The following is a 72,089-nucleotide window of genomic DNA, read 5'->3' as shown; positions in this document are numbered from 1 at the left end:
CGTGGGCGTGGCCCATTAGCGGACCTGGACTTTGCAAGAACAGTGCTGCCGACATTTTCATAGTATTTGGAAAGTCTCTCGAGTGTCATCGTTGGGGCATGCAGATGCAAGTTTGTGCATGATACACATTACATCATTGGTCGTCAGCTCAACAAAGGATACATGATTTTATTTTTTTTAATAAAAAAATACACATTTTTCTTCGACGAAGCATCCTCAACGCGGAATCTCTGGACCTTCGACGAAGCAGCATACGCATTTAGTTTCCTATGAATTGCTATTCACAAAGTCAAAGAAAAAGAAAAAAAAAAAAAAGTGTATATATATAGAGTGCTGTGAAACTTAAAAATTGTTATCACCTATCCATGTAATTAACCTCTTTCCCTTCTGCCTCAATATAATTGCTCTTCTCCTGCGTGCCCACCTATGTACTTCATTCTATCTTTTTCCCTTTACCAATAATTGTTAGTTTGGGTCACTGTTAGTTTATTTGTTAGTCTTTTTGTTGCTGCTGTTGTTGCTGAAAGTGTTCTTCTGAGGCCTAGCCATAGGTTTGGACCGTTTGGTATAAACTTCCAAATTCAGACAAGCAAAATGTTAACCCAGAGCTTTGACTATGTATAAGGCTTATATTTATTTTAGGTCAATGCTGGCTATGGTGGCATCCTTGCGTCTCAACAAACGGCCTTGTCAATGCGGCTAGCATATCTCCAAGAAACCTAAAGGAGCTAAATCCCATACCGAGTGCAGATAAAACTGAGAAGGTATAAGTTTATTTTGCCCTTCATAAAGTTTCCGTAAGACTTTTTCTAATAAAGTTTGAGAGAAAATATCTAATTGAGAGAATCAATTGGAATTTTCATTGATTAAGGAAAATAATACGAACTCGAGTTTATATACAAAAAATAATATAAAAGAGAGGGAAAACTAATCTTGTAACTAAACTAACAAACTCTTGTAATGATTATTTAAAAAAAAAAAACTCATTGTTCGTTTGTTGTTAATGTTGTTGCAGAAAGTGTCTTCATTGGCTAGTTTTCACATAAATTTCCAAATTTAGAAAATCAAAATGTTAACCAAAAGCTCTTGCCAAGAATTGGACCCTGAGTCTCAAGAAACTGTCACTCCAAGAGACCGTTGGAAAAGGGTTGTTTCAAAGTTACTAGAGCGAAATCTCATACCAAAAGTTGATGAATCTAAGAAAGTTTCTCGTTCTCTAGAGAAATTAGTCTCTTCATGGGCTTCCTTTGACGTTGACACTAAATTAGTAAGTTTTCTATGTTGGGCTTTGTAGAGCCTAGTTGTATTTGATCCGATTGACGACCCGAATAATGTTTGCGTGATTTTTTAATGGGAAATTTTTTGAGATTTAGTCCATGGAGCGGAGGCTTAGGTCGACAGGTCCAAGTCAGAGTGCTCATGGACAAGCCTTTTGGGGGTCTGGGAGCAATGCCCCAGGGAAAAACTTTTGGCCTGTTTTATAATCTATTGTGAATCCTGTGCACAGGATGTAGAAAACATTGTTTTATGATTAAGGTTTGTTGTTGTTTTTTTTTAGAGAGAAAAAAAGACTGTAGCCGCACTTTGTATTTTTTTCTTGATAATAGTGAAATTCTTGCAACTTCGTGGACGTAGGCAAATTGCCGAACCACGTAAATACTGTCTCGTGCGTGTGATTATTTTTCTTTGGCGTGTATTTTTCTCTATATTTTGTTTCTCACAGGTTTAGGAATTCGTGGAAATTTCCTGCACTCTCCCAGTCTCCCTTGTATCTATGTTATGCATGTATATGGTGGATGGAGAAACTTTAATTTAGTTTGATTGAATGTTTGGAGTGCATTAATGATAAAGCTTATATTTGTTTAGGTCATTGATGGTGATGGTGGCAACCATGAGTCTCAGAAAATGGCCTTGCCAATGGCAAGCATATCTTCAGAAAACCTAAAGGAGCTAAATCTCATACTGAGCGCAGATCAAGCTGAGAAGGTATAAGTTTTTTTTTTTTTTACCTCCACGTAGTTTCTAGGAGACGCTTTCTGTTAAAGTTTAAGGGAAAATATCCAATTGAGAGAATCAATTGGAATTCTCATTTTTTAAGGAAAATGATACATACTTCAGTTTATATACAAAACAGAGTATAAAAGAGAGGGAAAACTAATTTTGTAACTAACCTAACCAACTTGTTATAGTTATTAACATTGTTTGGAAATCAAGACCATACATAGAACAAAAAAAAAATTCAAAATTTTTAAGATTGGACTAGGATTCAATTAAGGAGATACGGTGACCAAATAAAAATTATTAATTTTATTATATATAATTTTTTTGAAAAGCATTATGTATAATAAATATAATCATTTGTAAGAAAAGACTCAAAAAGTTGACTTACCAATAGGTCAATGTCTTAGTCAACATATCTTGCGGCTTGGGTTCGTGTCCCCATCTATTTCTAAAAGATGGATGATTAAATAAAACATACATATAAATGAAACATTTTAAGGGCACATATTAATAAAACTCTTTTATCACTAATTACACTCCCCTAAACTGATATTTATCTTCTATCACTAATCAAGAGTACAATTATACGACTATAGGATTAAGTACAGAACATTCTCTCCACAAAAAAAAAAAATACAGAACCTTTTTTTGGAATTACAGAATGTATGAAATAACAGAACTACAAGTCTATTTCTAACACTTTCTTTTCAAAAACCACCCTAATTTCAGTTGACCAATAGATACATGACACGTATCTTCTGTTGCTAACTAAGAGTACAATTAAAGGACTGTAGTATTAAGTACAGAACATTTTAAAAAACATTGAATTTTTTTTTTTAGGAAGTACAGAACTACAAGTCTATCTCTAACTCTTTCTTTTCAAAGTTTCAAAGGTTTTTTTTTTTGGCTTTATGGAGAAGAAGATAATAACGCTTTCAGTTTCAAGTAGTTTTAGCACTCAAAAAAAAAGTTTCAAGTAGTTTAGGAATGTGGGTTGAAAATTGATGCTGCCTTCTTTAATTCCCGTTGTTTTCATTTTAAAGAAGTTTTAAATCAAATTGACTCTATTTTGGAATTGTCAATCTTTTACTTAACAAATAGATAAGTTTGGTATTTTTTTTAAATAATTATAACATGCTATTAATTTTGCAATTCAAAACTTTTTCTCTTTAAACCCTCGAATACTTAGCCTGAAGTTATTGTAAGTGCACAATTGCACCTGGACCCAAGAACAGTTATGGGCTCAGGCTCAATGAGCCTTAAACAATGAAAATTTGTAGAGAGTGGGCTTGAAACCTAGGTTAGAAGTGAGTGAAGATTAAATGACAAACTAAAGATTGCCAGTATTAGGAAACAGCAAAGAGTAATGTAAATAGGTCTCCTCGGACGTAAGCCGAGAGCTGTTCTTATATTATCTCTCTCTTTGTCTTTTTTCTTTTTAGGTTACAAAAAGTTCCGTCCTCATTTCTGTTCTAGGTCTTTTCTTAAATACTCTTCTTCTTAATACTTTATACACGTGTTGCCCCCAACTCCTCCCTTAGTATAGATATTTCTTTTCTTAGTGCCTTTGAACAGTAACTAGAAGTTTCCCTTCCACTGTTTAAGTGTCACCTCCCCATTAATGCGGCGGGGTGGTAGGTGCGGGGTCTTTAATGTGGAGGTAGCAGCCTTTGTCTTTGACATTTCTTCAACACCGGTGCTTCGGGGCATTCAAGGGTTCACCCCTTTTAACCATTGGTCTTGACCGTGTCATTCCCTAACTGTACCATGAAGTCCGGGTTCTGCGGCGTCACCGAGGGTAAGTTCACCCTCGGCCGGGTCCTCGGACCTTCGGCGCATGGGCCGACCCATAGTATTAACAATTTCCAAACCCAGGGTCAGGTCGGCCCTCCTTAACACGGCCCAAAAGGCCCATGTTCCCATCAGGATCTTTTTACCCCCCACAGTTATAATAAAATTCCCTATATTTTAGAGTTTAGAAAAAATAACAGATTTCAAGGCTTAGCTTTCGCATAGTCCAAATTTTCAAATTTATTCGCATAGAAAATGACTTTTCTTTTGACATGAAAAAGTCATAAACTTATATTTTATTTTAAATAAATATTTTAAGAACTTTAAGGGCGTTAAGCTTATGGTTTTAAAAACCGGGCCAGGCCAGGCCGGTTGGTTCAATTAAAACTGACACTAAACCAATCCAGTAAAAATCGAAACATTAATTGACAATTCAACTACTAAAAACCAAGAACATGACCTATTTTTTATTCTTTAACTGTTTTAGTTTATAAAACCATGCTTAAAAGGTCAATAATCTTGCATGAATCAATTACGTGCTTTAAAAGTGAAGAGATTTAAGGGCCTGAAGACAATAGTTGTGGCGAGGTGGATTTTTATATTAAGGTATATCATTTGCTTTCGTAAATATTAAAATTTTAAAAATATAATACATCTTTTTTCTTTTGAAAGAAAGTAGGTCATAAATTTTTTGGGTCCAAGACAAGAATATGATTATTTTTCCCCGAATAAATTGCACTTTTAAAACTTTGGGGCCCACCCTAGGATCATAACTAGCAATTTAAAATATATATATTTTTCAAGTGTAAATGTCCAACTAGAGGACATGGCCCCCCTTGGTCTCTACATAAATCAGTCCCTAGCTTTGTTAAGCTGTAAGTTCACATGGTCACCTCATTGGGCTTGGCTAACCCAAATGCCAACATGGTAAATAAATAAGAAAACGATGGGTTCAATAAGTGTTTCAATCTGCATTTGAGTCAAATGAGTTCAAGATTAATTTTGGGGTGTCGAGGAGAAAAGTTTGAGTTATATTATTTGGTTGTTTTTGATATATGTGTTGGTGAAAAAATGTGTGAAAAAATGCGTAATATTATTTAAAATGTGTGAAAATGTGTTAGAACTAGCTTGCCAAACACTCCCAAAAAATAGCCAGAATACTAATGTATCTTCTAATTGATACTTTGCAGGATGTGGAAATATCATCTAGATCACCTCAACTTTCCATAAGTGTAGATTTGGACTGTGAGAATGACAATGGTAATAGTAATGTAAAACTCCTACAAGCAAACATTACCAAGCTCGTAAAGGAGAAAGACTTGGATTCAATACAGAATTTTGGAGGCATCCGAAGAATTGTAGAGGCTCTAGGTACAGATTTAAAGATGGGAATCCCTAATCTTGGGCAAGATCTATGCTCTCAATGCATGCCTAGCACAGTCTTCCTAGCACCAGCTCCTGCACAAGGCTTCTTCAAATTCCTCTTAAAAACATGCAATAATTGGATTATGTTCCTTCAATTCGTTTATGCAATGTTGTTACTTAGCTTTGGGATCGTTATGGAAAGCCCGGTTGGTTGGCATGAAGGGGTCATCACCATTCTTTTCATCGTCATGTTTGTGCTTATTCATTCCTTTCGGGAGTTTTGGCTTGAACGTTCGCAGAAGATGTCAAGAAAGAAGAAACCATTGGAAATGCAGCAAATGCAAGTGGATGTTGTTAGAGGGGGATGCTTGCTGAAAGTATCTATCTCATATGTTTTGTGGGGTGACATAGTATGCCTCAAGATGGGATCTTTGGTCCCTGCTGATGGTTTGCTCATATCTTGTGAATTCTTAGAACTGGATGATGGTTTAGACTGTGTCATTGATGACAAAAACCCATTTCTATTCTATGGTCCAAAGGTGACCGATGGAAAAGGTCACATGCTAGTTACATCAGTGGGTACAAACACAGTATTGGGTGAGTTATTGAACCAGCAGGTTACCAATGGCATCCTCGACAAGACCCCATTACCAGCACAACTTGACGAGCTGAACACTGGCACACAAATTGCAGGGCTTTTACTCTCCATCCAGAACCTGGTCGTGTTGTTCTTCCGTTTTAAGCTTCAAAAGAAAAGTTTTCAATTTAACCTCCCAGATCTCAAGGGAAAACCAATTGCAAGTAAAGAGATCCTGGATGAGAGCAAGAAAATTGTCTTGAAACCAAATGGGAAGATCAGTACTTTAACAGCTTCACTTTTTACGTCGCTGTTGGGAGTAACAGAAGGGATACCTTTTGTGATCGCACTCGCCATTGGTTATTGGAATAAGAAGATGCTATCTGGCAAGGCCATTGCTCAAGAACCATTGGCTTGTCTCACCATGAGTTCAGTCACAACTATCTGTATCGACAAAACTGGTTGGCTAACACTAAACCCAATGGCTGTTGATGTGAACTGGAGCAAGACAAGAAAAGAAATAGAAGCTTGGCTAAATGCTGGAGTTAACATCATACTGGTTTCAGAAGATACTGTCTCAGATTTAAAAGACATAGCTCGCAAGTGTGGACTAATTCCCAATGCAGATAGATTGGTTCTTGAGGGTGTAGATTTTCGAAATTACACCAACGAAGATCGGATGGATAAAGTGGATAAGATTGTCTTAATGGGAAGTTCAAGCTCTTCTGAAATGCACCTTCTAGTGCAATGTTTGAAGAAAAAAGGCCACATAGTAGCAATGGTTGGTGTTAAAACAAATGTGATTCTTGCACTAAAGGAAGCTAATGTAGGGATTACGATAAGCACCTGCAGCAGTGAAATGGTTAGAGAAAGTTCTGACATCATCATCATGGATAGCAATCTCAGTTTCTTGGTCAGTATTTTTAGGTGCGGAAGATGTATTTATGACAATATTCGCAAGTATATGCAACTTGAGCTCACCATGAATATAGCAGGGCTGTTGATAACCTCTATCACAACAATGTTTTGTGGATATTCTCCATTTACAGCAATCCAATTCTTCTGGGCATACTTCGTTGTTACTCTTCTAGGTGGCCTTGGATTATTGACTGAGCCACCAACAGAGAAACTGATGGAAAAACCACCACTGGAACAAACTAAACAACTTATAACTATGGACATTTGGAGAAACGTTGTCATTCAAGCTCTATATCAAGTTGTTGTCTCAGTAGCCTGCCAATTCATAGGGGAAATTGTGATTAACATAAGCAAGGAGGTTAGTAAAACTATGGTCTTCAATATTTTTGTCCTCTGCCAAGTGTGTAACCTTATTAATGCAAGACAAGTGAGGAAGAAGAATGCGTTTGAACACTTTCATCGTAACCCACTGTTTTTGTTGGCTGTGGGTGTTATTCTGGTTCTGCAGGTGGCTTTTATTGAGATTTCACATATTCTTGTAGACGATGCGAGGTTGAGTTGGATTCAGTGGTTCGTTTGTCTCCTAATTGGGATGGCTTCATGGGGTATTGTCTATTGATTGGGTTAGAAAGTGACCTCTTGTGTGTTGTGTTGTGTATTAAGGAGATTGCAAGTCCCATAAGTCAGAAGTTGTTATAGCTCATATTACGTGTGATTGGCTTGTTAGTGTGTTTGTTAAGAGAGTAAAGTCCTGTTAAAATTATATATAACTAGTTGTTGGTCAATGCATTGCACAGTTTTTTTTTTCTCCCCTAATTTATAAATAATTTTTAGCCAACTACTGCATTTCTTTACAAATATTTCGTAAGAGATATGATAAGTATTATCAAATAGTTAAATTTCATTACATTTTTTTTCATGGTTTTGAAACTAGACGGTTCAGATAACCATATAAGAGAATTAAGGTTGTTGGACCGCGATTCAACTTGATTAGGTTGAACTATGATATGACATAAATCAAATAATAATAAATAAAAGGTGTAAATTCACTTTTAGTCCATACATTTTGATTCTATTTTTATTTTGGTCTCTACATTTTCATTTCATCACTTTTAGTCCCTAAACTAATTAACGCGTGTTATTTTAGTCCCTACCATCACTTAACTAACAGAAAATACTGACGTGACTAACGGAGGGATTAAAATATTATTAAAAATCCACCGTGACACTCATTACCCATGCCACGTCAGATTATAATTTAAAAAAAAATTAATTTCTCAATTTTAACAAAAGAAAAATGAATACATCAATTTAGATATGTGTTCATCTTCAACAAGAATACTAAAGAACACAAACCCAGATTTTAAACATAAGAACACATGCTCGGATTTTCTCACATTTTCTTGTCCTTTCTTGTCAACCAAACATAAGAACACAAACACAAACCGATCTCTAGCAAGAACACAAACACAAAACTAGCAGCAGATCTCAGATTTTCTCAAACCAAAAAACCCAGATTTTCTCAAACCAAAAAGCCCAGATATACAAAATCACAGATCAAGCCCAGATTTTCTCATCTTTCCGAGAAACCAACACAAAATCAATTTAAACCAAACACAAACCGATCTCCAGCAAGAACACAAACATAAACCCAACAGCAAATCTAGAGCAAACCCACAAATATCAAACCCAGAAAACAAAGTAACCCATAAATTTCATAACTAAATATTCAAAACAAACAAAGACCATTAGAGCAAGATCTCTTCAAACCTAACCGATCCTTGCAACTTCCCAATACAAACAAACCCATATGAAACTGAGAACCCAAACCCATATAAAACTAAAACCATAACCGAAGATCTAAGATTTTGAACCTGAGAATCCGAGTCTTCAAGTGGAGGTGTCGAAGTCTTCAATTTCGACGTGGTTGGCCGCCTTCACTGGTCCACAAAGCTTCATTGTTGAAGTGAACCCGAGTTTGAGATTTGATCTAGACGAAGTCCCATTCTTAAGCACTCAATCAGTTAAGCAAAAGAGAAAGATCAAAGACCCATAAATCCATAAACCCAAACCAACCACCAAAAAACAAACCCAAAATACTAAAATTCCATAAATGAAAATTGGCATCTGAGAGAGAGAGAGAGAGAGAGAGAGAGAGAGAGAGAGAGAGAGAGAGAGAGAGAGAGAGAGAACATATGAATGTTCTTTGGGAAGAACTTATTCTTCCAAAAAATCTAATTAAAAACCTGCATGTGGCATCCAACCCATCTATTAATGCTTGGAAATTGGGAATTGGGAGATATACAAATGCATGGCAGCCATGTGTTTAAATTTATTTATTTATTTTGGGTGTGTTAATATTGATTAATATTGTGGTTGTAAATCGGTTTGGTATTTTGTTCATATTTGGGTATTTTGAGTTTGTTAACATTTGGGTATGTGATGGGTTAACTGATGATATTGAATTGGGTCTATGTTCTTGTTCAAGTTAAATTAGATCTTAATTCATGTTACTTTTAATTTTTAATGCTATTTTTTATTTTGTTAAATTGAGAAATTATTATTTTAACTCATATTTTTTTCTTTTGTTAAAATTGAGAAATTAATTTTTTTTTTAAATTATAATCTGACGTGGCATAGGTAACGAGTGCCACAGTGAATTTTTAATAATATTTTAATTCATCTGTTAGCCATATCATCATTTTCTGTTAGTTGAGTGACAGTAGGGACTAAAATAACACGTGTTAATTGGTTTAGCGACTAAAAGTGGTGAAATGAAAATGTAGGGACCAAAATAGAAATAGGGTAAAAATATAGGGACTAAAAGTGCATTTACGCCTAAATAAAATACAAATAATAGAAAAATTTTATAGAAATTAGTAACCTTTAAGTTACGAAAAAAAAATTTAAATAAGAGTAAATTTCATAAATCTACCTTAGGGTTTGGACTATTACCAATCAAGTCCATAACATTTAAAAATCCATCATTTCAGTTCATAAACCATACGGCATTACAAACTGTTACATAATTTTTAGTTTCTCTCTATCAGACGCCTCTTCTCTTTCTAACCATGCTTCTCTCTCTCTCTCTCTCTCTCTCTCTCTGACTTTCTTGTATCTCTCTCTAATTTCTATTTTCTCTCTACAACTTTGCGGTGGCCCCTAGATGGTGGGTTTGCTTGTTTCTCTTCTCTTTGTCTTTGTAGTGGCGCTAGGACCTAGGTTCACTAATTTCTCTACGATCTTCATCTTTACGACAGTGTCATGGTGGTGGGTTCGCGGTGCTTTGAGGGTTTTGGTTAGGATTAATGGTAAAGGATTTGGGTTTTGTCGTGGGTCAGCTTTGGAGGTTTGTGGGTTTTGGTTTAGATCATTGGTTCTAGGTTTATTGTGGGGCGGTTGGTGGTGGATAGTCACACAGTAATGGGTTTGTGGGTTTTAATGATGCCGATGAGGTTGTTTTGCTGATAGGTTTGTGACTTTTGTTGATGATCGGTGGTTTTGGGTTTGTGGGTTTGCTTATGCTAATGCCATTGTTTTGTTGATGGGTTTGTGAGTTTTGCTGATGGTAAGTGGTGGGTGGTGGGTGAAATCCATTCAAGCTTTATTTTTCCTATTTGTTTATTAAGAAAGGTTGTAAGTTGTGTTCAATTTTTTTTCTTCTAATTTGACTCAAAATTTCAAAGAAAGGGAAGAGAGAAAGGTTGTAGGTTGTGAGAAAGGGATGAGAGAAAAGGTTGTAGTTTGTGTGAGAAAGGTTGTGTTCTTCAAAAAAAAAATTTCTTCCAATCTGACTCATAATTTCAAAGAAAGGGAAGAGAGAGACTCAGGGTGAGGGATGAGGAGAGTAAAATATGTAATAGCATTACAAAGCATTTGGGGTTAAAGATTGAGATGGTTAGTTTTTAAATGTTCTGGACTTGATTGATAATAGTCCAAACCTCAGGGTAGGTTTGTGAAATTTACCCTTTAAATACATAATGAAAAACCCCAATTTATTTCATATTAATGACATTTCCCAAGCAATGTAATAAAAACCCCTTCTTCTAGACTTTTACCCCTTTTTTTCCTACTTCTCAGTTTTCGTCTCTTTCTCTCCCCAATCTCTCGTCCTCCCCATTTCCTCAAACAAACTATATCAAAGTAAAGCAACAAGTCTCTCTTTCACAATTTCAACCATAGTTGTCAAATCGTGAATTGTATCGTGAATTGTTTTTTCATTTTTATGTATCGTGTATCGTTCGTATTATATCGTGTATCGTAAGATACACAAACAGTATATAAAATTTCTAAAACATTATACATATACATGTATATATTATAAAATTGAAACATATACAAATAATGACTACTTTAATTATCACTTATGACTTATGTTATAGTATTTGACTAAGCTGACCAAACAAATTCATTAGAGTTCAAAGTCACTACATATTATATTAGTCAAAATACTTTTTTCCTAATCATATTCTTCACGGCCTAATCAAAATCATCTCCATAGTCCAAGTCAATGAAGTTATCATCTTCATCATCTTGCAAAATCATTTCATCATTGACATCTTCTTCATCATCTCCAACATCCACTATCTTTTCTGGTTCTTCAATTTCAATAACTATTTCTTTATTTTACTTTTTGGCATTCAAATTTCTTAGACCTATAAAAATAATAACAAAAAATATATATTGTCAAAATTAACATTTCACTCATAATATAGAAAAGAAAATTTCAATTTAATATTAATCTATACCTCTCTTTCTTTTTCTACTATATCCTTTCTCATTAACTTCAAAATATTCATGAATGTCCATCCATGAAGTATCTTCTGGCAAGCAAGGTTCTTCCTTTTCGGTAATCCATTTATCATTAGATTCCATATCCAATAGACAAATTGGATCATATGAGTCACCACTCTCTTCTCTCTTTATTTGTCTCAACTCCACATTAATATTATAGTTTACAAACACCAAAACATTCACTCTTTGTTGCTCAAGACAATTTCTTTTTTTGGTGTGTACATGATCAAAAGTACTCCAATTTCTTTCACATCCTGTTGCACTACTAGTTAGGCTCAAGACACGTATAGCTAAGTTTTAAAGCTCTTTGCAATGTACTCTATAACTTTCCCACCACAATGCTATATTGCCAACAAGAGAAATTGTAAAGGGTTACAATATAATTACTATAACAACAAATAAAAAGCTGCATTAAGATGATGATGATGATCAATAATGATAATAATAACAATAGCACTTACCTGGCTACTTCTTTGTTCTTGTAAATATAACCATTTCTTTTCCAAACAATCCCTTAGCTTTATCAAATTTCTCTAATTGCAGATCAATCTTACACCTCTCCAAAGTTGTAGGACACATCCTTTCAATCACTTCATAAAGTCCAACTCTCACTTCTTCACTTACAGCAAAGTTGGGATCATAATGAAACCTATCACAATTTTATATCTTATAAATATATATGCATACAAAATATAAAGATTAAAATTCAAATATATAACAATTCAAATAATAAACTTACTTAGAATTGAGAAAATAAGTTGCTGCATGTAGAGGCCTACAATGTTGAAGCTTCCATCTAGTTTCAATAATTCTCAATATAGGTCTATATCTCCTTTGCACATCATTAAATTTTTTCTGAATTTGCTCTTTTGCACTATCCATAGCTTCATATATGTAGCTCGTTGCTGGTTTTGCATCACCATCTACAAGCCTTAAAACTTTTACTAAAGGAATCACACATTTCAAGCAAAATTTAATAGCAGACCAAAACTTTGGATCACTCAAGATATTTAATTGGACATTAATGCCATCACTTTTCTTTGCGTAGGGACTCTTAGCTCATTCCACAAATGCAAACATAGACCTTAGTCCAATTTTTTGTTGATATATACTCTTCAAAGTTAAGTAGGCAATGGCAAATCTTGCGACACCTTGTCTTGCCAATTCCCTTCCTTTTTGTATATTTTCTCATCAAATCAAGCACCCAAATATGACAGTAAATAAAAACAATGTCTTCTTTATGCTTTATTTTTTTATAGTATTTGCATTCATAGGCAAATCACCAATGTCATGAAGCATCAAATCAATACAATGGGCAACACAATGATTCCAAAAGATCTTATGTCTTTTTTCCATTAATTTTTCACCAATTGAAACATAAGCCAAAGCACTATCTATCACTACTTGTACCACATTCTCCTCTCCAATTTCTTACACCAAAGATCCAGCAATTGAAATAAATTTTCAGCATTCTTGGAAATATCAGAGGCGTCAATAGATTTAAGAAAAAATATTCCCTTTAGACTATTGACAAGGAAGTTTGTGATAGACCTCTCTATATTATTCGTCCATCCATCTGACATCAAAGTGCAAACTGTTTTTTTTTTTTTTCCACTCATTTTTATTCTTATCCAATGTGAAGTGCATATTTTCTACCTCTTTTTTCAAGAAAGCCACCCTTGTTTCATGATAAGTAGGGAGTTTCAATCCTTTGCCATAATTAGCAATTGAATCCATCACTTTTTTAAACAAAGGGCTCTTGACTAAATGAAAAGGTATAGCATGAGCATTAAAAAATCTACAAATAGCCAAACAATTTACAGTACGATCTTTACTAAGGAAGGTAAAGTCACTTGTTTAGGATTTGATTTTCCTTTCAAATACACATCCATGGTTCCCTTTTTTGTATTATCACCACCAATCTTTTGTAATTCATCTTCTTGAGGACATTCAACATCAAACTCATCATCAAGTTGCTCATTTTATTTTTAATGTTTTCCAAAAGCTTGACAAAATAATTTTTAACATCTTCGGGCACTTTCAAGCATGGTTTAACATCCTTATGTGTATGTGCTAGAAGGTTTTTCATTCTTATGACTCCAGCCCTATACACACTCGATTGTACACACATGATTTAATCAAGGAAGATGACTACGTTGACCATCCATCTACCCCACAAATCATTCTTGCATCACATGCATCATTCTGCTCTTGCATTACATGCATCTATTTGTTCTTGCATTACATGCATCATGTCATTCATTACCTATCATGAAAGTGATCCTGAGATTTTAACAGTTGCAACGGTGCTTCCAGTTTCCAAATCGGACCATCGGATTGAAAGCTATCATGTGATCAAATTTGCATAGTCCGTATGCATTGTGTCTAGGAAACGTCGACCACACACGATTAATTTAAATTAATTCTGATTGGTCAAACAATTAAAATTAATTAAATATTTTTGTGATTGGTTGATAATTAGTGTTTAAAATAGAGATGCATGCATAGGAATAAAAGGGATGATTGGATAACAATAAAATTGTAATTAATCTAAACTTTATCAAGATCTATTTTAAGGGATTTATCCACAAGATAATTGTTCAAGATAATGGTTCAAGATAATTGTTCTGAAAAAGCCTAAATTGTCCAAAAAAGAGATAAAAAATCATATACGGAGGATGAAAACACGTCTATATACAAGAACCGGCCAAAAAACCATAGAAAGAAAGTCTAATTGGCACCCAAACACGAAAGTGCGTTCGGCATCCAAGGGTCAATTCAGCACTTTTGGAGTGTCGAACGACACTTTGAAAGTGCCGAATTGCACTTGGATGGGCTTTGGCCCAATGACCTTCAAGTGACAATAATGCACACCCTTTTCAACATTTTTGCAAAATGATGCGTTCGAATTCAAACTCTAATCGTCCATACCTATTTTTTAGGGATTTCTGACTTCCATAAGTAGATACTGAATCTCATAATTCAGCACCTTTTTTTTTACGCTCGGAGGGCATACGTTTTGAGACTAAAAGAGTGTTGATATTCTTTGATCCTCTCTGAGAATTGCTACAAGAATTAGGGTTTTTAGGTTTTAAGGATAACTGAATAAGTTTCTTTAAACCCTAAAACATCCTCTTAAGAATAAAGAGTGCTCATGCAAGAGGTTGTTTCATTTACCCTATATTTTCCATGCTCCCTTTTATGTTAATGAATGTTTATTTCCATAACATGAATGATTCATAATTATTTTGTTTAAAGCATGATTGTTTTTTTCTATGTAATTGTTATAATCTCTATCTTGAATGTCAATAATTTGCACGTGAACAATACTTTTTCTTAAAAATAAAAATAGATCTACATCTTTATAAGATGTAAATCTAACTTTTTCTTGATCAAAAAACGGATCTGCATCTTTCTAAGATGTAGATCTGAATTTTTCTCAATTAAAAAACTGATTTGTATCTTTCTTAGATATGAATATGATTTTCTTTAACATATGCAGATTTTTTAAATAAAGAAAAAGATTAAACATGTTTGTGGTTGTGTTTGTTTTAATTCATGATTGCATAAATTGAAATTATGAGTGAAACTCTCTTCTTAAAGAAAAATCATTTTCATTTTTTTTAACATCTAAAAAATAGATCTGATTCTTTTTTTTTGTTATCAAAACCATTTTTTTTATTATCATAAAACAAATCTAATTTTTTTACAAAAGTCAAAACCATTTTTTTTTTTTTATCTCTTAAAAGCAGATCTGAATTAATTAGGACAAAAAGTCATGTATATTTGGTAGATTGTAACTAGGACCCAAAACTATGTAAAGTTCAAATTTTCGAACTTGTATTTTTATTTATTCAATCAATGAATGGAACATTCAGTCATATAAATCTATATTTAGTTTTTCTTATTTTTTTTTCATAAAAAAATAAATGGCGACTCTATACTACTTACCCAAAAAGAGAGGTGCCCTTAAAAGCACTAAAAAAATCTCTCTTTTTTGAGAGGCAACTTTTGCGGTCTCTCACAACCCCAATATTCATTTGAGCAATAATTACATTTAAGCTTAAGCCTACTTGTCTTATCATCATTAATACGTACACAATAATCCCAAGTGGGATCTTTTTCTTATTTCTTTTCCTCGTATCACCCATTTTTTTATACACCTGAAAACAAATATGAACACATGAATTTATAGTCAATCAACAACTTTTATGTACACAAATTAAGCATCACAGTCACACTATCACAGATTCATAGTATCAATATTAACATTACAAAATACATATATAAATATAAAATATTTATATGTAAACACTCATATGCATACATTGATACATATTCAATTATACTAAACTAATGTTGTATAAGCCACTTGGCTATATTAAACTAAATTAACTAATATAATAGGTTAATAAAAATAAATAATTACTGTGGGGAGTAAAAGGACCCAAGTGGGCTTATGGGCCTTTGGGCTGTAACATGGAGGGCCGACCTGCTCCAGGGTTAAACTCTATGAGTTGGCACATACGCCGAGGGTCCGAGGGTGCAGCCGAGGGTGAATTTCACCTCAGACAAATCCAAGAGAACTCAAGATTTTATTATAAAGGTCAAGGCACAACTTTGGATAAAAGGGATAAAAGGGGACATCCAGAATCTTCTAGATGCATCAGTATTAAGGAAAATATCAAGTGTAAATGCTGCCACCTCCGCATTAAAGTCTCTGCACCTACCTCCCTGGCCGCATTAATGGGGAGGTGACCCCTAAACAGTGAGGGGGAAATTTCTAGTCACTGTTTGAAAAGTATCAAGGAAGGAAGTATAAAAGGGGGGTAAAGGCCAAAGAAAAGGGAGGATCGAGAACAAAGAAAGGAATTAAGAAATTGTAATCTTTGAGGAAGAAAGAGAAATAATAGAGAAGTAGTCCTCGGCTCACGTCCGAGGAGACCCATTTGCAATTATCATTCGTTGTTTGCAAGTGTTTGCACATACCAGTTTGTTATTAAGCTCCCAGTACTTCTAACCTAGGTTTTAAGCCCACGCTCTACAAATTTTATTGTTTAAGACTCATTGGGCCTGAGCCCGTGATTGTCTTTGGGTCCAGGTGCAATTGTGCACTTACAATTACAATAATTCTTTAGTATAAAGAATTAATCAAAAAAATTTATTAATAAAAAAGAAAAACTAACCTTACACACACAGTGGACCGAAGGTGAGGCAGCACTTGTTGTTGTTGTCTTGCTTTAGTAGCATGTGGGAGTGTGGGGCTTTTGGGTTAGGAAAAGGAATAGAAGAAAAAGACAAAGTGTGGTCCTTGTTGAGCTTGTGGTCCCTTGATGAGGGATCTCTTGAAAGTTGATGATCTAAAAGCTAAAAAGATGAAAACAAAGAGAGAGGGAGCCAAACAGTTTTGGGAAAGTTGAGAGCTTGAGATACATAGGAAAATATCAAAATAAAAAAATGTGTGAGTGTGGCCGTGTGCTGTGGGTAAATCAACTTAATTGTGGTTCAAATTTTTTAGGGCAAAAGAAAATAAATTAATTAATTAATTAATAAGGCTTTTGTACTGGGCCAAACAGCAAAAATAGCCCAATTTGTTTTTTTTTAAATGGAAAACGTTTTAGGCTAAACTTGAAAACATTTGGGCTGAAATTTTGGTTAAAAAGTCTATTAAGCCATTTGTTTATGTATCGTCCGATACACACGATACATACGACACATACAACTGTATCGTCCGATTCATAAGCACTTATGACACATATCAATGAGACAACACTTTTTTCACACGATACGATAGGTATCATGTATCGTATGATACTGACAACTATGGCTTCAACCTTCACTCACTCTTCCCCTTTCTCTCCCTACCTCACTCTTTCTTCTCTAAAGAAAAGATTCAGTGAACAGGAAGCTACTCCCCACAACAACCCAAACTATTCTTTCCCATTTTTAATAGTGAAGTTTTCCTGGAAGAAATTGGAAAACTCATGTCCAGTTTAGAAAATCACGCGGTTTGACTGCAGTTTGAGAGGTTCACAGCAAAAATAGAATTTTCAATTTTGCGAGTTTAAAAAATGGGACTGATTAGATTCTCGGTTAACCCGGTTCAACCAACTTGTCTAGTTCAGTTTTCAAAACCATGTATTTTTTAACTATACTTCAACATATATTGATAGGTAACATTATTTACTTTACTTTTTCAAGATTTTGAAACCAAATGGGTTGAAAAATTATCACTCAATTTTGCCAATAGCCTTCTGTATTAAACTTCAATTTAAAATTTTAAAAGTACATACAAAATAAGATTTTTATCAATATAATTTTGTGAATTTCATGACCTTTAAATGACCAAAGATTTTGTCAACACTTATAAAATGCTTGAATCTACAAAAGTTACCTTTATAAGAGAGAAAACAAAAATTAGAGCTAGCAATAACTAATATTTGCATCAATCAATAAAATACCAACCATAACATAACGAAAAATATATATTTCTTTTGCATGATAGATCTAAAACTTGAACATAAATTAAATACCAATTAAATATTTTAATCTATCAAAAGTTACAAACGAAAATACTAGGTCATTCCTTTACATGTAACTTTGACAAAGTACCAATCCAATAAAAAGGGGAAGAACCACCTTATGACTCTTTCCCTAATTAGTTTAATAAACAAACAATATAACACATACACACTTCTAGAGAAAGCTAGTGTTAATGAAAGTTAGTCAATATCTAAGGAGGTTGTTCTAGTTGTTAAATATGAGATTTAGAGTTTCGTAAAAAGGAATGCTAAGGCCCTGTTTGGTTCTCCTTAGGGATGTATTCATTTTCTATTTCTCAAATCATTAACTCATTTACTCTACCCAACCAATTTTATGTTTGGCATAAATTTTCTAGTCTAGTTTTTGTTTGTTTTTCAACTTTTTCCACTTTATATCTTTCAGTTAAAAATTTACCTCAACACCCACACCACACTCATACCAACGGGCTAACCAAAACCAAACCCAGCATCCACCTCCATCACCACCACAACCCCACCTCCATCACCACCACCAAATTGGAACCCACAAAGGCACAACCACACCACAACCACCCACCACCATTTCTCCCTTTAGTACACCCAACCATAGGCAAATCCACAGCCTACATCACCACAGCCACAACCAAACCCACACCTACCACCATTTCCTCCACCGATACACCAACCCACAACCAAATCCACAGCCACAACAACACCTACCACCATAGCCACAATTAAAATCACACCCAAACCCAAATCAAAACTCATGCCCAAACCCAAATCAACACCCACATTTCCATCACACCATAAAACCACCATCACCACCAAACCCAAATCCATCAGCACAGCCACAATTAAACACAAACCCAAACCCAAATCAAAACTCATGCACAAACCTAAATCAAAACCCACACTTCCATCACACCCACATCACACCATAAAACCACCATCACCACCAAACCCAAACCCACCACCCACAACACACCATATTGACCACCACCTCCCAAATCAATCTAACAAAGAGAGAGAGAGAGAGAGAGAGAGAGAGAGAGAGAGAGAAAGAGAAATCAATCTTGCTAAGGAGAGAGAGATGGAGAAAAAAAACTATCTTACCTAGGAGAAGAGAGAAAAATCAGTACAGAGAGAAGAAGAGAAATCAGTGCAAAGGAGAGAGAAAGGAATGACTTGAGTCACTAGCTCCGCTTGGGAAGAGGGAATGGAATGGAATGAAAAGAATAATTTTAGAATATTCTTCCCTTCCTTTGTTTGGGAGTTTTAATGAAGGGAATGGAAAGTCCATCCCTTATTTAGGAGTTTAAGTGGGAGGGAATAGAATGGATACGAGGGAACACTCATTCCTCTCTATTCCCTTAAAATCTCAAATTTTCATTCCCTCCGAAATTGGGAGGAATGGGAGAGAATAGAATTAGATTTAATGAATTTTTTACTAAAACTCTCAAAATACCCCTATATATCCAACTATTTATTTTAAAATAGGGTTCTAATAGTAATATTGTCATAAAATGATTTCATTCTATTCCCTCCATGTTACTTCCAAACAAGATTACTTACATTCCATTCATTTTCATTCCTTTCTATTCTTTTATTTTAAAACATCCAATCAAGGTTACTTAATTCCATTCCATTCCATTCTTTTCCATTCCTTTCCCTTACTTAAATACATTCCATTCCATTTCATTCCCTTACTTAAATACATTCTATTCCATTCCATTCCCTTATGATCATTCCATTTCATTCCATTCCCTTCCCTTATGAACTCCCAAGCGGAGCCTAATTTGTGAGGTACAACACTGGGAAGAGAGAGAGAGAGAGAGAGAGCTAAAGTTGTGGTAAATTAAAAGAGATCTGTTGGTTCAAACCCACCAACTTGGGGTTTTTACAAAAATGCCATTGCATTCATTTTTCTGAAAATGAAATCAGCAAAAAATTCCACTTTTTTTTAATACTAAAAATGAAAAATGAAAAATGAACACAAATACAAAGTTAAACAAGTTTTTTAGTGGTAAGTCCCACAAAAACTGAAAATGAATACAAAATACACCTCCTTTTTGCTTAAACCAAATAGGCCCTAAGCTTCAAGAACAAAGATCGCACATAATGTAACACACTTTTATCTTAAAAAGTTCCAAACAATTTCATTTTTGTTATTACAAAATAAAAACACCATTTAACAATTGTAATTCTATTATTGAGTGATTTTTCAAATCTTAATTAAGTGACTCTCATATTTTTCAAATCTTAGGCAAGAAATAGAGTTCTAATCAAGGTTGTAGCGCAAGCTATTCTAACTAATACTATGAGTTTTTAAAAATTCTTGATTCACTACAAAAAAAAGGTTCTATAGCCGCGTTTTTAAAACGTGGCTATAGCTCCAAAAAACGTGGCTATAGGACCATTTGGTCTATAGCCGCGTTTTTTTAGGCCACGTTTTTAACCATGGCCTAAAATGCGTAACTATAGGCCTATGGCCACGTTTTTTGTAGCCGTGGCTATAGGCAGACCAATGGCCACGTCTTAGGCCGCGTTTTTACAAACACAACTGAAAAAAACGCTGCCTAAGACCCGCGTGTTTTGTAGTGATTCCCTTTGTGATAAACTGACAAGCATGAAGAAATATGATTTGGCTAAGCTGGGAAAATTTATATGCTCCAAAGGCGTATGGAGGCATGGGCTTTAAATAACTCGAACCCTTTAATTTAGATTTACTAGCTAAGCAAGGTTGAAGATTGCAGACAGGTAAAGATTCATTGGAATACCATGTTTTTAGAATTAAGTATTTCACTTAATTGTGAATTTGTGCAAGCTTCTATGGGAAAAAAATCCTTCATATGTTTGGAGAAGCATTATGGTTGCCCAACAGCTAGTGGAAAATGGTTTACGTTGGCAGGTTGGCAATGGTAAGTGCATTTGGGTTTGTGAGGATAGGTGGCTACATCATCTACTTATAAAGTAACTTCTCCACCACATGCTCTAGCACCAAAAGCTCGGGTCTATGACCACCGTGGGGGTATGTTTGATGGTAGAAGTTTTCAAATTATTTCACTTGGTAAGCAGTTCAAGTGGTAGCTCTAGCAAGGCTCTGGTGGTACACGTGGTATCACCCATCCAATGGTACATGTGGTATTATCCATTACTCTCACATGGCGTGGAGTTGATGAGTCCACACTAAAGATCCCCTTTTTTATTGGGCCAAAAAAAAAAAAAAAAACCTCAAGTCTATGACCTCATGGAATTCAGAGTTAATCCAACATACTTTCTTTCCCCCATAAAGCCGATACTATTCGAGGGATAGCTTTGAGTTCGAGTCTACTTGATGACAAACAGATTTAGACTAATAGCTAATGGCCTTTTGCAATATTTGTAGTTCCTATAAGCTGGCCTTGTAGTTGTCTTCCCGGAGTAATGTGGGTTCTTCTTCTGATGACTGTTGTAGCTTGAGGAAATTCTGGAAACAACTCTGGAATGTGACTCCATGATGTTTTTATTGCTTTTCAATCTTAATAAAGTTATTGTCTTCCCATTATAAAACTCTGCACCAACAGTCTTGCTCGATAAACCAATTTTTAAATTGGCCAATGCCTATAAGAACAACACTTTCAAAAATGATTTTGTCCCAATAATTTTTTCGAGAGCACTATAAATGGACATAATCATATTGCGCTTTTGCAACATCAAGATATGCACCGTTATTCGTTTATCTAATCTTTACCCCCTTGTGGGTCTTGAATCACGCCACCACTATCGTAAGCCCTTTTTTTTTTTCTTTTTTTTCTTTTCTTTTTATATGGGATCATCATCATAAGCCACTTGGTTTCATAAAAGCAAAAAAATTGGTAAGCCACCAGTTTATTTACTTTTATAAATAAATAATTTGGAAAAGAAGAAGAGTGGATATAATCTAGCTAAGCATAATTCCAGTCTAACTCAAAGTTGCTTAAATACTTAATAAACTATTTTCTTATTCGCCAAAGGCTTTATAGTCTAATTTGCACATCATCTTGTACAAAATTATTGCAAGTCTAGGGGAGAATTATATTGTAACTATCTAAAAAAAACCTTTCTTTTATTCTTTTTTTAGTGTAGGACTTTAAAATAAAACAAAAAAAAAATTTGACATTGAGGAGGTCATAGGAATGATAATACATGAGATCATATCCATTAACCTCTTCAAATTTTTATCCTATTTGAAGAGTAAGGCTGCATTTGTTTGAACTAAAAACACTTTCAGGAAATCATTTTACGCGTTTACGTATGTTTGGCAGCCACGGAAAATTCGGTCAACGGAAAATCATTTACAGTTGACCAAAAAATAAACCCCTTCCAACAGAAAATCATTTCCACTTTGATTTTACCTTCAAACCATTTCCGAAAATCATACCTGAAGAGAGAGCTCAGCACACTCCTCACACAGTCCAAAACCCATCTCCAAGCTCACCTCAGCCAAACTCCGGCCAACCCAGATTGTGCCACCCCCCGGTCCCAAACCCATCTCCAAACCATTTCCAAAAAAAAAAAAAAAAGAACCAAACCAAGATCAACTCCAACGCCGCGCAATCTCGCCGTTCGGGCCGTGCCTCTCACCGCCGATCAAGCAAAGATCGATCCAACGCTGCATGATCAAGCAAAGATCAATCCCCACCGTGCGATCTCGCCTTCGCCGTCCATCGCGCGATCGAACCTCCGCCGCGTGTCTCGCCTTCGCCGTCGATCACGCGATCGAAGCCTCCACCGCGCGATCGAAGCCTCCGCCGCGCGATCGAAGCCTTCGATCGCACGATCTCTCCTCTCTCTCTCTCTTCCTTCTTCTCTCCCGGATTTGATGATTTTTTTTTTTTTTTGGTTTTGTTTGTTTTGTGTTTCTCTGAGAAAGGATTTTTACATATTGATTGGAAGCTAAGAAAATGTGAGAAAATGTGAGCAATAAGGAGAAAATGTGTTTTTTATAATATTTTCAAGAACACAACCAAATACCTGAAAATATTTTTCAAAATATTTTTTAAAATGCCACCAAACACCTAAAAATATTTTCTTTTCCCGAAAATATTTTCACCTGAAATTATTTTACACCCGAAAAATATTTTACACCCAAACAAACGCAGCCTAAATAATTCATTTTGCTTTTTGCAACTCTATCATTTCTGCATCACATTTAAATATTATTTCTTTCATCATTTCTTTATCTTTTTTTTATTTTAATTTGGCTCTAATTCGATTAGTTTTATGAGAAAATTAGTGTTTTGTCTTTATTTTAATTTTGCCTCTCTCTTGAGTTTAGAGTCGTTTGAGAAAGATAAAGTTGAATATTTTAATCGTATTTAATTCGTTTTATTCTTTTGCTAATAAAAGTAGCTTTTCACTAAGAGAGTGACTATTCATTAGAAAAAGAAAAAAAGAAAAAAAAAAACTTTTGGCATTTTAGAAAGGCTGTATGTTGGAGCTTCATTTTGTGGTTACTCTTTAAAACAAAGAAAATTTTTTGTTTGCCGTTGGAGATGCTTTGAGCCACCCAAATCCCAAAGCATATCCCATCCCCTTAACCCAATACCAATGAACTTGTATATTTTATGGGGGAAAATGCTAGGAAAATATCTTATAATTTTACATATATACCCGTTGGTACTTTTAACAGTGATATATAAATATCAAACATTTGTCGAGAGCATTTTACCTCAAATGACGGAGTCCAAATCTTCTGATCTATTTTTCTTACTCCACTCTATACTTCACAAATAAAAACTTGTCACATGTTCATCTAATTAATTAAATACTATCATTATTGACTTATTAATGTTATGGTTATCAATTAATAGTAATACTTAATTAATTAGGTGAACACATGACAAGTTTTAATTGGTGAAGTATAGAATGGAGTAGGAAAAGTGAGACAGAAGATTTGGACTCCAAGTGACCATTCTTGATATTTTCAATGAATATGTTTAGATTTCAAACTTTCTTCCCCCAACTATCACATTATCCAAAAAAAAATACTAAACTTTTATTCTTGTGACAATTTAAACAGTTTATCAATCTCTCTTACATTTATGAATAAAAATTTTTGCCATCTTTAGCACACCTAAAAATGGCATGATTGTATTACTTACAAGTTACAACCTCTATGCGCAACATTTTATTATTGCCAAATGTAACGGAGATGGATAAATGGTTTAGATTGTATATTGCAAATAGGGATGGACCAAAAGGGACCCCTTGGCCCTAAAGAAAAAAATTTGCTAGTAATATCTTTTTGGGTGAATTACGTATTTAGTCTTTATCTTATACTTCATATTTCTTAAGAATGGCAACAGGTCGAGTTCGGCCCGGGTTTTTACATACCCGAACCCGACCCGCAGGCCAAGACTTGAAACTCGGACCCGACCCAATTATTAATCGAGATTTTTTCCCGGGGCCCAAACCCGCCCCGTCGAGCCCCACGGGCTCCATTTATCTTCTTGGGCCCAAATTTGGGCCAACAAAAAAAAATTTTCAAAGCCCATTAAAATTTTTTGCCTAGATTCTAGCCCATTCTAGCCATATAACGCGGCCCAAATGCCAAAATTTGGCATTTAAGCCACGTTATATAGCAGCCAAATCAATCCAAATCATAGGTTAATCATAAATCACGTGTTAATTATATATCTATACATCAATAAAGCATAACTAAAATTTTAAATCAATAAATCACTAAACTAAGATAATCATTAATCAACAAAATCAAAGCTACAAAATAAAATATAAAAGGCTACAAAATATCACAAGTCCAAGAAATAAATTTCAAGTTTAAGATGGCTGAAGCATGAGGGCGTGGCTGCTTGCTGAGGCACAGAGGCGTGAAGGAGCATGGCTGCGTGCTGAGGCGTGAGGGCATGATGACTGATGAGGCATGCTGGCATGGCTGAGGAGTGACCGAGTGAGGCATGGCTAGCTTCGTGATGACTGAGGAGGCAGTGAGGCGTGATGAGGGGGACTGATGAGGCAGTGAGGCGTGATGAGGGGAACTGATTGAGGCAATGAGGCGTGGCTGGCTGCGTGATGACTGATGAGGCGGTAAGGACTGAGGCGTGATGAGGGGAATTGATTAAGGGTTGACACAGTGAGGCATGAGGGAAGGGAATGAGAATATGAGATGAGACTTGAGAGGCGGCTGGGGCTGGGCTGTAGTGAGTTAGGGTTTGCAAATGATATATATTTTAATTAATATAACATTACCGGGTTTTTTACGGGGTCGGGTTCCGGGTCGAGTTCTTGGTTTTTTTGATAAAACCTAGATCCAACCCGGACCTGCTTCGGATTTTTAAAAAAAAAAATCCATACCCGACCCTATTCTTTATCGAGTTAGGTAAAATCTGGCCCATTAGAGTTGGGCCAGGCTGGGTATCCGTTGGTCGGATCTAAATTGCCATCCCTAATTAGGCTGATAGTTACAAACCAGACTCAAAAAATAAAAATAATAATTTTTGTAATAATTTTAAAATATCACTATTACCATATTCATCTCACGCGTGTGTGTATATATACACACACATATATTAGATTTAATAAAATAAAAAAAGTATGATTTGTCATAAAGTCAAGTCTAAAGGATTAAATGTTTAAATTGAAAGTCTTAATACCAAATAAAATAGTACATTTAATAAGAACTCAAAAGGCAAATAATAATAATAATAATAATAATAATAATAATAAATTCTATTTATCTTGTATGTAGAGCCGGCTCAATAACTTTGGAGGCTTTAGGCAAAAATTTTAATTGGGGTCTTTTTTATATTTAAATATTAATTAAATAATAATTATTGAATTTTTTATTTAAAATCTATTGATCCTTTTTTATATTCATTGATCCTTTTGTAGATTCAGTTTGTTTTTCAATTTTTCTCTTTTTTTTTTGAAGTTTTTCATATCCACGTAAACATTTTCTAGTAAACATTTATAATGAGCAAATATTTATAAATAAATAAAACACAATTTATAATAAAAAATTATAATTTAACTAAAAATAAAATTTAAAGTATAGAATAATAGAACTTGGTTGTTGCAACTTTTCTAATGTTGTGACTTCTTTATTCTTTAAAGTCTAAACCTATAGACTGGCACAAATAAAAATTAATTTATTAATTGATTGAAAAAATTAGTATCACTATAATACAAATAAGTTGATATGATAAATATATCAAATTATCAATTGGTGTGATACAAAGAGACTATGCATGTATAGGTGTTTATTATACAGTGGGTGCGTTTAAGTGCTAAAACTCATTTGATCAACGGATGGGTACCATGGGTTAGTGTCTTTAGTGATAGTGTATGGGCCATGTGGGATGTGGCTGTGTTGTGCTACAGTGATATTTGTTATGTCTAATGCGTAGTGCAGTAAGCTATCATGTCAGCTTTGTAGTGCAAATTTTTTTTTTTTTTGAAATATTGAATAAAAAGCTAATAGTTATCACAAATCAGTAGTTCAGTACTCTTCAATGACTTTAATCTTTATGAAAATTTTAGAGAGAGAGATGGTACCTCTAAGGCTAGTTCACACACACCATTCAAGGTCCACCATTGCAGTTGAGCTATTGTAGATTGATTTCACAATGAAGAAAGAAAGCTTATGAAAAAAGAAATTCAAGATGAAGAAAAAAAAAAGGGTAAGAATATAGATGGAGAGACAGAAAGATAGAGAGTTTGAGAGATTTTTTCTTTTGTTTTAGAAATTTATAATCTCATATTTTAAGATATTTACGTTGTATTATTAATGAGTTTGTCTGATATTACTTGTGACTTTAACACACACACATATATTTCAAGAATGAATTACAAAATTTGTCTCCTATAATTTAAATATGATAGCCGAATTTGACTTTTCTTTTTTCCTTTTTAATCTTCTGTATTAGGCTACAATGGAGCATTTTTAATGCATTCTATTGACTAGTAAAAGGACTTCAAAAAACAATTTCCTTAATTAAGAGAGAGAGAGAGAGAGAGAGAGAGAGAGAGAGAGAGATATTCTTTTACAGGTGGGGCCTTCTTTTGTTTTTTTTCTTTTTAATCTTCTGTATTTTAGGATACAATGAGACCTTTTTAATGCATTTTATTGGCCAATAAAAAGACTTAAAAAAAATTTCTTAATTAAAATATATTATTTTATATATGTATATATATTTTTTAATACAAGTGGGGGTCTTCTTTTATTTTAGGGCCTTAGACGATTGCATCTATAGTTCACCCGGTCCTACAATATGATGGAATGAATTAATGTAAAAAATAATGATAAACTTTTTTTTTTTTGGCTTATACTTCAACCCCCCAGCTTTAAAACCTAGTTTCATCCCCGATTACAAATTTCCTAAATCTTTACTACATATGGAGGTTACTGTTAAAATGGCGTGTAAAAGAGTTAGAATTTACTTTGTTTTTTGTAAAATGTAAAGAAGATGAATTGAGGGTTTAGAATGTTACTAGAGTGAAACTACAGGGTTTAAATAGACAGGAATTTTTTTTTTTTTTTACAGGATTTCTCCCCATGTCTTATATATATATTGATAAGAAAACTCGCACATCATTTTGTATAATATATACCAAAGATTGTTTTTGCTTAGAAAATACTAAAAGAGCTTATAAGTTCCCATCAAAAATACATTTTTTTTTTTTTTGGATGAGAAATACAGCAATTTTATTTAATAAGAGGATAAAAAAAAAAAGCATCCTGAAACACTAGAGATTCAATAAAAGATAGAGTCACTTCAATCCATATTACAAAATTATCAATGCCTTTGGCGTGGTGTGCCAAAGTATGAGCTGGTTTGTTTCTCTGTCGGGCGAACATGCAGTAGTTCAGAGCTTCTAAAGTCTTGCAGTTTGTGGAGAATGCTGGTAACAATGTTGTCAATGGAAACCAGAGCGATGGTTGTAGTAGTGAGAGCATTATTGATGATGGTTGAGTCAGTTTCAAAAATAACATCTTGTAGTCCAATATCTTTAGCAAAGGAGACTGCTTATAAGTCATACTTAATTACGTAGTATGGCTCAATATAAGTTTTACTTATTATGCTACGTACGTACTTAATTTATCATGTGATTTATTTATCAATATATTAATTTACAATACAAGTTTAGAGAGAGAAAATTTCCGACCTATTACAAACCGACACATCATACTGCCAAGTCCACCAAATACAACCAATTACAAAGCGTCACGAACTGCTGCTAGGTTTTGCTATCAGTATTCAAAAACCAATAGAAATTTACCAAGTGTCATTGAAATAGAGGCATGAAACGCATTAGCATGTGTAAGTGATGACATAAGCAGCTCTACACATGTGAGCGATGACACAAGCAATTCAACACGTGTAAGTGATGACATAAGTGGACCAATCAGGCTGTGATATGTGTCACCAATCAGACTCCATCATGTGTCGCTCACCTACCCCTAAACTCCTATAAATAGAAGCCTTCCTAAGACATTTGAGGGGACAAGGAGACCAAGACATCTTGAGTTCAGAAGTACAAAAACTCAGCTGGAATCAAGCCCTGAAGCCTCCATGAACTTCAAGAACTTCAACCTCGAATACAAAGAACATTTGAAGCAGAATCATCCAAACTACTTGTCTAGATCTCAAAGGTCACTGGAATTAAGCTCAAAAGCCTCCAGAAACCTCAACAAATCATAAATTAGCGAAGCTCTACGGATTCAAGCCTCCAAAGCCCTGAAGAACTTCCACCACAAATCTTCAAATACGAAGAACAATTGAAGAGGAATCATCCAAATCATATTCTTAGATCTCAAAGTTCACAAGAATCAAGCTCAAAAACCTCCAAAAACCTCACAAACCATAAATCAGTGAAGCTCTACGGATTCAAGCCTCTAAAGCCCTGAAAAATTTCCACCACAAATCTTCGAAGACGAATAACACACGAAGAACACAAAGAACGTGAAGAATAAAGGATTTCTAATAAGTTCATAGCCAGAGATTCATTGTAATTCTATTTCAAGGATCTTCGATCCATTCTTCAGCTAAATAGAAGTATATTCAATGTTCGAATCAAAATTATATCACCACAATTCCAATCAACAAATCTTTCAAGGAAATCGAATAAGAGGATCACTATTTTGTAATTTCAAAGAATTGTACCATACATTCATCAATACAAATTCGTATTTGTGAAACTATTTTACTTGTTTGACTTATTTCAAACTAAGAAATTTAGTCATCCACAACAAGTTTTATGTATTATGCTACGTACTTTATCATATGATTTATTTATCAATACATTAATTTACTTTATATAGAACTCTATTTTATATATATATATATATATATATATATATATATATATATATATATATATATAACCAAAACTTCTAAAACTCTTACAATTTCTCACATCATCATTTTAATTTATGAAAAAATTTAATTTTTTAAACTAAATAATAAATACCACATGAAACCTTTGACAAACCCGACTATAGCTTACAGGTTTTCTGTCAAACACGAAAACAAATCTCTTCCGGAAAAATATTGAAAACCCCAAACACCCTCCCCAATTTTCTTCTCTCTTTCCCACCCATGACATAGCCACTGTTGTTCGTTGCCATCACTATCAGCCACCATAGCCATCAAGTTTGTATCTTTGCCACTCTCTTTGTTTAACTTCAACCCAATAGTTTTAGAAAAACCCCATTATATTTGGTAAATCCTTCAATCCATGGCCCTCTAAATTTAAATACTAACAAACAAAAAACCACAGGTAATACATTCTAAATCATCCTAGATCATTCAGTCAAAAAAAAAAAAATCATCCTAGATCATTATTTAAAAAATTATAAAAACAAACAGACAAATTAAATTTTATTACTGTGTCTGTGCTGTTCACTCGCACCGCCAGTTGCTCACCGCATGTCGTCCTCTCAACTCCAGCTTCAGTCCAAGACAACGCCATTGGTATATATCTCTCTCGCGCTTTGTTTAGTTACTGCTAAGTGGTTTACTGCTTTTGTTGTCTTTCTTTTGACTTTTGAGAAATTGTGTGCTGTATAAAGTTACTACTCTACTTCAACAATTTAAGTTCCTTGACTTCTAAACGTGTTGCTGTCTATTGATTTCATTAAAAAAAAATAAATAATAAAATTTGTGGCTGTCAAGTTTAAAGTTTTACTGTGTATTTTTTTGAAAACTTCAGACTATATACTAACTTTTTTTTTTTTTTTTTTTGAGAAGGGACTATGTACTAACTGAATGCAGGGAACTTGCTAATATGATAGCAAGACAAACTCCAAATTTTGTGTTGTAAGCTCTTTGTCTGGTAAAAAAAAAAAAGTTTAAAGTTTTACCGTGTTTTTTTTTTTTGAAAAGTTTTACCGTGTTTTTGAGAGAAAGAATGTTATGTATAATCTAATATAGTATATAATAGGCTATAATATATATGTATATATAAAATAGTTAATGTATTTATACAAGGGTATGACTTTTCTTTTCTTTTTTGAGAGTACACGGGTATGACTTTTGAGATAAATACAAACAATTGCTTAATAATAATTTGATTGTTCACACTTTTTTTTTTCTTTTTAAATTAGCTATATACATGAAAACCATTCACAATTTGTGTATATTCTTTATAAAAACAAATGTTCAAGTTTCAAAAACTATTGTCAATCATCTTTTCAAAATGCTAAAAATGTATTTGTTGAACCCCTAGAAAGCCTAATGTTTGGCTTTACATCAAGCTTTACATTAAGTTTGTTTCAGTAAACAGCAGATCTAGCAATAGTGTTTATTGAGATTATTGATAGTGTATGATTTGCAAAATAAATTAGAGCAAAAAGTGGATTTGTGTAGTGAGGTTGTTGTATGATCTTTCTATTATTTTGGCCTTGAACCAAGTAAACATACAAATGTTGCAATCCTCTTTGCAAATAGTTTCCCCATTGTCTTTAATATTGCTTTAGTTTCTAACATTACACTTTTAACGTAACATTACACATTCTTTTTCTTTCTCAATCTTTTTTTCTTTTAAATTCTTGGTGGGCAAAATAGTCTCTCCCTAATTCTTTTAGCTTTTTTTTTTTTTTTTTTTTTAACGTGAGGTTCGTTAATTATAATTTTATTAAACTATCCTGTGCATCGCACGGGTTTGCGACTACTCAAAGTTATAAAATATAAGAGAAACATATTTGCTACATTTATTTTATCATATGCAATGATTTTTGTTTTGATACAAATTGACATTACGCAATCTGTTTCCATCATCTGTGATTCTGTATATATAATTAGAATATGATTCTATGTGTCCACTTTTTACTATTTTCAAAATCTATCCTTATTCTTTTGTTCAAATTCATTTTCCTAAAAACAAAATTTAAAAACCAATTAGTAATAGCTCAACAGGTAATTTTTTATAAAAAAGATTTTAAAAAATTGGTTTTAGTAAGTCCATAGGAGTAGGTTGACATGTTGCGAGTGTAATCTTTTGTAAGAGTTAGTGTGTCTCTTGAGTGCATTTGAAGTTTATTTCAAGTTCAGGACAAGTCCAAGATTCAAGTTCAAGAAGACATGAGTTTATGGAATCTTAACTTCTTTTTGATCCCACCTCAATCAATCGAGACTCACTTATCCCGACCCATTGAGACAGAACCTTGACTGGTCGAGATTAGTGTAGGTTTACTTATCAGAGCAGTTTCAGTTAGTCGTCATGCATGAAGCTAGGGTTTTGTGGGTCACCTAGGGCTTTGTGGGTCAGCTAGGGCATGTTTTTCAAGACTTTTAGAGAGTCGTGTGGTATACACACGTCTAGGAGATTTCCAAGCTCTCTTGAAGCATCTATTGGAGATCAAAGTACAAGACTTTGAAGATTTGGCAATCAAGGTGAAGTTGCTACATCTAGTAAACAACAGATTTGTTGGAGTGAATCTTCAAGTGGGTACTAGAACTCAAGAGTGGAGTATTCATGTGCAATAGAGTTCACTAATAAAAGAGTTCATGCAGTCGCGGAGCTAGGATTTTAGTTTAGAGGGGGCAAAATTAAAAGACGATATTAAAAGTGAAATTTATCTAAAAAACATTAATCAACAATAATAACAAAATAAATAAACGATTGTAAGCAAATATGAATATATTTCATATTATTAAAATAAATAAACAAAAACAACTAATTCATAGCTACTAAAAAATTTACAAACTGATGGAGTAAAAATATGATTAATGTTACTTAAAAAATATAATAAATAAATGTTTGAAATTATTTTTTGTGATTGGTGACATGCCAATTTGTAAGACATAAGTAATAAAATTTGTAATATCTCTAGCATCATTCAAAGATAAAATGCTATGAAAAGTATCATAAATTGTAAAAATGGTGTAAATAATGATATAAAAAAAATAGTGAAATAGGTGGTTTGGTCACTTTCAAGTTTCAACATATAGAAGTCTTTTTTTTTTTTTTCCTTCCTCCATTTGACTATTAATACAAAAAAAAAAAAAAAATTAGGAGTCAGGGGGGGTAGGTGCCCCCCCTCGCCCCCCTCTGGCTCCGCCAGTGAGTCCATGAATTTAGAACTATGTTGGGTAACAATAGTCAGTCCTATAGGTGATAGCAATATTAGTATATGGTTGTCCTATTGTAAACTTCAATTCTACATAGTAAATTTGTTTTGCCTTTGTGATTGGTGGTTAAGCCCTAGCTCGTAGTGGTTTTAACTGTGGGATAGTTATTCCATTGATTTTACCTATGTAACCATATTGCGTGTTCATCTATCTTTTTATTTACACAATATTGTGCATGATCATACCAATCTAGCCTTGAATGTAACCGATCTAATTAATCAACTTAGCTTAAATTTGATAATTTGACACAAGTGATGCCTAAAGTCCCTAATATGTGCTTTGGTTTAATGGTAATGAGTAATCATTATGAATCGGATGATATCATAGACTTAATATATCATATCTAAAACACACACACAACAAAAATTAAGGAAAAAAAAAGTATTTTAGCAAATGGTTAAAAAATACTACTGGGAATAAAATATAAATTAAGATAATGGGGGTAAAATAGTTAAATTAAAATTAAAAAAAAAAAAAAACCCTTTTAAATATATCTAACTCCGTAACTCCATTTCTCACGTTTTATCTATATTTATAATTACCAAAGAAAAAAAAATCTCTTTTCACATTTAAACGGTTAATTATTTTGAATAAAAAGTTTATTACACAATGTAATTAAAAAGAGGGGGAAATAGTCTAAACACACGGTATTAACATGTGCATGAAGCTAGTATAGGTTAAGATAATTGTTTATGTTTATGTTTTAGTATCTATTTTATTGTTTAATTTTAATAAATATTAATTAATAGAATGCTATCTTATTTTATTTATAAACGATTGGGAAAAACTTAGATACAACATATTAGATACAGTCGTAAGCATGATTGTCAAAATCCCTATTTGGATCTTATGATTTTACAATCTCACCTGCCCAAAACGATCCTGGTCTTTCAAGGATCTTAATTAGTGATCGTTTAGGATCGTATGATTCTGACAATTTCAAATGATCATAGTTTTATATAATCTTCTTTAACTTGACAGAATGCTCAATTGGATCAAAATAAAAATAACATCCTAATAGACAAAATTTTGTTGTTCTAATGTAGAGAGATAGAGTGTTAGTTGAACCAAACGAAAAATAACATCCCAATAGAGTATCACCTTTTGAGATTTTTGGCATCTTTAAATGATGCTTAAAAATGGATGAAATGATGTATAGTAATTATATCAAATGAATTCAAAATTTTGGTTTTCTATAATTGTATAATTTATGTGATTACTTAACATACCAATTTGTTATTTTTTTCCTCAACTAATGTAGGATTTTATGATTTACGATGCGATCCTACGATCGACAATCTCACCTATCTCCCACGATTTTATGTAAGATCCCGATTTTAACAATCTTGGTCATAAGTACAAGTTTAAAAATCAAACAATTAAAAGTGCTTCGCAAATGTAAATTTGTATTAATTAAATAGTGAATACAATCATCTATTTTTAACATTTTTACAAAAAAAATAAACATCTGATTCTATCTTCTTTGTAATCTTGACTTGAACATGAAATCTTCTTCACTTTGGTCAAAAGATGAATCAAACAATCTTTACAACAAAACAAATCTCTAGTTTTGAGCATGTTAGAGATTTGTTTTTCATCAAGTTATTTGAATGTTCTTCAAGTTCTTTGAAGATTCTTTGAATTTGAAGGATTTTGGGTTGAAATTCTTCAAGGCTTTAAAGGCATGATTTGTTGAACTTCAATGATTTAGGGTTTGAAGTTTATGGAGGCTTTTAAGCTTGATTCTAGTATTGGAAGAAGGATTCAAATGAATTTTTTAAAATATTCTTTGGGTCTTCTTCAGGCATAATTTCTCTAAAATTTCAGCGTCAAAAAGTTGGTAGAGAATGAGAATGGGGTGTCCTTTTTTTTTTAGTGGTTTTAGAGGATAAGTCTCACTTCAAATTGATCTCCTTGAAGATAATTAGTAAACTCTTATTGTCCCAAATTTTGTTTATAGATAATTATCTCTATTTAACTATTTTAATAAATATTCTATTTTGATAAAGATAACAATCAACAAAGTGTCCTACTATAATTTGTTACTTTTAGATAATTCTCTCTATGTTATTTATCTATTTTAGTAAGATAATTATCCCTTAATTCTGAATAGAAAATTTATCTTTATTTGGTGGGCCAAATGACATATGACAAATTTTAATTTGCCAATGTGATATCAACTAGAATGACACATGTCATCATTTGATTTAGTTAATTTAATGACACATAAATTTAGAAATTGTCACTAAATTTTAACATGGCATGTCGTAATTGGCTTAATTAATTTTTTGCCTCCTACAATAGTAAATTAGGTTTTTCGATTATATTCAAACATTGGGATGCATTGACCACTTAAGCAAAATTAATGTTATAATTTCCAATGATAACCATTTGTTTTAATGGAAAAATATGTGTAAAGATAGTTTTTTATATTTTCTTGTATTTGGTAATATAAAAAAATAGGTTAAAGAAACTATCTTTGGTCAACAAAAACCTTATTAAAAATATGACTTAATTTTAGCACTTTTTTGCTAAATATTTTTGAAAAATAACTCTATCTCACCCCATGTGAAATGTATTTTGAGTTATATATGAAATGTTAATAATTTTTTGTATATAGCAAACATTAGAAAACGTTGCCAACTCATTTTTAATGTCGCTGTCACATAAAGGAAAATGAGATAGTCTTTTAAAAAAATATTAATAATTTATTTGGGTATATTATCAAGTACACTGAATAATTAATAGTTTTGCTCTTTTATATATACAAGAAGCAGGGTGGATTAAAGAAGCAAGAAATAAAACAAAGACTACGGGTTTGTTTGGATCTGTTTATTTTATTGAAATTGAAAATTTTTTACTGAAAGTACTATAAATAAAGGTAAAAATTAACTAAAATAGTAAAGTGGAACCCATGAATAGTACAAAAAAAATGTAGTAGGACCGATGAAGAGTAACAAAAATAAGTTAAATAGTAAAATAAGTTAACAAAAATAATTTTTGTCAAACACACGCTAACTCTAACAATCTGCACAAGTGGATAACTGAATATTCAAGTGGATGCACAACTAGGTACAACGGTCTAGCGATAGAAAAACTACCTATATACAAAACTACTTGCAGCTTAGTAATTGATGTGGGATGAAAACGCTCAGACCGTCCCTGGACGGTCATCACCTCGGCAGCCGTCCAGGAGTTATCCTCAGGACGAGGGTCACGGACAAGGCTGTCCTGAGGATGATAGCGAAGCTACATCCCTCGTCCATGGGATGCGCACAGCCTGCCCCGAGAGGACTCGTTCATATAAAGATTCGTGGACGAGGATTCTACACTTGGAATTATCAGGCACACTCGACGAAGGAATTCCAGGACGAGGATATCGTACTTAGGAGAATCTCCGAATATAATGTGACAATCCCTTATCCCACGCATAACTGTCATGTATCTGTTGTGAAATAGAAGTGTAACTCCTAAACGGTTATAACAGTTACGTTTAATCCTCCTTGAATCCAGGGGAGTTTCCAATTTCGATAACCGTCTATGAAGACACTATATAAAGACTGATTCAGACAAGGCAAAGGTATGTGAATTTTACTCCAAAAAAGTTGGAACTCCAAAGATATAGAGAGAAAAACTAACTTTACCATCGGAGGGTTTTTGGCCGGTAGCCCTGGTCACCTTTGATTCGCTTCTCTTTTTTCTTCAGGCCGCAGAGAGAGCAAGTGGTCCTTTTAAGTCCGAAGCATCCAGCCTACTGATCTTCTTTGCATCATCAGTTGGCGCCGTCTGTGGGAAAGAACAGTGTTCTTTTCGTTCGGTTATTTGTTTTGTTTTCAAGGATTAGCCTTTCCTAGACAAAAAGCTGAATGGTTCGAACAAGATCAAGGGCTACAAGCCCAGGCCACCAGGAGAGTAGGGATGCTTCTAGCAACCCCCTTCGCGATCGCAGGTCAGCGCCTGTCGTGCAACCACCCTCCATTCAACATATACAATCCATGGCCGCTGCTATGGCGGAACTAACACGTCAAAACCAGGAGTTGAATAGGGAGATCAACCTCAGGAGGCATCGAGTCAGGAAGGTGGAGGAGAAAATGTCGAGTCCGAAGATCAAACAAGGGGTACCGCTTCAAGAGGGGTGCCACACTTGGAAAAAGAGATGGACCAGATGAGAAAAACCATGGATGAAATGAGGGAAAACATGAGGCGAGCCAACCCAGTGGATGATATGGTTCACCGATCGGACTCCCCCTTCACGGCTTCCATCAGCAGTCACCCCCTACCTCTAAAGTTCAAAATGCCTTCTCTGGACTCGTATGATGGAAATCGCGACCCTTGCGATCATATTGCAACTTTCAAGATGACCATGCACCTACAAGGAGTCCCGGACGAGATTATATGCAGAGCTTTTCCCACCACACTTAAAGGACCAGCGCGAGTGTGGTTCGGTAAGATACCCCCAAACTCGGTGGGATCCTTTGAAGAGTTAAGTAAGTTGTTTGTCAATAATTTCATTGGAGGACAGCGTCACAAGCGTTCCTCCTCCAGCCTACTGACCATAGAGCAAAGGGAAAATGAGAGTTTGCGATCCTTTATCACCCGGTTTAATAGGGAGGCCCTGACGGTGGACGAGATGGATGACAAGTTATTACTAGCCGCTTTCCACAATGGGGTCAATTCTGACTTGTTCATTCATAAGCTCTACGAGCAAGAACCACAGACCATGGCCGATCTCGTCCATTCGGCCCAGAATTTTATGAACGCTGAGGACGCTATCATAGCCAAGAAAAGAAAAAGGGCAGAACGTTCGGAAGCGGGTCATCATCGTTATTCGGATCAAGGACCTCGTCCAAAGAAAGCTCAGGTAGACGAGAGGAAAGATAAGAATGGTAAGAAGGCCAGTTCCTCCGCGAGGAATCAGCAATACATGCCCCTAACTATGCCACTAAAGCAGGTTCTTATGCAGATCAAGGATGATCCGTCCTTGAAGTGGCCGGACAAAATGAAGGGAGACCCCAACAAGCGTAATAGGAGCAAATCGTCGCTTTCCACGGGGACTACGGGCATGATACGGACGAGTGCTTTGACTTGAAGCAGCAAATAGAAAATCTCATTAGACAGGGAAAATTGAGGAACTTCCTTGGACGAGACCAGAGAGATGAGAAAATGAAGGCCAAGGTGGAAGAATCATCACGCCCCCTACTAGGAGAGATAAGGGTAATTATAGGAGGAAACTCGACGACGCAGTCGTCAAGTCAGGAAGACATGCCCCGAAGGTGGTGCAGAACATCCAACTGCCTAGACGATCTCCTAGGGGACGAGGGAAGTAGACCAACGAGTATTACGTTCACGGACGAGGAGGCGGAGACGACTTCACCACCCACACGATGACGTGATAGTCATCACCCTACTCATCTCGACTACATGACCGGGGAGGAGTATTGATAGACAATGGCAGCTCTGCAGACATTCTCTACTACCCTACATTCCAATAAATGAGGCTAGGACGAGATCAGTTTCGACCAGTGAACTCGCCGTTGGTAGGATTCGGAGGAATGAAGGTGCAACCTGTGGGCACCATCTCGTTACCAGTGGTCGTTGGAACGTATCCGCAGCAGATAACCAAGGAGGTAAATTTCCTCGTTGTTGATTGTGCATCGTCATATAATGGAATTATTGGAATGCCAACTTTGAATAGCTAGAAAGCGGTAACCTCTACCTACCACCTGTCCATCAAATTTCCAACCGAGCACGGAGTAGGCCAGGTACAAGGAGATCAGCTAGCCGCCAGAGAATGCTACTTAGCTATGCTGGCCATGGACGAACACATGCAGGCGATGAGTATAGACGGAAGAAGGGTCGTGGCTGAGCCCATTGAAGCATTAGAAGACGTCCCTTTGGACGATAACTGGCCCGAGAAGTCTACTAGAGTTGGGGCGAGCATGGAAGAGGGGGCAAAGCACGCTTTGATTCGGTTTCTGAAGAAAAGCCTCGATGTCTTTGCATGGAGTCACGAGGACATGCCTGGCATTGATCCGAGCGTCATTACCCATAGCCTGGACGTGTGTCCCTATTCGAAACCAGTGCGTCAGAAGAAAAGAGTTTTCGCTCCCGAGCGAGACAATGCCATTAAGGAAGAGGTGCAGAAGTTGATTGCCGCGAAGTTCATCCGAGAAGTTCATTACCCAAATTGGTTGGTGAACATGGTCATGGTCAAGAAAGCTAATGACAAGTGGCGAATGTGCGTGGACTTCACTGATCTAAACAAAGCTTGCCCCAAGGATAGCTACCCATTGCCACGCATTGACCAATTAGTGGACTCAATGGCAGGTCACAGGATACTTAGCTTCATGGACGCTTTCTCGGGTTATAACCAGATACATATGGATGAAGCGGATCAGGAGAAGACCTCATTCATCACGAGCCAAGGGTTGTATTGCTACAAGGTAATGCCCTTCGGTTTGAAGAATGCGGGGGCGACCTACCAAAGGCTGGTTAACCATATGTTCCGTCCTCAAATCGGGCAAAATGTAGAGGTTTATGTGGACGACATGCTGGTGAAGAGCCAGGACGAGGATAAATATCTGGACGACCTTCAAGAGACTTTTGATACGTTGCGACGGTACAACATGAAATTAAATCCGAGCAAGTGTGCTTTCGGGGTTTCATCCGAGAAATTCTTGGGATTTATGGTGTCGCACAGGGGAATTGAGGTGAATCCGGATAAAATCCAGGCAATACTGAACATGGAGCCACCGAAAAATATCAAGGAAGTCCAGTCCCTTACTGGACGAGTTGCCGCCCTCAACAGGTTTGTATCAAAAGCTACTGACAAATGTTTACCATTCTTTAAAGTCCTTAGGAAGGCTTTTGAATGGACGAATGAGTGCCAATAGGCCTTCCAAGACTTGAAGACGTATCTCATGACGGCGCCACTGTTGAGTCCGTCTGTACCTGGGGAAGAGTTGTACTTGTACTTGGTAGTGTCCCCACACGCAGTAAGCTCAGCGTTAGTCAGAGAAGAGGGGAGAATCCAGAAACCGGTCTATTACACAAGCCACGCGATGAGAGGGGCAGATTGACGATACTCGATGATGGAGAAACTAGCCTTCGCATTAATCACGGCTTCCAGGAAGCTGAGACATTATTTTCAGGCACACGTCATCAACGTCCTAACAGACCATCCCATAAAAAAGGCGATGAGCAAGTTGGAAGCTGCTGGACGGCTAGTACAGTGGGCCTTTGAGCTCAGCGAATTTGATGTCAGATACCTCCTAATGAGTACAATAAAGGCGCAGGCGTTGGTAGATTTCATCGCAGAATTCACCCTCAGCCAAGACGACCTGAACAAGGACGAAGGAAATGAAATGTGGGTGGTTAACGTACACGGATCGTCCACACTGTATGCAGGAGGGATTGGAATTGTACTGAAGCCCCCTGAGGGTGACAGGCTGGAGTACGCGACCCGTTTGCAATATCAAACTACCAATAACGAGGCTGAGTACGAGGCTCTACTCAAGGGATTGGAATTAGCCAAGTCCTTGGGGGCAGAGTCGTTAACAATAAGAGGAGACTCAACTGGTCATTAACCAAGTGAATGGGATGTGTGATGTTAAGGAAGATCGAATGAAGAAATATCTCAACAAAGTGAAGCGCCTTGCACGAAAATTTTCAGCCATAAGTTTTATTCAACTTCCCAGGGAGGAGAATGCAAAAGCAGACGCCTTGGCGAAAGCCGCTTCGGTAGGGGTCATAGACGAGTTCGACAACATCCAATATATGCCAAGTATAGACATCCCTGACATACAGCAGATAGGAGGAGGAGAGAATTGGATGAGTCCGATAATGATTTACCTCAAGGATGGAAGGCTTCCAGAAGACAAGGATGAAGCGGGAAAGTTAAGGGTCAGGTCGGCCAAGTATGTCCTCATAAATGAAGTGTTATACAAGCGAGATTTTTCCCAACCTTACTTAAGATGCTTGGCTCTTGACGAATCAAACTATGTTCTAAGGGAAGTTCACGAAGGATCGTGTGGAAATCATTCAGGAGCAAGGTCGCTAGTCCATAAAATCGTCCGTGCCGGCTACTATTGGCCTACAATGCAGGCAAATGCTAAAGCTTATGTCAAGGTATGTGACCAATGCCAGCACTATAGCAATGTGCCTAGACAGCCGTCAGAGTACCAGACCCCAATGACGGCCCCATGGCCCTTCGCACAGTGGGGACTGGATATCCTAGGCCCTTTCCCCATAGGAATCCGACAGATGAAGTTTTTGGTGGTAGGAATAGATTACTTTACCAAGTGGGTAGAAGCCGAGCCTCTTGCAGCAATCACTCAGCAGAATGTGAAAAATTTTGTATGGAAGAATATCCTATGTAGGTTCGGAGTACCCAGGGTATTAGTATCTGACAACGGACGTCAATTTGACAACGCACCCTTCAGGGACTTTTGTAATCATTTCGGGATCAAGAATCACTATTCCTCACCCTCCCATCCACAGGCAAATGGACAAGCAGAAGTAGCAAACCAATCCCTGCTGAAAATCATCAAGACTCGGCTCACGGGGGCAAAAGGGATATGGCCAGACGAGCTACCAGGTGTTCTTTGGGCCTATAGGACGACTACACGAACTCCGACAGGAGAGACCCCCTTTAAACTAGCCTATGGGAGTGAAGCTGTCATACCAGCGGAGGTTCATATGGCAAGTCATCGAGTGATGGAGTACCAAGAGAAAGACAATTGGGAACAACTTCACCTTGACCTCGATCTTGTTGACGAGGTAAGAATGAATGCTGAGCAAAGGACGGCAAGGTACAAAAATCTTATGGCCAGACAGCATGATGCCATGGTAAAACCCAGACGGTTCGGTGTGGGGGACCTTATTCTCAAAAGGGTCTCCTTAGCGACTAGGAATCCAGCTCATGAAAAACTGGGACCCAATTGGGAAGGACCCTACAGGGTAATCAACTGCAAGAGGCAGGGGTCTTACTACCTGGAAGCCCTGGACGGGCGGAAGTTAGAGCATCCCTGGAACGTGGAACATCTGAGGAGGTACTATCAGTGATAAGCAGGGACGAGGGAAGTCAGTGGCAAAGTTACAGCTATGATTTGCGTGTTTGCTTATATTTACTGCTGTGTTTTTACTACTATTATGGTGTGTTACGAATAAAAGTGCATTAGTTCTCAAACTTTTGCACTACTTACAGACCAGCTTACAAAAGACAAGGCTATGTACTTTTTAAGTATCTTAATAAGGCACTAGCTTATAGGCATGTGCCACGTTTGTGAACAATGTTCATGTAATAATATGGTTTGAATTTCTTATGTATTTGATGCATAGATTTAGCTTCCATAATACCCACAGAAGGGGCAAAAGCTTAAGACGAATTGAAAACTTCGGACGCAAAAACACTCGTCCAAAGCTTTCCTTTGAAAAGGATAAAGCAAAGAGAAAGAAGCCAAGACCTGCTCGTCCAAAGCTTTCCTTTAAAAAGGAAGAAGCAGAGAAAGAAGCCAAGGCCTTCTCGTCCAAAACTTTCCTTTAGAAAGGATAAAGCAAGAGAAAGAAGCCTAGGAATACTCGTCCAAGGTTTCCCTTTAAAAAGGATAAAAAAAAAAAAAAAAAAAACTAAGGCATGCTCGTCTAAGACTTTCCTTCAAATGAGCATAAAGAAAAAGGAAAAAAAGGCCAAGGCCCACTCGTCTAAGAAAGAAAAGTAAGCATTAAGGTATAGCATTCCAAAGACGAGCACTCGTCAAGACGAGAAAACATAAACATTATGGACTTCTTGCGAGAAGGCAAGTAATAATGGCCTAAAGGACAAGCAAAAATAATGCAATCATCGTCATCGTCCTAAGTGGGTCGTCCATAAAAAGATTGTGTAGACGATCATTCAACACTTAGAGCATTATTTGAAAGACAATTGCATAAATGATAACATATAAGCTCGTCCATACAATAGATAACAAATAAAGAAGATATTCTTTAGCCTAAAAAGGGTAGACGGCAACCGTCCAAAAACCCTCATAAAACAAGCATTAAAAGGCATTGTTCATAAACTCGTCCAGAACACTCTAGACGAGGTAATTGTACTTGAATACATTTCAAATTCTTAAATACATTTTAAATAGAAAAGAAAGCTAAACAACAATAACAATTGGTTAAAAATAAACATTTTCTTCAAGAGGAAGGGGCATCAATGTTGGGGTCGTCCTGAGTTGGTTTGGTGGAAGCGTCGTCCTCGATGTTGACATCATCTGAGCCTGTGTGGACGAGAGACCTTGTAGCAGCATCAAGGTTGAGTTTAATGGTGCTAAAGTCAACTTTAGGAAAGTTGTCCATAGCGTCCATCCTAAAATCCTCAAACCCTGCTGCGTAGTTCGTATCCATCAGGTCAGTGAACTCTTTGGACGCTTTGAATTCCTCCACTGCCTCGTCTTTAGCTTTCTTAAGAAGCAGACTCAGCTCGTCATTCTCCCTTTGAAGAAGTTCAAGACGGTCGTCCTTCTTGGCAGCGTCGGACTTCAGCTCCCCCACCAAAGCCTTCAACTCCACAACCTCGTCCTTGGCCTTGTTCGCCACCTCCGCCCACGTCCTACAATCGTTCTTGATCTCTTCTATTCTTTTCTCTAGAAGGGTCCTCGTCCTGTCCATCTCTGTGGCCTGCCTGGACGCAGCTATGAACTTTGACATTGCCTACATGGAAGAATAGAAAGTTCAGAAGATAGAAATAACATTGGGTAAACATGGATAAACCAAGACGAGGAAAAAATGGTCACCTTGAAGAGATCGTGGACGCCAGAGTGTTCGAACTCTTTCAAGGACATGTCGTAGCACACAGCTACGTCCTCGCCTTTCACAGCCTCTTGGAATCGTTCCCAAGCCAGATCCTCATTCTCCAATAAATTAGTAGAAATCCTTTGAGGAGGCTGGGACGAGTCAGGAGCAGGGGACTTGGACGGAGTGACACTAAGGGGCGTGGACGAGTCTACATCAACGACTAGGACGGGCGGCTGGGAAGGAAGTTCAGGCCTAGCAGTTTCAGGCCTGGACGACCCAGACTTAGCCTTCTTCCCCCGACGACTTGGCAAGATAGCCAAGTCCACATGCTTGGACAAGCTTTTCCTTTTTTCTCCAGAAGCAGGACGAGGCTGGGGCTGAGGTTCAGGTCTAGCTGCCTCGTCGATCACTTCCTTCCCCTTGTTTCCCTTCATGGTTGCCATTCCTAAAAAAAGAAAAAAAAAAAAGGAAAAAAATGAAAAAGTGCGAACACATGCATACAAATAAATAATAATAATAAAACGAAAATGAAAAACGCATATCTTAAGGGGAGCACTCACGTCTACGGGTAGTTAGTTCGTGTGCTAAAGCTTCGACGGACGGTTCGGGGCCAAGTCCCCACCTGTGTAGACGCTGAAAGGTCACCAACGAATGAAAGTCTCGTTCAGAATGTAGACGGGCCCTGTGGACGCAATCACGGTGGAACTTGCTCAAAGAGGGGCGTCCAACGGCTGGAAAGGGAAGAAGGAAGTTAAGGTTAGACCATCGTCCAAAGATAAAATATAACAAAAAAGAAACAAAAAATAAGAAGAGCATAACATACCTTTTGGACGAAGGTTCCCTAAGTCTCCAGTATAAGGAGCAAACGAGTCTCTACCAACCTCAACGGGATGCCCCGCCCAGAAACCAGAGACGAAGAAAAATTTTGTCTTCCAGTTTCTGTCAGACGAGGGCAAAGACTTAATCAGTCTACAGTCATTGCCCCTGGCTGTGAACTGATGGAAGCCTCGAGATTGACTTATCTCGGAGGGTTTATAGCAGTACAAGAACTCGTCCACGGTGATAGGATGGTCCCTGTCAAACACCTCCATCCATAAGACTTGCATGGAGACAATTAGTCTCCATGCGTTGGGGTTAAGCTGACACATTCCCAAGCCCAGCCTAGTGAGTAATTCCCTAGCAAAGGCATTCAAAGGAAGTCTAAGCCCCCCTAACAGATAAGCTTCATAAACACCTATTCCAAAACGAGGCTGGCAACACCATTCACCTCGGACAGCTAACCTAGGGTTTACATCTTCAGGAATTTGAAACCAACTCCTAAAGGCATCCAACCTTCTCTCGTCCGTCCTAGAATGAAACTCTAGAGCACAACTATATACGCTTTCCCGTTCGTCCAAAGGGGAGGACGGCGGGGAGCTCGTCGAGGTGTTAGCCCCAGAGGCTGTCCTTGTCCTAGTCCTAATACTCTCTTAAAAGGTTTCTACAGGAATTCCAGGAACACCAGATGTGTATTCCTCAGTTGTGTGACCATTACTACTATTGACATTACTGGAGGTGTCATAACTAGAGTCGTCGTGATACTCATCTATGGCCTTGACCACACTGTCGCTAGACGAGCAGGAGGCCATTGAAAACGTCCTAACATTTAAAAAGGAAAGCTAGAATAAGTGTAGAAAGATTACTTGGCTTTAGACGAGGGACACTAAGGACGCTGAGGATATTCTTAGACGAAGCGACGGACGAGAGTGTCAAAGCAGAAAATTTGAAAAAGTGAAAGGGGCATGAGAGAGAAACCACTATTTATAGGCAGAAAAGTCTCGGTAACCGCAACGACGGAACCAATTAGAAGGCGACACGTGGCGCATGCCTCGAAGGAGTAAACTAGTTGACTAACCCCCTATGGATGTGCGACATGTAGTGCGTTTTAAAATCTGTCGATACCTTGCATAACTCCTGGACGAGGGGCAACTGATGTGGGATGAAAACGCTCAGACCGTCTCTGGACGGTCATCACCTCGGCAGCCGTCCAGGAGTTATCCTCAGGACGAGGGTAACGGACAAGGCCGTCCTGAGGATGATAGCGAAGCTACATCCCTCGTCCATGGGATGCGCACAGCCTGCCCTGAGAGGACTCGTCCACATAAAGATTCGTGGACGAGGATTCTACACTTGGAATTATCAGGCACACTCGACGAAGGAATTCCAGGACGAGGATATCGTACTTAGGAGAATCTCCGAATATAATGTGACAATCCCTTATCCCACGCATAACTGTCATGTATCCGTTGTGAAATAGAAGTGTAACTCCTAAACGGTTATGGCAGTTACATTTAATCCTCCTTGAATCTAATGGAGTTTCCAATTTCGATAACCGTCTATGAAGACACTATATAAAGACTGATTCAGACAAGGCAAAAGTATGTGAATTTTACTCCAAAAAAGTTGGAACTCCAAAGATATAGAGAGAAAAACTAACTTTACCATCGGAGGGTTTTTGGCCGGCAGCCCTGGTCGCCTTTGATTCGCTTCTCTTTTTTCTTTAGGCCGCAGAGAGAGCAAGTGGTCCTTTCAAGTCCGAAGCATCCAGCCTACTGATCTTCTTTGCATCATCAGTAATATAGCCTTCATACGACTTGTAGCTTTAGTCTTGAGCTTGAATTTTTTTTTTTGATGGATGAAGTTGAAGTATGTTGATTGTTGAATCCAAATTATCTGTGCTTAAATGAAACCAGTTTTCAACAAAAACATTAACAGTGAAACAAACAGAGATAATTGTCTGTTTTTAACAAAAACGTTAACAATGAAACCAATAGAGATAATTGTCTAAATTTAATTAGAGAATCTTTTATTTTTAGAAAAATTAAAGAACTTAATATACTACTCAACACAAATTCTTTGACCCATTTTATATTCCACTAATAAAAGACATGGCATACCGTAATAGAAGAAGTGAGATAAAAGAGCTACTATACATTTTTTTGACAAAGTGATTACCTGTCGCAAGGCCATACATCACAACTTGTAAAAAAAAAAAATTGAAAATCTTATTACACAGTCATTATTACACATTTCACATGGGAAAAATGAGAGGCATCGAAGAAACGACGTCGTTACGTGAGGGGTGAATGAGAGCACTGGAGAGTTTCCCTTTCGTTTCCTTTTCATTGGCATTACTGCTTTTCTTTCAGGAGATAAAACAAACAAAAACTTTGTATTGGGTTTGGGTATATTTTTTTATTGGCAGCAAAAGAGGCAGTAGTTTCTTATATGTTTCTAGTTCTTTGCTACTACTGTACTGCTAGTCAATAGTTAATAGTGAGAGAGAATTAGGAAAAAGAAAATGGGAGAAGAGAGGGAAGATCCGCAGAAACTGAAGAGAATAGCGGCGGCTGCCTACGAATACGACAACGACCCAAGATGGGCAGATTATTGGTCCAACATCCTCATTCCTCCCAGCATGGCTTCTCGCTCCGATGTCCAAGACCACTACAAGCGCAAGTTCTATCAGCGCTACATCGTACCTTCTCTCTCTCTCTCATCTGGGTTTTCTTCTCTTTTCTTTTCTTTTTTTTTCTTGGAAATTTGAGATTCTGAACATCAATCCCCATCTGGGTTTTATTTTTTTATGTTCTTCATTGTTTGTGGATTATCATGTCTGTGTATGTGTTTTTTTTGTCTAAAGGAATGTTGTCTTGGGTTGTGTTTGTTTTTTTGGGAATTGGTCGTGTGTCGTGTAAAATGTAATTGATTATTGATGTTTTATAAGAATTTGGGCTTGAACCCTTTGAATCCCATCTGGGTTTTATCCATTTTGTACTTTGGGGTTTTGGTTCTAGGTTTATTGAGATGGGTGTTGCATTTGGATTATAGGTTTTGTTCTCAAAACTTATGGAGTTTTTCTATAAATAAATTGATCGAGTATATGGCTTCTTTTTACAGTTAGAACTGAAGCCCCAATAAAACATCCCCACCTTAGAATTATTGGAGGCAGTTCATGGATCGTTTTTCAATTCTGTTTTGTGGTTCTTGCTGTTTTGTTTTCTTCTTGACATCACTGATAAGTCTATTTTTGGAATTGTGGGGGTTTGCCTTTTGTTTACGCGTGTGGAATTCCATGTTGAGATTTTGATGTTTTTCTTTGTCAAATAGAGAATTCTTGTATGCTATGACAAGTCCTCTTTCTTCCTTCCTTAATATATCTATCATCATGTTTTGTATACGTTTTAGATATTTTTGTTGGTCTTCTTGAATATTTGGTGGTTGCCAATGAGATTCAATGGACTTCGTCTACCTATTATAACAAGTGGAGCTAAAAGAAGAAGAAAAAAAAGAATGTTGAGTGATTTCATTTGTTGTTATGTTCTTAAATTTGTATTTATCATTAACATAAGTGGAAGGAATGTTTTTCAATCAACACTCTTTACTATTTCTTCCCCTGCTTCTCAATGAATAAAAACGAAAACTCTTTTAACTTAACCAAAAAGACACATGAATTAGGAATTATGCTTTTGTATTGAGATCCTATAATGGATGACAGGAAGAGGGATTGCTTTGTAGGTTGAGATTCTATCTTGGATGAAGAATTCTTTGTATTAATGTTATTTTGTTACATTTGTATGCTCCTTGGGGCATTTAAAATAAAGTGCACATTTTTTTTAATGTCGCTCATAAGTTAGCTTTGCTTTAACTGTTATGTCTTGACGATCTTTACTGAACTGATACTTGCATTTCATAAACAGGATCCTGATCTTGTGGTGGAGCCTATGTCGACTAATAGTTCATCTCAGCCAGCAAGACCATCAGCGGCATCATCAACATCTTCAAATGACCAACCTCGACAGCGAAACTCAGGTAGATAATCTGAGTTTTACATTTTTTATAAAAATATAATGACGTAGGCTGTGGGGTCAACTGTTAAACATCCAAAATGGAAGTGAAAGTATTACAAATCTGCTTACTGCACTTATATGTATTAATTTTCTTTTCACTGGGCTTAAAATTTCTTCTGCCATTGAATTGAACCTTAATATTGCTGTAGGGTCTACTAGTACTACTCGAGCTTCAGGGACATCGGCAACCACCAGTCCAAGTCCAACTTCTCTGCGCTGGGATCGACATACGATTCAGTTCTCTGTGAATGCTTGGGTACAGTGAAACCTAATTTATGCATACATTCATATAATTTGACAGTCAATAAACTTTCGTATTTTTTGTATGTAGTTATGATGATGCACTAGCCAATGACCTTTAGCTCAACTGAAACCTCCTCCCCTTATAAGTGCTAGGTTCAAGACTCACTGGATGCATGTGTAACTTACTAAAAAAAAATTGATGTTTTACCAAATATCTCTCCTAAGCTTTTCATGATTTTCATACCCTTATTTGTTCCCTTAAAGCCACTTCTTCTTTATCGTCTCCCCCCCCCCCCCCCCCCGCCCCAACCACCCCCAATCTGAATCGTCAATTATGAGTCTGTTATGAAATAGTTGAGTTTACCAACCTTAGAAGATAGGCTATATGGAAAGTGTTGGATTCTTAAATCTGTTGATTGTAAAGAACCTTGTTGTAAATTACCTATTTGGTTATCAATTTGAGCTGTTGGCCAAATAATTATCATACATTTTTGCATTCCTTAAACGCTTATTATGGGCTTGTATTATTTCAAATTTTAACCCTTTTCATGTTTGTCTTTATACTGGTAAAGTCCAAGCGGTCTGCTTTTGTTCTTTTGAGCATTTTTACATCTATTTTACCAACATGTTCTGTGTATCTTTGAAATCGATAACAACTAATACATCTATAGCTGATAGTCAAAGTTTATACCAGAGTGAATATAATAAAACCTACTGCATCTTAATTGTAAATTTGGAAATTATATCATTGAAGAAGCATAAAAAAGAATCTGCTAAAGAAGGCTAAAATACTATGTACACCTTTTAAGTTTTTTTTTTTTTTTTTTTTTTTTTGGGTTGGGGGGGGGGGGGGGGTGGTTTAAAAAGCAATTTGCTTCTAAACCTGTCTCTTGACTAGGAAAACTCACAACTTTCAACAAGTAGTTACTGCCCCCTTATGTCAACATCTGTTAGAATATTACTATTAGCTCACCTAAAAAGGATGCCATTTTGAATAAAAAAATAGGGAGTAAATAGTGAGATCCCTGTACCTTATTGATCTGCTTGTATTACTGAACTTATTCTGTTAATATTGCTTATATATATATATAAATTTCACTGCAGGTGTTTGTTGTTGCTGTACTTGCAATTTTTCCACTGGTACCTAGACATCTTTCACAAAGGCTATATCGGCTTTCCTTTATGGGCACTGCATGTTCCTCTCTGTATTCCTTGTATTCACTATATGGGGTATGTTTTTATTTGTTTTCACTGCCCTTGTAGCTTCGAACTCCATACTTGGTTTGCTATCTTTCTTCAAGCTCATTAACCAATCTTTTATTGTTTCAGCAACCCAGAGAATGGAATTTGCAGTCTCTGCAAATTTACTTTCAGTCTATCATTGCAGCCAAGGATTTCATCAACTTCATCTACTGCCTTACCTTTGTGACTTCGAATCTTTGGCTTAAGTGTGAGAATTGCTCAGTCTATTAGCTCTTTTCATATATCTTCATTAATTCCTCTCTCAGTTTATGTTCTTTGTTCTTCTGTCATATGGTTGATTCTAGCTTTTAATATCGTTGTGCATAGTCTGATGAGTTGACCTCTGTTGCAGTTGCTTTAATCCCCATTTTATGTCGAGCACTTGAACTTGTTGCCAAGTTCCTTAGGCGCAATTTCAATCGCTCCTCCTTGTACAGGTAGGAGAGTTATGAATCTTTTATATACATTTATATATAGTTGGTTGATTCTCTAGTTTTGATTTACTTGATTACATAATTGTTTGTATCTTATTTGGGTTTCTTGTTCATGCTGTCTTATTGCCCATTGACCTTATATTTGGATTTTTTTTCTCCCTTCTGGCGAGGGGAGGAGAAGAAACGGAAGGTGGCCTGAATATACTATTGAAAATCTCTTCATTCCAGAAACATTATTAGTGATATTTCATTGAATACTTTGTTTTATATGATTTTAATAATGTGAATGTGATGTAGTGTCATTTTGTTAAACCAAACATCAAAGTCAGTGTTGTCAAATAATCCAAAGCACATTAGTGGAAGGCTCATTGGATATTCGTTCAAGAATTTATGCTAGTCAGTCTCCACTAATTAATATCTTAGTAGCTCTGGTCCTTCTGGTCTTCTCGTCATGTTTACTTAGATATACACAAGCATTATGATTCAGTTTTGGTTGCTTCATGGCTAGTAGATTAGTTTGTGCATTCAGATGTTATATATCCATACTATCTCATTTGTGTTTTTAATGATTTCAAATTACTATTCCATACATTTTCTGTATTATTAGGAAATTGATATTTACTGAATTCATTGTTGTTTAGCTAACTTCTACACCTGGGCATTGGTTTGTTATGCTAAATATTTGCTTTAAAGCTGTTACTGGGATTTCAGTTCTGAGTTGTCTTCAGTTATGCATGTTGATATTATGAACTGAAAGTGAATAGTTTATTTATAATTTTTAAGTACAGATGGAATTATATATAGAAAATTGTTATGGGCTGGAAACAATATATGCAAGGAAAAGTAGAGTTTTTCCTTCTGAAAAAGGGTCATCTGCCATGGTAGTGCACAAGTATGACTTATTTTTTTGTTTTTCCAAGCCAATGCCAGTGTATGTTTCTTTGGTTTGGGTATACGCCTCTTAAACTATTCACAAGAACCTGGACAAGCCTGGCATGCTCTTAGCTTAAATAATTTGCGTCTCCTCCCCAGTTGGTGATAATACTTTGCCTGATGTCCTTGACGCTGAAGAATTATCAATATGAAGATGACTTTATGGTTGATCCTGCTGACTATTGTTGGATTTAAATTGTTTGTGAGAGTTATCATATTGCTCCTTTGAAAAGCTTGATTTTCTTCTAGTTGCAGCTAAGCCTGAGTCCATTTGACATTACTGTAGGAAGCAGAGCTAAATTATGCAGGAAGTAGAGCTTTAACAGTGTAGATTTTTGTGATAAAGAGCTTAAGCTGAAAAGAGTTGTAATATTTAGATCGTTTGGAAAATTACGGTTACAATGTGCTTTAAAGTTGCTGTATTTGTTTGGTATTTAAATTGATAGAGAGCTTAAAATGTGAGGAATGACAAAGTAGAGTACATAATAAAAGTGCTTTGTATAAATGAACTGTTTGGTAATTGCTACTAAATTTTACTATCTTATGGTATGGAACACACTTAGGGGTAGTATTCCTTGATGAGGGAACTCAGTTCTTGGGGTGGAGTTACTGGATTTATGTATGGTGAAAAGATGAAGGTTGGTGTCTAAGGAGTGCTGAAGTTTGATTGTTAGGCAGTTAGGGTTTTGGATTGGAAATGAGGATTTTATGGATGATGGAATTTAAGTGTGGGATACATGAATGTTGTGAGTAATGGAAAGGATTGTGACTTCTTGAGAGAGAAAAAAACTTGTCTAAAACATCCTACAGGTGGTAGGGGTCAAGTTATTGAGGCGAGGTAGATTCAAAATTCTCCAATTGAGGCTACTTTGAGAGTCTTTTCCTCCAAGCAAGACTCATAAGTCTAAGCAACAAGAAGTTTATTCTTCATTATAATGCCCTAAATGAGAGATACAAGCGTCTATTTAGTCATCACTTACCCTAATCAAATTGGCCCACTTGTCTCAAGCTTATTAGCTAATTAATTCAGTATGTGATCATAAAGATTTACACGTGATGCATGTGCTTAAACCCTAACTCACTCAGGTTAGTCTATCTTCTTGTAACTAACTGACTCTAACATGTTCATCTCTTGTAATCTTATCCAACTAAGCTTCAAGCTGCTACCTCAAGGTTGAATCATGCGCATGGGAGTGAGAGAAGGCTGCCACAGAAGTTTAGAATGCATTGGATCAAGGAGTGCCAGTCGGCACTTCCTTGTTTTAGCCCAATTTGGCTTCCGTTTGAGTCCCAATCACGATTCTAACATTTATGATATTAATATATATTTTCAAACTTGAGTGCAAATAACTCCATTAATCTCCGGTGTTAATTTGTTTATTATAATTGCTGCTTTCTTGGTTTCTTGTTTCAAATTAATATTTATCATGGTAGTGAATGTGTTCCAATATTATCCTTATACTATTCTATTGAAAAGAAATTATTATGGCTCCTATGTGCGTATTAAATGTATGTGTTATGTTTTTGTACAATCAACATGTTTAAACATGCCATATCAACATCATACGGACATAAGCTTTGTCACATTAATAATTACTATTGGCATGACCTTAGTAAAGTATGATCATGGTAAAATTGGACCATAAAAAAAGAGAGTTAAATTTATGGATAAGTGAAGACCAAAAAAAGGAATTTTGACCATTATGTGATCTCTCTGGAACCATTTGTACCTTGATACCATCTCACACTCTCTAAACTTGTACGACTTTCTAACTCTCTCAGTTTCCATCTCTCTTCATGCCATGAAAGCCCTTCTATTCCCCACACCTGATTGGTGACTTACACTATATCTCTCTCTCTCTAGTTAAGAGTCTAGCATCTTCTCTCTCTGTCTGGTGCTGTCCAGAGATGGATAGGACTTTGACATGCCTACGGTGTAGGCAGATGCAGTGATGGGGTTGAAGTTGATGGAGATGAGAGATCCTTTTGTTGTTTTAGATTAAGGAAAGAGGAAAGAAAGAAATGAGTGAGGGTGTCAAGTGTATTAAGAGAAAACGGCATGAACATTTTTGTCTATCACATGGTTTTCCTAATAGCTGAAACAGTGCCTGAAATGAACCCTTGTGCTTTTCCCTTATCTTCAGGTAGTAGAGTTTGTTTGCTTGAAAGATTTTATCAATTCTTGAGTTAAAACATATCATTGTTTCAACCTTTCTCATATGAGCCATTATTTCATTGCTCTTTTGGAAATTTTTTCATTTGAGTAATCTTATCTTTTCCTTTTCGGTGAACAGGAAGTATTTGGAAGAGCCCTGTGTTTGGGTGGAGTCAAACACATCTACCCTCAGTATACTATCTTCACATGCTGAGATTGGACTTGGCTTTCTCCTGATTATTTCCTTGTTCTCGTGAGATTCTCAGAGATATTTTTTTCTATATCAATCTTTGTGAATATTTATCTCCTTTCTTTCTGTGTCTTTGTTTGCATCTGTTCTTGGAGCCTCTCAGATTCTAACATTATATACTTGCAGGTGGCAGCGCAACATAATACAAACTTTCATGTACTGGCAGGTTCGTTACTTTTTTTTTTTTTTTTTTGGGTGTTTTTGGGGGTGGTGGGGTTTAATTTTCCTTGGTGTTAACTTCTCCTAAAACACTTCTTTGACAGCTGTTGAAGCTCATGTATCATGCCCCCGTGACTGCCAGTTACCACAATAGTGTATGGACTAAGATTGGAATGACTGTTAATCCACTCGTCCACCGCTATGCCCCGTTCTTGCAGACTCCAATATCTGCTGCTCAGAGATGGTGGTTCAGGTAGAAAAGAAGCCTCGATAGAGAGAGGAAGGGACGCAAAAGATGATTTCGCTAGGATCCACATGAACTCTTTTTATCTAAAAAAAAGAACTTGTGTCAAATATATGACAAAATCTTCCATTATGGGCTGAAACAAAGTTGATTTGCGCCCAAGCATAAAATGTCACACAGAATTATGGATTAATTCGCCGAAACTAATTTTTTTTTTTTTTAAAGTTTAGATTATATGGAAATTACTTTTTAGATTATGAAGACAATTAAGAATTTGTCCAGATTGTTAATGGAGATGGAGATTTTACTTAAGACTAAGAGAGCCCTTTTGTTTTGAGGCCACCCTATTTTTATAACAATGATTTTCTCCCATTTTCGAGAACAGTAGGGTTATGTTTGTTTGCAGATATATTTATATAGTTTATTTTTTAAAATATGTTAAAAGTTATACTTTTTACCAAGTTATTTTATTTTATTTTTTTAAAAGAAAAAAGTATGTAAGGCACACCCACTTTTGTTGAATTGTGGTGCTTGCCTTGCCTGCACTTCTCACAAAATGTGAATCAATGAAGAAAAGGTCTAAAAGAAAAGGACAACAACTTTTTAGGTGGAGGACTATTTATTTTAATTTATTTTATATATATTTTTTCCTTTCTTAGGATGACTCGAATGGTTTAGTTATAAGGAAGGCTAGTTTATTGAGTATGATAGAGAGAGAAAAGCAGTTTAGCCTGCACTGGTTGTTCAAATAGGTTTGAAGGCCAGTCAGTTAAGCAACCGCTTCAGAGTAGAGGAACTCAAGTCAGAAAGGATTACATGTTAATAAGAAATTGATTCCACTAATTGCTCCCTGATTCGGGTAAACGGGAAAATATAATATTTTTCTGGAGCCGTCTTTGTCTTGAAGTTGAAGTTGAAGTTGAAGTTGAAGTTGCGTGGCAAATTACTGCTATTGCATGGCTGCACAATTTTTTGGTGGATGAGTACCTTCCTTTATTTAGTGCCTCTCTTGCCTAGCCGCTTCCGTAGGAAAATTAAAAAAGTCTTGTTATGGGAAGGTGTCGTCAGTCATCACACTTCCTTTCCTTGTCAATTGTCATAGCGCATGTGAATTCCGCATATATCACCTCTGCTTGTATCATCTCACGCGCTATAAGTGGGTAGTCTCGTAAGATCATTTTGTGAGATATCATTTATTTCCAATAAGAGGAGGAAGACCTAAGTTTAAACTTTGGAGCTACAGTTTACCAAAAAAAAAAAAAAAACTTTGGAGCTACTTTAGTAGATTTCTAATATATATATCTATCTGATAAATGTCAATTAAACTTGCAATCTTTACAAAGAGTCTAATTAGAATATGCCATATCATTTTATAAAAATACGTTTAACAAAAAATAAAAATGAAATTGCCTCCTCTCTCTCTCACCTTCACATTGTTTGGGAGTTAACAGTGAAATGAATATTCTTAAGAAAATGAAATGACACGTTGTTTATTTTCTCTAGTGTATTTTAGAGTTTATAAAAAGGAGGAATGGAAAGAAAATAAATATATAGTTTTACTTTTATTATTATACAATTCACAATTTTTTTCTTGAATAAGGATTAAATTGATGTTTCATCTCTATTTCATCAAGGGTTTGTTTCATCTCTATTCCAGCCACCTCTCCTCTACTCTCTCTCTCTCTCTCTCCAAATATAAGGTGAATGAATGAGTGTTCCTCTACTTCTGTAAGGATGTGTAAGAGGGAATAGAACAAGATGAGCACTCTCTTGTAGCCATTCAATTCCTTCCTATCAAACTTCCAAATAGCGGAATTGATGAGAAGACAAAATTAGATGTATTGGTGAGGTTAGTAGTGGTGTTGGTGGTGATGTTAGTAGTAGCGATTGTCATAACAAAATTACAAAGTTTTTTGAAAATAGTAGAATGCACCTTGATGGAGTTTGGTGGTGGTGGTGGTGGGGATGTATTGTTCAAAATAGTAGAGCGCACCTCATTGAGTTACAAAGGTTTTTGTTTTTTGTTTTTTGTTTTTTTTTTCAAGGGTCAACATATTTTATTTAGTTCAAGTTAATGAGTGTTTTTAGGACAATTGTTAATAAAAAAATTTTCACACCACTTTTATGGAAAATACAAAAAGCTATAAAAAAAAATTAATCAACCTTTTCCTTGTTCATAAAAATTTTTTAAAAATTTTTTATAAATCAATGCTCTTAAGTCATTTGCTAACTTTTTCAACTTTATTTATATCTATTTCTATATCTATTATATATTATATATTATCTATTTCTATTTCTATTTCTATTTCTATTACCTATTAAAAAGTGCGAATCAGCCTATGAATAGTACTTTGTCGAGCAGCTTCTTTTTTCGAGCAAGTAGGGAAATTTACTGCTATAGTCCGGTAAACAGCCGAGAAACGAGAGTAGAAGTCTTTTGGAAGTTTTTTTTAAAAATTTTTTTTTTATAAGTTTATATACAATTTTCTTTAAGTTATTTTCTTGCCCTTTTTTAAAATAGTTCATAGCAAAAAAAAAAGGCATGGGATTTCTGTCATTTTCTTCCACTGGAGGCCTTTTAGTCCTTCACATTGTATGGCTTGTGTTGATTTCTATATATAAAAAGAGCGAGTAACTTGTTATAACATTTTCACAATTATTGAAGTGTCAGTTCTTTATAGGTCAAAATTAAATAATAAAATATCATATTGGAACCAATTATAACAGAAAATAAAGGTATTGTAAAAGTGTTGTGACATCGTGTTCTTGTCACTATATTTTCATAACTGTTGAGGTTTTCGTTTTTTATATGTCAAAATAAAATAAAATAATAAAGGTATTGTCAAAGTGTTTTGATGAGCCGAAATTTATTGTTTCATGCACAATTTTCTTGGGTTGAATTTTGCATTTTTGCTTCTTCTTTTTTTAACGCACTGTTTTATGTAAAAAAAAAATATATATTTGTACATAGTTCTTTATAGTTCAAAATAAAATAAAATAATGAAGGCATTTTCAAAGTGTTGTAACATTTTGTTAAGCTAAAATTCACTATATTCACGCATAATTTTCTTGGGTTGAATTTTGTATTTTTACTCCTTTTTTTTATGCACAATTTTAAGTTAAAAAAAAAAAGTTTTACACAAAAAAGAAAAAGAAACAAATACCTCATACTTTTCATAATTTATGTTTGGGATAGTTCACAATTCCCCCCCTAAACTTTAAAAATCAAGCAACTTCCCCTTAATATATTGGAAACGAACAAATACCCCATACTTTACTCTCTTAAGAGCGAGGAGCTTATCTACGGTAACTTTTTGGTTTGGTCAATTTACTAGGCGGAAACTCACCATTTCACACTTTTGAGTTGATCTCTTTTTATATTTTTTCTTTTTAATAAAATATTAACACAACAAATAATCACAATATTTTCACAATTGTTGAGGTGTTAGTTTCTTATAAGTCAAAATGAAATAATAAATTATCGTACTAGAACCAACCATAACAAAAAATAAACGCATTGTTAAAATATTGTGACATCTTGTTGTAATCATAATATTTTTATAATTGCTGAGGTGTCAGTTCTTTATAGGTTAAAATAAAATAATAAAAGTATTGTGATATTTTGTTACGGCACACGGTCAAAAGCTACCTTCATAGGGCCTCAGTTAGGGAAGGCCCAATAACCTTAGCCCGTTGATCATTATCTCGGTATCTAAACACACCTCGGTTATCCCATGGATGGCCAGGGCACTGACGGTGTTCAATTAATCCTCGGAGGACTATAAATGCCCTGGGAGATTGTGCTGCTGACCAAGTTTTGGTGGCTAGCACCAGTTCTAACGTGATAATCCTCATTCCCAACAAAATTTATTATTCATTAGGAATAATCAACTTGGGCTCCACTCACACAAGTGGAGTCAGGTAGTAATCACGATTCCACCGTTAGCCTTAAGCTATAAATAGTAGAAGGAACAATGAGAGAAGGGTTGGAAAATTGTATGTGAGATTGAGAGTTAACCGAGCAGACTCGAGAGTGTTCTTGCGTGTATTTTGTTCTTGAACCCGCTTAGGGACTACCTTTAGTAGGATACTCAATATCTACTGTATAAGTAAATTGTGAGCCCAAACACTAAGTCTAGTTAAGTGTGGGAATTTGGGCAAGCACAAGTGTGTTTCTATTATTTTATTTTTATCAATTTTGTTGAGCTAAAATTTAATGTTTCATGCCCAGTTTTCTTAAGTTGACTTTAACACACCGTTTTAAGTGAAAAAAAAAACAGTTTTACACACAAAAAAACAAACTAAAAAACAAAATGTAAAAACATTTTCCATCATTCAATATGTTTAATTTTCCAAAAATTTTCTTCAAAAATTTTGAATTTTAGATGGTAATAATGCTTTGAAAATTGGAATGGTGAAACATACAACAAAATGGGAATTGGGTAACTATAAAACATAAGGGCAATCAAGGTTTTGTTCTTCAAGAATTTGCTGTTTAGAAGTGCTTGGATCATTGAAGACATTTGTTTAATTAGAGATAGTTTTTCTTTTATTTCTTTTCATAGTATACCTTTACGATGTAATCGTACTGCATTAGCATTAGCTAGTGCTGCAAAGGAAGATGAGGAGGTTATTTGGCTTGAAGAATGTCCCTCTTTCCTCTTTCCCATTGTACAACATGATTTATTTGAATAAAGTTTACTGTCGTTTTCTTTAAAAAAAAAAAAAGGTTTTGTCTCGGAGGGAGTAACATTGTTTTGGTTTAATTTTTTTTTTAATTAACGTTTTTTCTAAAATTCAAAAATTAAAAAAAAAAAAACTAAAGTATAAAACAACATCGCTTTGAGTAATTTAACAGTGCAATTTAACAGTGCAATTTAACAGATAGAAAACGATGTGTTTCGCATTTTATCATTGAAGAGACAGCACGTAGAAAAAACAAGGAGTGGAGTACTAGAGTTTATTTTTTTGAGAATCAGTAAGTACTAGACTTGATTTGAAAAAAAGAAAAAGAAAGAAAGTGCTAGAGAGTTAGGCACGCGAGGTTGCCGACCTTGCCGTGATATGTGCGAGGCTTTACCATAAATAACCACAACCAAAAAAAACAGTCTGGAGAGCACGCAAGCGACTTGTCCTCTACTCCCGCAAAATTCAAACGCAAAATAAAATAAAATATTCTTATTCTTTTAGCACTGCTTCGCTTTTACTTTGACTACCCATGCCATGCCCATAACCATAACAAACACGCACAGGCCCAGGCACAGCAACACAACAATAACTGCAAATGCAAATCAAAATCACATACGCATACACCCTGCTCCCTAAACAAACTATTATAAAAACCCACGTTCCCAGCCTCAGATTCAGATCATCCAAACCCAAACTCAATTTGCTTCCGCTCTCTGCTCTCTCATCAAATCTAATTTTTGCGATTCTGAAATCCAAAACAGGCCTTTTGGACATGAATTTAGAGCTGGACACCAAGCCTACCTTGCTCTCTTCTTCTGATAAGCTTTTCACTCACACTCTCACTGATGGCGCCAACACCCACCACCACCATCACCACCAGCGTCGCCGCCGATGCTCCTCCTCCTCCGACGCCAAGCCTCGAGATGCGCCGACTCGGCCCAACCGCACTCAGTCTATCAGCCGCGCCGCCGCCGAGACTTATCTCGTCACTCGACTCAGCTTCATCCTCCTCCGATATCTAGGGTACTCTTCTTTATTTGTTTATTTATTTATATTTTTGCATTTATATGATTTGTGTGTGTGTGTGTGTTTTTGTTCAATTTTCACATTTTATGTTTGGTTGCGGAGAAAATTGAGCCAGAAAGAAAAAAGAAAAAGAAAAAAAAAAAAAGAAGAGAGTTGAAACTTGACGTATTAGCTTCTGCAAATTTAGCTAATTTTTCTGGTGACAAAGAAAATAGGAGAGAAATTTGAATCGTAGAGTTGTTCTGCTTTTTTACCTTTTGCAAATTTAGCTAAGTGTTTTCATGATGATGCATTGGAATTTGACATTTGGTATTTGATGTTTGGTTGCTGAGAGATTTGAGTGAGAAAGAAAAGTAAGAAGAATTTTATGATATTCTGCAGTTTACTTTTTCGCAAGTGTGAAGTATAGCTGAGACGATTTTGGTTTGTTTTATTTATTTATTTTTAGAAATTTATTTTTCTATTGATTTTTTTTCCAACAATAATTGAAGAATTAATATACCAATCTAATTGATTATAAATCCAATTCGTGTCTTGTATATCCATTGTTTCATTTGGGGATGTCCTAAGTCGTTTTCAGCTTCGAAAAACCAATGAGGATAGTTTTAATAACTTTTTTAAAATTGCCTTTTATTATATTGAAAAGGTTGGTGTTTGGATTTTCTAAGGTAGACAAACAAAATGAGATGGAAGGAGTAAATTGCTTTGCAACTTTGTGCATAGATATCTATAGCCAATGAACTCTTTTCAAATGACACCTCCTTCCCTTTGTAAGTGCAAGGTGGAGGGTACAGTTATGGGTTCAAGACCTATGATGCACGGATGCGGCGCCAGAGGTGCCGCACCCGCATCTGATGTGGCGACGCGCGAGGGACGCCGCTGCTAGTGCGTCGGTGCCGCATCAGGCTGCGGCTGCCACGTGTTTTTTTTTTTTTTTTTTTTTTTCAACCGACTCGTGCCGATGTGGCTTGAATCGCGCCGACTCGGCTTCGATTCGCGCCGATTCGGGACGAATCGGCCAGAATCAGGCCGTATTGTCTGTATCGGGTCGTATCGGCCGGCGACCGAAACGGCCGAAATAGCTGAAACAGGCCCGAAACGGCCGAAACAGGCCGAAATCGGCTCTAAATGAGACTCAAAAACCCTAAATCTGTCCTTCTTCAATTTTATTTTGAATATTTGTTGCTTCTTTTGTGTTTTTTTTTTTGGTTTTGTGTTTTGTTTTGTGTTTCTTGCTTTCTTCTTTCTTTGTTTTGTGAATCAAGGCATAGTAATATGTTTTTTAAGAATATTTTAATATTAAAAATATATAGAAAATATAAATAAAAATATTTTTAATAATTTTTTAATTGCCGAGTCCCACCGCACCCGCACCCACCTTTTTCAAAAATTGCTGAGTCCCGCACCCGAACCCGCACCCGCACCTGCACCCGTGCTTCATAGTTCAAGACCCATGGGTGTGTCTGTATCTTCTAAATATATAAATGTATAGATCTCCATGTAAAGTCATTTTACACGCCAATAAAATAAATTCAGACAATTATGGAGGATAATTTTATTTACTTGATTTGCGAACAAAAAAGTTTGGCGTATACTACATGAAGAATGTGTGTATAAATGATGTAAAAGCTTTTGAAAAGTTAAGTGATTCTAGTAATGGTTGGACAACTTTTCAAAGCCGAGGAGATGATGCGTTTGTTCTGAAATATTTGTTACTTTTTCTGTTTCCAATGGATGGAGTTCTTGGATCAGTTTTGGCATGTTATATTCCTTAGTTTCTAACAAGTCCATGCTTACTTTAGTTTACTGTCCAAGAAAAAAATTGATGGATGAAAGGCTTTAGATTTTTCTTTGTCGGCAATAAGGTTTCAAGTGACATGGAAAGCTTTCACCTTTTTTTAGTTGGTGTGGATATCATTTTTAACCATTTCTTTTCATTCAGGGTAGGCTACCGGTGGATCACAAGATTAATTGCTCTTGGTTGTTATGCCTTGCTACTTATGCCCGGCTTTCTTCAAGGTTTGTGTTGTTTTTACTTGTTGCATAACCTTGTTCCCCTGTCTTTTCTTTTTGTTTCCTTTTATTTGATTGCTTTGTTATATAACTAGATTCTGAAGGAAACTAAATGCCGGGGATTCCTTGTGTCTATGTGAAGAAAAGACAAAGGCAGCATGGTTTCTAGATTATTTTTCAATCTGTGACAGGGACATATTTTTATTTTAGGATATATTTACATATGGTCCAAATAAATGGAACATAACTTGCTTGCTATTGTTCTACAGTTGCATATTATTATTTCTTCTCAAGCCAGGTACGGCGTAGTGTTGTTTATGGAGATCAACCAAGAAATAGGTAAGTAATTGTGATGCAGGTAATAAATTTTTCTTTATTTTCTTTTTGCTAAGCTATGAACTGACTCATGTATCACATGCAAATGCAAATTTTTTACTTTTGCAATTGTGTCTTTACTTTTATACAGATTGGATCTATTTTTACCTGCAAATAGTGGTGAACCAAAGCCAGTTGTGATATTTGTAACTGGTGGAGCTTGGATTATTGGGTTAGTGATTTGTGATAGCTCCTAGGTTTTGCATTACTGTTCAGTTTAAATTTGTTGCATCTTGTGATACAAAACATTGTGAATATATGTTTACAACATTAGTTGCTTAATCTGTGTACTAAATATAGGGCTACAAAATCAGCCATCCCTATTATTTGCTTGAGGGCTTAAAGCAGGTTTAAAGTTTGGAAGATATGATGTCTTTCTGAATTATATTTTGACATTATAAGCATATGTTTCTTATTTTGGTAAGAGAATCTCCCATCATAGCAGTAAGGATTGCCAATTTGCATTTGGGATCAGCATGTACACTTTGAGATTGCAAGTACTACCCATCTGGTGCTAACAGTAAATAGTTGCCAAATTACATTTAACATGGAGCTTTTTGGGAATATGAAATACAGTTGAAGGAGCCCACTTTGACCTTATATGTACCTTTGGAGCGTTTTGCCAAATTCACTAGGTGTGTGTAACTAACAAATAAAAATAAAAGAAAAGAGATGAATGGATCTATGAGACAGCCTAGTTAAATTTGTCCATGAGAGGATCGACGATAATGTATGGCAGATTCAGTGTTTTTGTTGTTAAATTTACTACTGCTACTTGAACCAAGATATGAGGCAAATGTGAGGCATCCTCAAAACTTTACTAGAGTATCTACATATGCCAGATCCAAACCCCCTGTTAGATCCTTTTTTTTTTTCTTATCTAATGCGAAAGTCCTCGTCACATAATAAATTTATGGCACTGCCTGTTTGAGCTTTGTTAGTTCAACAGTTTTAACCATATTAGTGGTTTGATTTTATTTTGTATTTTCAGTTTTCTTTTTTATATTTTCTTCATTTGCTGATGCCAAATAGGTATAAGACTAGATATTAGCATTCATTCCCTTGAATATATGGATTTATCTACTGTTTTTCAACCTCACTTATATTTCTCTCCCCCCCCCCCCTCTCTTTTTTTTGCCTTCTATAGGTACAAAGCATGGGGTTCTCTTTTGGGACAGCAATTGGCAGAAAGAGACATAATAGTTGCATGCGTTGACTATAGGTATTTTGTTTTTTGATGCTTTCTTCTCCTTCCTTTTTAATTGAATAAATTGAATATACCCTAAGTTGACCACCCCACAATTAACACTTAAGCCAAAGCCCAAGGACTCTTGGTGTTTGATTTCAGTTTGGTCATTGCCATACTGGAGTCCATAGTTCATCAATGACTTGATATACAATAATAAACGAAGTCTTTGACTGCTAATATGGGGACCAATACTTGCTCATCTTCAGCACTTTACCCAAAAGGTTAAGCCTATGAGTTTGGGCCTAGATATGTTATATTAATAGAACTATTATTCAATATGAGACTTTACTACTTAACTAACCACAACATCCCTCCATTATATATTGATGGACTAAAGATACAATGAAAGTTACACGGTATCTGATGCAGCCCAAATAAGGCTGCAAAGTTGATAGCTTTGCTGTATTCAGCAAGCAAAGCCTAAAGGTTTAAAGGTAGAGAATGGAGTTATCGTAGGAATAATCCCTTTTTTTAATAAAAAAAAAAAAGACGGTCTACCTTCCTCATATTTTCATTGATATTTATAAGGGATTACGAATACTGACTAGCCAAAGATGCATGATCTAGATAGTTTCCAAGACAACTTTTTTTTTTTTGAAAACGTTTCCAAGACAACTTAAATAGACATTTGAGTACATAACTTAATATATAATATTAATACTAGGCACATTCTCACGTACTCTTCACTTTACCAGATAGTGAAATACAATTTTCAAAGCAAGAAATAGCAATACTAATACCACAAAGGGAAGCATATTATGAATTTATAAGCATCAAAATCCTTAATGTATTCAAGGAACTAAGTTGCTAATTTAATCATTTTAGCTGCTGCATCATTGGAGATTTGATGCCAGTTGCACCCTTTTAGCTCCTGCATCAATACTTCATACAAATTATTTTCTTTATCTTTAAAGTATGTGGAGTTGTTCAGTTATCTGTATTCTGTCCATTATGGTCTAAGTTTATTTATAAGATCCTCACAAGTTAAGATGTGATGCAGAAATTTTCCCCAGGGGACTATTGGTGATATGGTAGAAGATGTTTCCCAGGGCATTTCATTTGTCTGCAACCACATTGCTGAATATGGGGGTGACCCTAACAGGTGACAGACTAATTTCTTGGTTTTGGGAATTCCCCATCTCACCTTCAAACCATGTCATTGATCTTTTTGTGCCTATTTGAGTAGGATCTATCTAATGGGGCAATCAGCTGGTGCACACATTTCTGCTTGTGCCCTCCTGGATCAAGCAATCAAAGAATCTGAGCCTGAGAAAGGAGAGAGTATTACATGGAGTGTATCTCAATTAAAAGCTTATTTTGGTTTATCCGGAGGGTAATTTTTTATATGTTGCTTTTGTTGTGAATCTCATGGAAGTTTCTGAATTTGATTAGAGGTCCTCAGTTTATCTAATATGTTTTATTGTTTATTGCATGCATATATATATATATATATATATATATAGTTTACCCTTTATTAAGAGTAAATATATAGAAGATTGTGAGGATCAAGCCTGGGGTTTAACCTTTGGAACCCAGATGAGAAACATCTAGCTGCAGAGCTTGTTGATCATGAGGGTTTAGATGTGCATGAGAAAATTGGACATCCATTGGCATTTTTACCAAGGTCACTGATGGTTGATATCTTCTCAATACCATAAATCCTAAATCTGTTCTCACTTTTTTGCCGTGTAGTCATAAGTTTTGAATCCTGGACACAATAAGCAATGTGCCCCTTGACCTGCCTTATTGGATGTGGAACACTGCTAGTATTTTTGTAAATACTAATGACAGATAGATGGTCCAACAACTGGGCATCTAGCAATTGCCTTCTAAATTACTCTTTGGTGTGTAGTTTGGAGCTTTACCAGTCTGACATATGGCTTTGTACTGCACGGTTTTGACTTTTGAGTTTCTTTTGTGTTGCTGCAGTTTAGTGTCTGTTAAGTTATCGCGCTTTTTGATTATTATAGAAATTTATAATGAAGGAATGGCTTTTAATTTTTCAAAGAGGTTCCAAACTTATACCATAAATGTTATTGTTTGGCATGACTGCCCTAAGTTACCTAGAATAGTGGATCTTTGTTGTTTGCTGTCTGTAAAATGGGAAAGTGAATGTGGTACTGCCTCATATCCTTTAATGTGAATGGTATGGTACATTTATACAATTTAAGAAGATTGTATCATTAGAAGTAGACTTTTTATTTTATTTTTTATAATTAAGTGTGGCCCAAGAGGATTGGGAAGGGGAGATTCGAACTAGTGACCTCTGCTTCATGAGGTGCGGTCCCTTATTGTGCTACTCCTTAGGGTAAGAAGTTGTACCCTTCTATTACCTATAAAAAAAAACAAAGTTGTAAAGTACGATTGTTCAATCTAATCTGTATGAGTTTAGCTTGGTTTTGCCTTGAACTCTATGAAGTCTTTCAAGAAATATAAATAAGGGAAGGAAAATAATTAAAATTTTGGATTATCATGGTTAGTGTTTGGAATGGAAATTTACCACATTTTTGATTGAATGACTTCAGAACACTGCTAACTAGTATGGTGTGTCCTGGTCTCCCCATTTATTTATTTTAATTAGGAGAGAAAATTCAAAATTGTGGATCAAGTGTTGCGCACTGACACTCTTTAGGTCATTGTTTATGCTAGTCATCTATGTCTATTATAGGCGTGAGCCTTTTTCTCAAGGAAGATGTCATATATATTGGTATAATAATCCTAAAGATCAGAAAGCATTTGATCCATCAGTTGGAAGTGAGGCTTCACAAAAGATATTCAATCTATACAATAGCAGGAAAGACACAACTAACTTCTAGAATTATCAGTCTGAGTAATTTAGAAGGAAATGGGATACATCAATCAGACTAGTACTTTGTTTTTACCATGCTGACCCCTCTGGCACTGCTTCCTTTCAGTACTATGTGGATAGTGCTGTTTTTGCTTTCCTATTTTAAGGATGCAAATCCTTTATGAATTTTTAGAAGAAAAGTGAAATAAAGTATGGTTTAGTTGTTTCGTGAGGTTGCAAAGAGACTTGCATACTTTTTTGCTGCATAATGTTTGCTGATGGACTGATTGAACCTGAACATATGTCCATATTTTGATTTTTTTTCCCTTAAAAATTCTGGGAGCAGGTACAATTTACTTAATTTAGTTGATCACTTCAATAATCGAGGTCTCTATCGCTCCATTTTCTTAAGGTACTTGCCTAATATATTTTTCTGTGAACTGATTGCCATACGCTTATGAATTTATTGTTACTATCTTTTTTATTTTATTTTATGCGCTTATCACCTTGTATATATTCTTGTAATGTGCACTTACAGCATTATGGAAGGTGAACAAGGATTACAACGATTTTCTCCTGAAGTTATAATACAGGACAAAAGCATTAGAGATGCTGTTTCTCACTTGCCTCCTATTACTCTTTTCCATGGAACTTCAGATTATTCCATACCATCAGATGCCAGGTTAGGATGTTCCCTTGAATTATTGCTGCAAGCTCACTATGTTTGGTAAGAGGGGGTTAGCCTTCCTCTCCCTCCATGGTTCTTGTCTATCAAACAAGGGGACTCTGTCTATTCCTTTCCTTTTCCATCCTCCCCCTGTCCTTCCTGCAATCCTGTCAAACAAACATAACACGGTCATATGAAATATAATTACTCCTAATTGAATGCTTAGTTACAAAATTTTAATATTTGGTCTCTGTTTGGTGTTTTGGGTAATTTCCCTTTCTGCAAGGGAGATGCTCAAGGGTTGAAAGGGGAGTTTTGTAGGCAAGGTAATGGGACTGTATAGTGAATAATTCCCCTTGCGTTTTATGTGGTGCGTTGGCTGTGAATGCAATGCTCAGTGCTTTGAAGACAGAGACTAGCATGGTTAAGCTGAAATATATCTTCCAAAAGTCCTTGCATGAGTGGACATGGCCTTTTACATCTTTTTCAGCAAGAAGGGTCTTTACAGTACATTGAAGTTTCCAATAACACACCACCAGCATACCATTTCTATCATATTTAGTATAGAAATATCAGACAGGAAAGCAAGGGGTTATAAATGACATGCATGTAATGTTGTTTACACACTTGAATTACGCACAATTAATGTATCATTTCTTTCATGCTCTAAGAAATATGAACATAGTAAGTATAAAACATAAGAAGGATAGCATAGTTATTTATGTGTGCTGAATCCAATTTAATTTAATTTGGTAACTTATTTATTCATTCATGCATCATCATCAATTTACAGGCTAACAAATTTTTATTAGTTTCTCATGCATAATTCCAGATATTTACTCATCTTTTGCAGTAAAACTTTCGGAGATGCTCTTCAAAGGGCAGGAGCTCAAGTAAAGCTAGTTCTTTTTGAGGGGAAAACACATACAGATTTGTTTCTTCAAGTAAGTGATGCCTTGAATATCTTCTTGTAGATTGATTGATAATTTGATATTATTACATACCTTTACTCCTATTAATAACCGCTGTTCATATTTAGGCATATTTTGCCTGATCTATCAAATGTTATATACTTACTAATGTTACGAAGTGGACATGATATCCACCATTACAACTCCTAGAAGGAAGTTGTTTATAGACATTTATAATTCATGTATACAGCAAGGTGGCCTTGTGCTTCAAAGCAACCCTCAACTTTTTGGTCATTTGATGCAGGATCCTTTAAGAGGGGGTAAAGACGAACTGTTTGACCATTTAGTTTCTGTGATACATGCCGGTGATAAGGAAGCTCTTGACAAGGATGCTGTGGCCCCTCCAAGAAGACGCCTTGTTCCCGAGTTTTTGTTAAAGTTGGCTCGCAAGATTAGCCCCTTCTAGCTCTTATAGTTCTCAAAGTTATCACTATTCTTGTTCACTTACCTTCGTTAGATAGATGATCGTGTATTAATTTAAGCAACTCTCAGTTTGTATTCTTTTATGGCTTTTGTTAACGGGTGCTGGACAGCACCCGTTAAGTTTTACTTTATTCTGCATGTTATTATTAAAATAGCCTTGCTTTAATGGGAAACTCAAGAAAAATGTCAACATCTGAATGAATGATGTACGTAGGCAGCATTGAAAATATAAAAGTTTGCATTATTTTACTTAAATACCCTCTTAACCATTTTTACTATCTCCATGTTTATAGCATTTTCTCCCTGTGATCTCAGATTTCTTTCCCATTCTATGGCTTCATGTTTATTCTTATCTTTTGATTCTTTAATATATATATATATATATATATATATATATATATATATATATATATATATATATTTCATTTCTTTCCTTCTCCTTCACAGCTACAGGTCTGGGTAGGACCTTTTTTTTTTTTAATTTTAATTTTTTTACCTTCTGGTGGGATCCAAGGACCCAAAATTTCCCCCAACAAATCTCCAGTTACCCACTCACATTTGCCATAGTGGCGCATCCATGGAACTCAATTTATGGTGGAGTTTTGGCAGTCGAGATTTGGATGAGGTTGATTTGCTTGCGGAGAGCTTCGTTTCGGCCTAGTCAAACTCGCCAGAGCTGACTGCTTAGTAGGCATTTTGCCGGGTCCAGTTTTCTACCGTCTATTTCCTCCCTCATTTACACCCAAAAAGTTTTTAATTTCGGATCAAATTGTTCTTATTTTGTAAAAGAGTGTGATTTTGTTGTTTTTTGAGAGTATTGAAATTGTTGTTTGTTGGCAACTTATAGAGATTTTGGTTTTGGTTTTAGTTCTTGGCAATGGATATCTCTGATTCCCAATATGGTTGCCCACCCAACTTTATTTTCTGTTTTTTCATAAGTTGGTAGTGTTAAGTTCTCTATTGAAGTTTTTGTGAGATGCTCCATTCTAGTCTATTGATTGTCTAGTGTAGTGTTAGATTTGTTAGTTTAGTCTGGATTTTCGAGGCGGGCCCCTCTCTATAATCACATATATACAAGTGAAGTGGGGTCTTGTTGTGGATTAGTACAATTGAATTCTGAGTGGTCTTATAATTTGTAGAGGGAAATTGTTGTTTGTTTTGGTTTGAAATTTTTTCTTTTGGGGCATAAGAAAGAGACGGTTAAACTGATTTTGAGCGTAAAAGGTGAGGAGAGTTAAAAGATGAAGGGTATTTTTGTCTTATAAATAAAAAATTTAATGGCTTTACTTCTCTTGATAAAAGTCTCCACGTGTAAAAAAAAAATTAATATTAAATTCCATTTTAATGGGTTATTAATTATTATTTCAATAGGAAAATTTGTTATGTACTTTTGAATGCATTTTTATAAGTCTAGACTTGGTTCCACCATTTGAGTTCCCTGTGCGCCCAAAAAATCTCAATTATTAAAGTGCATTATGCCATCAGGTGAAATTTCTTTGTGGAAATTGGAAAGCCCACTGAACCGTTACCTTGCATTGAAATTTCTTCTGTCAATATCGTGAGGTTTGAGTGTCTTATTATTATTTTTTGGTAGAAGTAGAACGATAAAATCTAATAAATTCAAAGTTGTTGAATTAGTCTCATCCGTCACCTTGGCTTGATTTTGAGCCAGCCACACGAACGTAAGTCTGCTTGAATTTGATTGGTACGAGATTTATTAGTCTTTTTATAGTTTTGTTTTGTTTTTTTTTTTTTTGGAGATGAATATGATGGTTACAAAGGGAAGAGAGAATTAGTATCCTAAACATTTTTGTTGAAAATTTATAAAGTGCCAGTTTAGCTACAAATTCTTGGTATAACTAGTAGTTATTGTTAAAAATACTTGTGAAGTAGACAGAAAATGGGTGCCGACAAGTTTTTGAACTTAGAGAAGACTCGGGGTCAACTACAAATAGACCAATCCGCATGTTAGTTTTCTCCGTATATCCAAGATAGACTTTTCAAAGTGCAATAAGATAAAAGTGACAAGCTTAAACCATTGAATTATTTAGATAGTACCCAATGAATAAATAGACCATTAGCTGTTGCTTGCTACCTTAATGAGGTTCGCAATTAGAATAGTTATGAGAACGAGGGTGTTTATTTTGGCAAAAATATTTTTATGCACTAAAACTGAAATTATTATTATTTTTAAAAAATCAACAAAATGAGGTCTTCATGAAAGCACTGTTGGGAATTGAGATGGTGTTTTACACCGAGACCAGTTTGAATGTATTCTCTTAGGGAGAGACCTTTCAATGATCTATCTTTTATTTAGATACCACTAGTATATATATATATATAAAAAGTAAACTCATCTCAATCGTCTTATAGAATAAATAAATAAAGTCACAGAAAACTTTATCCTAATTAATTTTTTAGCCAGCTTTATTTTTTGAAGCCTTTTTTCAATTATATCTTAACTGTCAAAAGCTTGCAGTTCAACTGTCACTTCATGATATTTCTAATAGAGATGTCTTGAGTTCAAATCACCTTCATTTTGTTTTGTTCTAGTGAGTTTAATGGTCCATTTTACACACTTCTACTTGGATGTATGGCCTATAAATAAGATAAGGGTAGAGAAACTTAGAACCACGAAGTCTCAAAATGAAGGCCATTCTCATTGTCTGCCTTCTCTTGGCTTCCATATATTTCATTCCTTCTTCAAATGCAGCTGAAGGTTACCTCGCGAGAGCACTATTTTGAATTTTCTAGTAGCTAGATAGTTCATAGTTGTATTTTATTTTATTTTGTTGCGCACTTATTAAAATAAACTTTTGATTAGGTTTGTTGAGTAAGCTTTTACGTAGCAGCAGTTACTCATTTATATATGTTGAAAAATATTTTGAATATAAGCTTGTTAATTTCAAACTGTTGTTAAAGACTGAGCAAAATTAAATAATTTTTAAGATACCGATATTGAAATCAAATGAGTTTTCTTGTTTTGAAGGGCCTAAAAGATAATCATATATTCAATTCCAAAAGCTAGTGTTTTCCTGATAAATTTTAAGTTTCTAAACATGTACTAATTAGCAAATTACTTGTCAAGTAATTTCACTGTTTGCGATTTTCCATTTACGGAACTTTTGCTCTAATTGCTCTCTTCCATGTATGTTTCTCGTTAATTTCTTAATTTGGTTATATTCTGATAAATTTATCTCATATATATCTCAGAAAAGTGTGATCCATATTCTCGTAAATCATGTCGCTCGAAGCCGCCAGCTCAACCCTTGAAGCCAGTTGCTCCACCGTTGAAGCCTCCAACTCCACCAACTGAATGCAGTCGTAACCCAAATATAAGTTATTGCACACCTCCAACGCGACGTCAACCCTATAAAAGGCGAAGTCCGCCACCCTATAGGAGGCCAACTCCACCAACGCCAGGTCCACCCTATAGGAGGCCAAGTCCGCCATTCAATAGGCCACCTCGATCTGGATGCATTCGTACCCCATATAACCGTTGCCCACCTTCAACCCCTTAAGAAATGAAGCACCATGGTTTAATAATAATTAAGCATTAGGTTGCTTATTATCGTGGAGAGAAGTATTAATTAAGAATAAAGTGGGTTTTTATGTGATATATGGTTTGGGCTTTATGATGCCTCTTATAATTAGTTCCTAGTTATGTATTATGCTCTCCATAATAATAGTATATTGTAATGTGTGCAAAAAAAAAGAGTGGACTAATCTGTTGGCGGCTTATTTGAGGGACTTCTATAGTTCTATGTAAATTCCAATCATATAGCGAGAAAAAGTTCTGAGTTATAAAATAGTAGAACCAAAATTTTATTTCAGGAGATACCAGATTAAAAGGATAATATTTTACAAAAAACCCTAAATAAACTAAGTTGATTATTAATGATAAAATAAATAAACAACGTTAATTGTCATATAAAGTCTAATATAAACGTAAGAACTATTATTTATTATTTCATACATAGTTTA

At 35.6% G+C, this 72,089-nt stretch overlaps 3 protein-coding genes and 1 long non-coding RNA gene across 5 annotated transcripts; all 4 read left to right on the top strand.

Annotated features, from left to right (window-relative positions):
- Nucleotides 1-4,955: 4,955 nt before the first annotated feature.
- LOC142629002 (putative calcium-transporting ATPase 13, plasma membrane-type) lies at nt 4,956-7,271 on the top strand. The gene has a single exon (XM_075803008.1). It carries the CDS (start codon nt 4,956-4,958, stop codon nt 7,269-7,271), a length of 2,316 nt encoding a protein of 771 aa, XP_075659123.1.
- Nucleotides 7,272-46,383: 39,112 nt separating this feature from the next.
- Nucleotides 46,384-54,216, top strand: LOC142617024 (uncharacterized). The gene is made up of 9 exons (XM_075789733.1): nt 46,384-46,872; nt 48,095-48,206; nt 48,394-48,500; nt 49,592-49,717; nt 49,817-49,937; nt 50,082-50,166; nt 53,391-53,504; nt 53,628-53,667; nt 53,765-54,216. Exons 1-9 carry the CDS (start codon nt 46,696-46,698, stop codon nt 53,915-53,917), a joined length of 1,035 nt encoding a protein of 344 aa, XP_075645848.1. The 5' UTR covers nt 46,384-46,695; the 3' UTR covers nt 53,918-54,216.
- A 4,920-nt stretch (nt 54,217-59,136) lies between these two features.
- Nucleotides 59,137-68,354, top strand: LOC142614758 (putative isoprenylcysteine alpha-carbonyl methylesterase ICMEL2). Of its 2 annotated transcripts, none has more exons than XM_075787387.1 (11): nt 59,137-59,616; nt 61,562-61,638; nt 61,902-61,971; nt 62,099-62,179; nt 63,155-63,229; nt 64,257-64,358; nt 64,443-64,589; nt 66,391-66,456; nt 66,583-66,726; nt 67,544-67,655; nt 67,927-68,354. In XM_075787387.1, the coding sequence occupies exons 1-11, from the start codon at nt 59,189-59,191 to the stop codon at nt 68,086-68,088; spliced, it is 1,464 nt and encodes a 487-aa protein (XP_075643502.1). In that variant the 5' UTR covers nt 59,137-59,188; the 3' UTR covers nt 68,089-68,354. The 2 variants fall into 2 exon arrangements, with proteins under 2 accessions (XP_075643502.1, XP_075643511.1); XM_075787396.1 differs by having other exon boundaries at nt 59,140-59,616; nt 67,565-67,655.
- Nucleotides 68,355-70,718: 2,364 nt separating this feature from the next.
- LOC142622679 (uncharacterized) lies at nt 70,719-71,846 on the top strand. The gene is made up of 2 exons (XR_012841943.1): nt 70,719-70,824; nt 71,319-71,846. It is a non-coding gene; the product is annotated as an uncharacterized LOC142622679 (long non-coding RNA).
- The last annotated feature ends 243 nt before the right edge of the window (nt 71,847-72,089 follow it).

This window comes from Castanea sativa, chromosome 1 (assembly GCF_040712315.1).
Source record: "Castanea sativa cultivar Marrone di Chiusa Pesio chromosome 1, ASM4071231v1".
Taxonomy (NCBI): domain Eukaryota; kingdom Viridiplantae; phylum Streptophyta; class Magnoliopsida; order Fagales; family Fagaceae; genus Castanea; species Castanea sativa.
This window is presented reverse-complemented; position numbering and strand designations above follow the sequence as displayed.

Bases quoted from the DNA above. Each gene is read 5' to 3' on its own strand.
- LOC142617024 (XM_075789733.1), top strand. From the start codon at position 46,696: ATGGGAGAAGAGAGGGAAGATCCGCAGAAACTGAAGAGAATAGCGGCG. The intron at 46,873-48,094 runs GTACCTTCTCTC...TTTCATAAACAG, and splicing joins AGTTCTATCAGCGCTACATC to GATCCTGATCTTGTGGTGGA. The intron at 53,505-53,627 runs GTGAGATTCTCA...ATATACTTGCAG, and splicing joins CTGATTATTTCCTTGTTCTC to GTGGCAGCGCAACATAATAC.
- LOC142614758 (XM_075787387.1), top strand. From the start codon at position 59,189: ATGCAAATCAAAATCACATACGCATACACCCTGCTCCCTAAACAAACT. The intron at 63,230-64,256 runs GTATTTTGTTTT...GATGTGATGCAG, and splicing joins GTTGCATGCGTTGACTATAG to AAATTTTCCCCAGGGGACTA. The intron at 66,727-67,543 runs GTTAGGATGTTC...GCATAATTCCAG, and splicing joins TCCATACCATCAGATGCCAG to ATATTTACTCATCTTTTGCA.
- LOC142629002 (XM_075803008.1), top strand. From the start codon at position 4,956: ATGTATCTTCTAATTGATACTTTGCAGGATGTGGAAATATCATCTAGA.